Here is a 72089-nt window from a genome sequence, read left to right as displayed (position 1 = left end):
TAAATATTTAAACTATTTTTTGAGTGATAGTGATTAAGGCAAAAAAATATGTGCAAAATAAAAAGTTTAGCTATGACTATAATTTTCCAGACAAAAGATTCACTAAGCTGGTGGTAGTGGGGATAAATATTCAGTTATATACTTAGGCGATTTTACAGAGGTAGAAGTAAGAGGATGACATAAAATTTGGATATGAGATTAGAGAAAGAAAAAGAGCTTAAAGTACTGATTTTGTTTGTTTGCTAACTGTGACAAGATTGGTTAAAAATTTATTTTAAGGGAGAAAATTAGAGTTCATTTGGGAGGTTAGAAGTCTAAAGTTTCTCCAAGAACTTCATCTGCATAGGGGACCATACCTGGCTGGAAATGTCTATGAAGAAATCTTCACCATCCTGCAGATGTTAATTTTTTATACATGGGTCCTACTTCCAGAACAGTATCCAAGTGGGAAATGTAAATGTGAAGACGTAGGGGCCACATACAAATTTGTGTAAGTTGAAGAAGAGTAGTCAACTAAGGAGAAACTGTCAAAAATAGAAGAGTTTGGAAAGTGTTATATACTAAAAAACAAGATTGGAGAGTTTTAAGATAGAAGAATCTTGCTGAAAATGGTGCAATGTTTAGATAGATTGAGGAGGAGAAAGATGTTAAACCATTTGATTTAAGTAAAAAGATGTTTTTCATATTAACAGGAAGAGTTTCTATATGGGTAAAGGGAATGGTGCTTACCCGAGTAATTTAAAGCACTGAGAAGAAACTCTAGAATTTCTAGGTATAAGTGGCTCTATTGCTGCAACCCATCTGGAACAATTGGCAGTTTGGGAATAAGTTTGGAAAAAACATCAATGCCCTTATCTAATGAATGTGTGGATGGTGTGTATAAGAGATACTATTGACAGGGTGGTAAAGCAAACCTTCTTAATTACAAGTTGTAGAAATGGAAGCAATATGTAATGCCAGAAGTTATGGTTAAGATAAAGAAAGGGTTAATGAGGACATAAGTTAGAAAGTAACAAAGTAAAACTTACTTGCAGGCCAAAGGAAAGGAGGCAAAATATCAAGCCTTAAAGGTCTAAGATTTGCAATGGCCAGATTCCATTAACTCCACAAAATGCACAACTAGCCATTTTAGAGAATTAATTCGACTTAAGAAAGATCACCAAAAATTAAACTAACAGGTATATCTAAAATAAATATTTCTCTTAATATACACTGCACATGTATATGCAGAGACACATATTCTTCTTTGGGGTAGAGGTAGAAAGCCACGTTACTGAAACTTCTCGGTAAATGTCAGTGACAGCCCATTGGTCACCTGGAATAGTCGCCTTGATATCTTTGGAACCTGACTCACCTGTCAGTGTGCACTGAATTAGACACAAGTTCTCCTCAAAGTGAGGCACAAATCCTCTCGACCCAAACCTAAACTCACAGTGTTAAGAGAGCAGAGGCACAGCATGCTTCTAATGCTAAGAGCTACTCATTGACCTGGAAAAACTCCAGGGTTTTTATATTTTATAAAGTCTAATATATTGGTGCTAGATCTGAGGAGTGTGTATACCACCTCAGCTATTCCCACCAATGACTGTAGGTCTTACACATATGTAAATTAGGTTTAAAAATGTGTTGATCACCTTAAGATGAGGTATCCTTCACTGGATGCAAACTGCTTACTGAGGCATAATTCATACACACATACCAACCATATAATCCATACACACAATCACACACACACCAAACAGAGAAAAATTAATATTGAAATTAAAGGTAAGAGAATGGATAACTGAGGGAAGAAATTTCTAGAAGAATGGGATAGAGAATGGGATCTAATGGGTAGATTGAGAACTAAGTTTTAGAGAAATCTTTTTTCTAAGACTTGAAAAGTGTGCAGTGTTTGAAGAGTCAAGTCCAGATGAGATTGTGTGAACTCAATAGGTGTTCACGTGTAAGAGTTTCTACTTTCCTGAAGGTTGAAGTGGAGGCAAGGGGATGGTGAGAAGAGTAGAAAGACTGTGGAACAAAGAATGTGAGAAAAATCTCACAAAAGCAGCAAGTAAAATAATGTCCCTATGAGGTAAGAAGCTCTGAATTTGTACTGGTGCCAGTAGACATGGTAATAAGATTTTCTCTATCAAAACTTAGTAATATGAGGTTAAGAATTAAACTGAAAAGTTATCAGAAGATAAAGTTCAAGATCTTTATGTTCAACTGGGATTCCTTTAAGTGGACCAAACACCAGTTTCACCTGATAAACTGTGCCCAGGTTAATGCAATTTTCACTTGTTTCATAAAATATTATTTTTCTAATGTGCAAGGCCTTTTTTTTGTAAAGTGCTCTGAACTTGCCTTCTCTACACATAGAAAGAATAATCAGAGACTGGTTTTATGTCTAATTATATTAATTTAAAAATTTTAAGCATATCAATCCATGAAGTTAATAGACACTTTTTTAAAGCTTCATTTAATTCTAAATCAGCATTCTGAAATTTGTACATGATTCAGAACTACTTAAGATTAATTCTGAAGCTTTGTATGACTGAATAATATAATATGAAAAGGAATGATAAACTGCTTTGAGAGTAGAAGGGCATCTGATGGTAAAATTTTGTCACTATAATTTTTACATATTTCTGGGTGGAAATATGAAAGGCCTACCCACATTTAAAGTGTTTGTATACTTATATCTAGCAGTGTTATGTTTAGATTTTCTAAAAAGATGTATTATTTATTAATTTAAGAGAGAGAATGTGTGTGTGTGCACTTCAGCACAGAGGGAGAGGCAGAGAGAAAGGGGGAAGCAGAGAAATAGACTCCCCACTGAGGAGCTGGCCCAAGGGGGCAGAGAGGGAGGTGCTGATCCCATGTGTAACCATATGTGTTCTCACATGATCTCAAGATGTCACCTGTGATCATGACCTGAGCTGAAATCAAAAGTCAGATGCTTAACTGGCTGGGCCAGCCAGGTGCCCCTGGATTTCTTTTTTACCACAAAAATGCAAAATTTACACAATTTGTTTATCTGTTCTTCTGTTGATTGACATCTAGGTTGTATCTAAATTTTAGCTATCCTGAATAAAGTTGAAAAAACATTTCCTATACTAGTTTTTTACTAGTAGATAGTAGATAGACATAGCTTTTATTTCTGGGTAATTACCAAAAAAAACATTTTGGGATTAAAAGTGTATATTTTAACTTTGTAAGAAACTGTTGTATGGGTTTACAAACTGGTTTTACTATTTTGCCTTACCATGGAGAGTGTATGAGAGCTGTACTTGTTCATTCTTTTCAGCACTTGGATTGATAATCTCTTTAATTTTAGTCATTGTAGTGAATGTGCTGTGGAATCTCAATTTTGGTTTTAATTTGCATTTTTCTATTGACTAGTGATTTTGAACATATTTTTAGGCTCTTATGTGCCATTCATATATCTTTTTCATAAAGTTTCTGTCGAAGACTCTTGCCCATTTCTGTTGGATTATTTGCTATTTCTTATGTTTTGTAAGGTAATTTATATATTCCATACACAAGTTGTCATTTGGATATATGTATTGTGAATATTTCTCAGTTTGGGAATTTTTTTTCATTTTTCATAATATTTTCTGGGTGAGAATTTCTAATTTTCATGAAACATGTTTTTATTTTGGAGTGAATATTTGAAAAACTTTAACCGTTCTTCAATATAGCAATGTACACATAAGCTATATTATATCCATTATATAGAAAATATGCAGCAATTTAAAATGATTGGATAGTTTTGAAATATGAGCATGGAAATGTTTTTAAGACATAGGGTAAGTAAAAAATAATCAAGTTCATGGACAATAGGACATTTTTTATGTGAAACTCTATACATCTGTTTGTACACACACACACATTTACATAAATATAAAATGCATGAGAAATGGCTCTCCAGGACACACATTAAGTTGTTAACAATCATTATTTTTGGCAAAAGGAATAAGATGTGGGTGGTAATCTAGAGCCTTATTTACTTGTTTCTGTAATTAACTGAAAACTTTTAGAGAATATTTTATATATTTTTAATAGTTATTTATGGGAATTACTGAAATTATTATAAAAAAGCTTGAATAGAATTCAATTGCAGATATATAAGTATATGATGGCAGTTTAAATATTTGTCATTTAAAAATATTTAGTGACTACTTTTAAATAAATTTCAAGAAGAAAATTTAAGCATATGCAAGTAGAAGTGTACAGCACATTTTGAGAAACCACAAATTCTTCCATTGAATAAACAGGCAGCAAACGTTGGAAGGTCACTGGGAGTCACATGTTTCTAACATCAGAGATGATTTAACATTTAATATGGTTTAAGTATTAGGTAACCCCATGTCAGAGGAAATCACGCATCAATCTGAGCTGTGTACCATAAAGATGAATGTGACATTAGAATGCCTAATGAGATATCAGCAGTTGTAGTCTAAAGAGGATTATTTCTAGAAATTAGTATTTAAATATGCAGATTATCTTAGATTGCAGTCACACATCTCCAGGCACATAGACATCTTTGCTGTTCCATGAACACACTGAGTGTATACTTCTGGTTGACATTTCTATCAGAATGATTTCCCCAGATAGCCTCATGACCTCTTAACTCACTTACCCCAAGTTCTGCTTAAATTTCAACTTTTCAATGAGGCCTGTTATGACTCCTATTCAAACTTTCAACTACCACCCTCTCCCATCCCAACACTGCGCTCTGCCTAAAGTCACTCATCATCTTTGTTTTGTTTTTTTCCACCGTATGGATCACCATCTAATAAAATCTAATTTATTTGTGCTATTTTTGTGGCTATTAAGTCTTGTTTCTTACTAGAAAGTAAACCCCAATTTTTTTTACTTTATTTACAGACTGATCTAAATTCCTAGAATAGTGTTTGATATACAATACATGCTCAATAAATATTTATTGATTGGATCTGTGGAGGAACCACCACCACTCTAACCTCATTGGACTTCATTTTGCCCAAATTATTCTTTTTTTATTTCCTTTACCTTGTAGATACTCTGCACAGGGAGCTAATGAGGAAAGTGACATGTGTCACATTCAAGATAGAACCTCACTGAGTTGGCTAATATAGAAAGAACAACTTTGATCTTAATGTTTCTTTACTCTCTTCATTTACCTCTTTCTTTCCAACTTATCTGAATAGAAAATTTGCTTGAATTCTTTCCTTTTTACATTGCATTCTATTTAAGAATCTGCAACTACAGCTTTGAAAGTAAAGGTTAATTACTACCATTCCCCCAAAAGGTTTATTCGAGTGTGATTAACACATTGGATTCTTAGGTAGCCAAATACAAAACACATATTTAGGAACTGGGGCTTTATTCTCCTATGTATTAGGAATTTTGTGAGATTCTGAATAATGTTATGAACTGTACTGAAAATAACCATTTTAGATTTTGTAAGTTAAGCCAGAATATGTGAAAGCCCATGGAGATTTTAGGAAATGTTAACCACCTTGTTTACCATTTGAATCTTTCAAAAAAGCTAGCTTAAAATCAATTCAAAGAGGAAGCAGGCATTAACTCAGAGAAAATATTTCACTGATAGCACAGCAGTCATTTTTAGTGCAAACACTCTCATATTTGTGATTGTGGAAATCACATGTAATGACTCTCATTAAAATTTAGCATAAAACCCTAGTTTCAAACCACTACTTTCTATTCATCCCTGTCACTTTACTTTTCATTTTGAAAGCCAGGTAGACATAAATTGAATTTGGCAGCTGGTAAGGAAATGTTTATAAATCATAAGAAGAAGCCTAATCAAAATTTAATTCAATATACCTATATCTCAAAAGTAATAAAACTAGTGCATGATATATATTTCATATCACAAAGAAGTCACATTAAAACAACTGTAGTTAAATGTGAGCCACTTTTCATATTCCTCCTTTTTCCTGTGATGGAAGAAAAAAGATTTGTTTCCTCTGAAAAAAATGAGAATTTTGGGGAATGTTTCATAATTGTTTTATGACATATTTGCATATGTCAACAATGAATTCAAATTTGCATTAAAAGTTGCACAGACTTTCCTTCAAACTGAAAATAAAATCAATGTTTAAAAAGTTCAGTCAGTTTGGAGAAAGAACACAATGCAAAGCAATACTTGGTCTTGATGGTAGGAGTTGAAGGCTATTACCTTCTTAAAGACAAATATCCTATTTATCCTACATTATATAGGCAATGGATTGAGCTAATGCAATTAATTACTCTCACACAATGAAAACCAGAGGTTGCAAGGTAAACACCACAGATCTATAGCCTCAAAGATAGCTTTCAAATATGAACAATCACGTGTAAGATCTTGGTTATTGCAATAATACTTCAAAAGTTTACTTGGAATCCTACTCCAGAAAGTACAATGAAGCAGTTTATGAAAAAAAAAAAAAAAAAAAAAAGTCAACTGTTTTCAATTCTCTCCTTCTAGTTTTCTCTAACAGTTAAAAACCCAAAAGTGAATGTTTCTGAAAACTAGTTGTCACCTGAAGTCAGACTACTATGGATTCACATTCCTGTTCCTGAAATTTACTATCTCTTTAGTCTTGAGTAAGCCCCTTGGGTCTAAACTTATTCATCTGAGATATAGAAAAAGCAGCAATACCTAACTTTCAGGGGTGCTCTGCAATTTAATGAGGTAATGTTTACAAAGCATGTGGTACAGTCCAGCTTTCAGTAAGCAAATCAATATGTATTAGCCATTACTTTGATGCTGATGATCATCAGGGGGCAGGCCTCCCCTGCCTCTCCACACCCCGCTATCAAAGAGATAGCTCCAGGACCTAGAATGACATTTTTAATAAAAATGCACTAAGGCAAACTCAAACCTTTTCAAAAGGTTTATTAAAGAAAAAAAAAATCAGCCAATGTGAGGTTGACTCAAGTTTCATTCTAGAGAAATTCTTTAGCAGAGGCTGTTTAAATCTCCCTTGTTATGTTCTTCATGCTATTTGGCCAAGCTACTGTGATGGCCCTTTCATAATATATTTATTGATTTCAACACATAGTTGAAACAAACAAACAGTTATAATTACTGTTTTAAAGATAGTGCTGTCACACCGTCTGCCTCGGAAGAGTTTATACTAGTACATATTCTTTAGATATTCTATGGTTGTTGAGATTTTTTTTTCCAATGCAGATACCACCATATTTTTTTTCTTCTGGAAAAATTTTCTACTATGCAGAACATAATTCAATTCTTCTTTCATGTGCCATGCACCTCCCTAACATGATACCATATTTCATCTTTTTTGACATTCTAATATAGCATATAAACATCTGTCTTTGAACTCCTAATGTGAATGTTGAGGCTCAGCAGCTAGCTAGCTCTCTTTCCACCATGTGCGGACACAGTGAGAAGACAGCCCCCCGTAAACCAAGAGGAAGGTGCTCACCAACAGCCTCCCTGTGCAGGTGCCCCGATCTCTGACTTCCCATGGCCTGGGCTATAAAACTGGCCAAAGGCTTTGTAAAATATTTCCAGCCCAATGGGGAAGAAACAGAGTTTACAATTATAAATCTTCTAAAGTAATGACCTTGAGGAAGAGGGGACCAGGAACTAGGAGTCAGCAAGTCACCGTTGAAAGTTTAGTCCCAGTGAGAGGAACATTAAGGCTATCGTGGTCCATATTAACTAATAATTCAGAGGTTTTATAATTAAAACAATTTGTGATTGCTATATGCATTGGCAGATAATTCTCAGCCCAGATTCCCAAACAAATAGAGCCTGAGCCAAGAGCTTAGGCTAAGGATTTGAGAAGGAAAACTGAAGGAAGCAAAAGAGAAATGGGGGAAAAGGTGTGGCGGAAGAGTTAAGAGACCCTAAGTGAGAGTGTTCACCAGATTACCACAGCTTCAAACTGATCGCTCAGGCTAATAGTATTTGCTTAGAGAAACCAAATGAAATACTGCACTTGGGAAAAGTTCATCTGAGAGAAGAGAAAGGAAATGATTAGTCATCAGATGCTTTCATCCCCAATTATTCAGTCATTTCCCTCCCAGCTTTGTTGTAGCACCTGGACTTCTCTGGCAGAGGGAGGAGCATCACAGAATGCCAGAGTCCCCAAAAGTCCACTAAGGCAAGAGCATATGGGTAACAATCTGTCCCTGCCAGTTAGCGGCATGCATTTCCTGTTTGTCATGGTGCCAGCAGAGCCAAAGCGAATTCTGCCTACGAGAAAACTATCTCCTTAATTGCAAATACAGCATACATCACTGCCTGGACAGCCCCAGGTGGCATCTGAAATAGATGGAGAAAAGAAGGAGTTGTAATAATTGGTGTAAGAACAACTGGATAATTATATGGAAAAGTACAAAAATGGATTTGATGTGGGAAACAAAGGCAAAATTTTAAAAAAAGTAAATTTCCTTACTGCCTACAGCCCATTGATAAGTGCTTGAAACAGGCAGAGTGACCTTCCTCTAAGAACTCATCTGCCTTGGTACTAATACTTTGCTAAGGGCAAAAGGCAACCTTAATTTGACATTAGCCTGACCAGGATCTTGTAAATCTACTGTAACATATAAAAATTCCCTTGGAAACTTCCTTTATCGCTTACCTCCGCAAGCCCAAGATATATGTTGGCAGTCATTCGCAGGGCCCATGGATATACTTCTGAAGGGTCTCATGTCTAAGGGTGTATTAGACAGTAGTAAATGACCTTTTCCTAGCAATAGCTAGCCCCCTCAACATACTGGAAACCTTGCTTCTAAAATTCTTTAGAGACTTACCCTATCCCTAGCCCCCTCCTAACTTGAAAGCATATAATCAGCCACTCCTCATAGCCCCATTGCAGCTCTTTCTGCCCACAGGTCCTGTCCCTGTGCTTGAATAAAACCGTCTATTGTACCTAAGACATCTCAAGAATTCTTTCTTGGCCATTAGCTCTGAACCCCAACATTTTCTACATCAGACTCATTTTTACACCATAAAACAATAAATTCTAAATAAAGTAAGAAATCTAAATGAAAAAAAAATGATACCATGTAATTTTTTTTTTAAGATTTTATTTATTTATTCATGAAAGACACAGAGAGAGAGGCAGAGACATAGGCAGAGGGAGAAGCAGGCTCCCTGCAAGGAGCCTGATGCACTACTTGATCCCAGGACCCCAGGATCACAACTGGAGCCAAAGTCAGATGCTCAACCACTGAGCTGCCCAAGTGACCCTGATACCATGAAATTAATGGAATAAGACATGATTAGATTCTTTATAGTAACTAAAGGGAGAAAATTATTTACTATGATTTTAATCTAAAAAAATGAGAAAAGGTTAATAAATATGACTACATGAAAAAAAAAATTACATGGCAAACAATAAACAAAACAGAAAGATAAGTTAACAAACTGATCTCTGTCCCAAAGATACATTGACAAAACCAAATGATTTTGACACAAAGCCATTAATTCATTGCTGCATATTAATAAGGGGCAAAGGCAGAAGGCACCTCAAATGTTCTATAATAAAGTGCTGGTAGGAAGACTGTGGAGCATCCAAATAACGAGGCAGCCTGCTGCATTAAAAAGACATCATCTCTACATACTATTTTGTGTATATTCTCAAGTAATATCCTGAAGAGAAAATACACAATTTGATAATTTGTAGTGATAAAGTTAATTTCTATATGGGAGCTACAAAACGGAAGCCACTCCAGTGACACAGCCCATCACACAGACTTAAACCTGTATCACCCCACACTGACAGAGAACACTTGTCGAAGGATCCTAACATACACCTATCACAATTCTCCTACTCCGCTTTAGCTGACTAATCTTACCCTAGAAAGCAGGACCTGCTAGCCTTATAAGGAAATTAGTGATCTCCTGGTAATCATGTGCTGCTTCCTCATTGCTTCATCTAATGTTCTAGAAAACTCACTGTTGCCTCAGATCCCTCAAGAATAGTGCTCCCTTGGATAGCCTGGGTGGCTCAGCAGTTGAGCACCTATCTCGGCTCAGGGCCAGAGTCCCTGATCAAGTCCCACATCCGGCTCCCTGCATGGAGCCTGCTTCTCCTCCCACTGCCCATGTCTCTCTGCTTCTCTCTGTCTCTCATGAATAAATAAATAAAAGCTAAAAAAAAAAAAAAAAAAAGAACGAACAGTGCTCCCTTGCTTGTGAGACCTTGTACTTCTCCAATCCAAGGGTGGTTTTACCTCAAATGAAGGACATCAAACTCCCTATTAAATTTTGTCTGACAGTAGGAAATGTGTAGGAAAATGGATTGTATATGTATTTTTGTATTTATATTTTTAAAAAGATGAGATAAAAATAACAAAATTTGAATAACAATGGCTACCCTGTGTCAAAGGGAGAGAACAGGATATACGAGATAGATATAAAGGCTAGATCATGCTAAGGATAATGTAAATATTTTATATAACTAAAGGGCAAATTTAAGAATTTAAAAAACCCAATCAGTAAAATATTTTTTAAAATTAAATTTTGAGTTTAACTGCATATCATATCAATTTGGTGGTAAAATCATAGAGAGAAAAACTGTCAAGTAACTAGAATAGCATTTTGCTCATATATATCATTATATATAATGATATATAAATATATATGTATAAATATTTTTGCAAACAATGAAAATAAATTATACTAACGAATTATAATAACAATGTCATTTAGCAATAATGATAATGGCACTTATTGCATTCATGAATCATATTGTTAGTGATATTGGTATGCAATATACACACACTTGTATATGTGTGTTTTTGTGTGTCTATGTAGATTTTCAGCATAAGGTAAAGAGGTAATGATATAGAACCAAAAATTGTATTTAAAAACTATGTAATTTTAAATAGTGAACTGAAAATATCAGCATGAACATGTGATTATTTCTTTTTCTTTCTAGAAACTGCATAGTTCCTAAGTAAACAGAAAAGACACCAATAAAACTGAGTGAGTAATGCTAGCATCTGATCATAGTCTCTAAATATCAGTTCTCACTAAAAGGAGCTAATTCTCCTTAGAGAATGAGTTGATTTTTGTTTGTTTGTTTGTTTGTTTGTTTGTTTGTTTGTTTTGAGCAGGATGTGCACAAAATGAGGCAGGAATATTTTGTCTGGCTTCAAAGCCAGCAGCACTAATGATGTCATGTCTATTGGGATAAGGATACAATTTGAAAAGTCTTCCACTGGGAAGAGATGAGACCACTAGAGTACCAAAGTGATAATGATCTCTAGAACTTACCCACCCATCATAACTGAAACTGTATTGATGCAGCATTGTGCACTTCAAAATTTATTAAAAAGGTAAATACCATGTTAACTGTTTCTATCACAAAACAAAACAAAACAAACAAACAAACAAAAAAACCAACAAACCCTGAGGGATACAAGAAAACTCTGGGAGGTGTTGAGTATATCCATTATCTTGATTATTGTGATGATATCACTGGTGTTTGCTTATTGCATATTTCCAAACTCATTGAATTGCACACATTAAGTATGTGTAAGTTCTTTATATACAATTGCCCCTAAATATAGCTGTTATAACGACTACAGTGGATATAGCATGTCAAATAAATAAAAATCTGTGAATTTATAGTAATTGTCCAAAACATTTTTTTTTAATAGTGACTTGTAGGGCCCTGGGTGGCTCAGTTGGTTAACCTCTTTTTTTGGCTCAGGTCAGGATTCCAGGGTTCTGGGATCAAGCCCTGTTATCAGGATCCCTGCTAAGTGGGGAGCCTGCTTCTCCCTCTTCCTCTGCCTGCCACTCTCCCTGCTTGTGCTTGTGCTTTCTCTCTCTGTCCAATAAATAAATAAAATCTTTATTAAAAAAAATTTGATGCTTTTGGAATGAATTAGATTACCAACTCAGTAGTCTGAATATATAAAAGTAAAGTGAAAGAACAAAGCATTTATCTATCTGTCACATACAGATTATATTGCCAAGAAACCAATAGTTAATAAAGGGGAGTTTTTTTTTTCTAAAATAATCATATCTAGTAAATGTAAGACATGTCAGAATTAGAAAAGCAAGCACTTTGCAGTCAATCAAGTGTTGCTAAAACCCATAGGTAAATGCTGACAGCAAACTTCATAATGGATGGATAAGGTTGACAACACTTCAACCAATCCTAACATCATTTAAATTGGAATGGCCAGAGTTTATGTGCCTCATGATGGTGTGTGATAAAAACTAAATAGCAACACTAAGCAGTATGCTTACCAAAAACAAAACAAAACAAAGAAAAATAGTAATAAAGAGGGAGGGAGAAAATATTAATCTAATAAACTCTTTAGATCTAAATACCTAGAAATATATGGGATAAAGCAATATGTTAAAAGTCTATACAATGATATGATCCACTAAATGGAGAGTAAAAAAGATATCTGGAGTGGAAAAACTGGTGTATATCAAAAGATTATTCCAAACAATTGCTGGAGTTAATAAACAGTTTTAACAGGGTTGTAAGATACAAATTTAATATACAAAAGTCAACCCTTTTTCTATATACCAAAAGGAACAAGTAGAGTTTGAAATGAAAAACACAATAGCATTTACATTAGTATCCCCCAAAGTGAAATACTTAGATATAAGTCTAACTGACTATGTGTAAGATTTATAGGAGGAAGTCTCCCAAATCTGTTGAACAAAATGAAACAACTAAATAAGCAGAGAAATATTTCATGTTCATGGATAGGTAGACTCAATATTTTTAAGATATCTGTTCTTCTTAATATGATTCAATGCATAACCTGTCAAAATCTCAGCAAGTTATTTTATAGATATTGGCAAATTGATTCTAAAGTGAATATGGAGAAGTAAAAGACCAAGGATAGCTAACACAATACTGGAAGAGAACAAAGTTGGAGGGGTTACACTACTTGATTTGAAGACTTACTATAAACTACAGTAAGAAGGTGTGGCATTGATGAAAAATAGACAAATAGATAAATGGAAAAGAATAGAGATCCCAGAAATAGACCCTCATAAAAATGGTCAACTGATCTTTGACAAAGGAGCAAAAGTAATTCAATGGAACTGAAACAGTCTTTTCAACAAATGGTGCTGGAAAAGCTGGACATTTACATGCAAAACAATGCATTGAGACACAGAACTTACTTTACAAAAATTAACTCAAAATGGATCACAGATCTAAATGTAAAATATAAAACTATATAACTTCTAGATGATAGCATGGGAGAAAACCTAGATGACCTTGAGTATGCTGGTGAATATTTAGATACCACACCAAAGACATGAACTGTGAAAAAGTAATCAATGTGTTGATCTTTCAAATTAAAAACTTCTACTCTGTGCAAGGTAATATTGGAAATAAGAAGACAACCTGTAGACTGTGATGAAATATATGAAATATTTGCAAAAGAAATATCCAATATAGGAGTTTTATATAAAATTTACAGTAAACATTTAAACCCAACCATAAGAAGATAAACAACTTGATTAAAAAATGGACCAAAGACCTTAGCAAACAGCTCGCCAAAGAGATACAGTTAACAAACACGTGAAAAGATGTCTCACATCATATGGATCAGGAAAATGCATATTAATACAACAGGATACCTCTTCGCCCCTGTTAGAGCAGCTCACATCCAGACCAGTGGCAATACCAAATACTGGAAAGGATGTGGAACAACAAAACTCATTCATTGCTGGTGGAAATGAGAAATAGTACAGCCAACTTTGGAAGACTGGTAATTTCTTACAAAACTAAATAACTTTCCCCATACAATCCAACAGTCCTGCTCACTAGTATTTACCCACAGGAACTGAGAACTTATATGCACACAAAATCATGCACACAAATATGTTTACAGCAGCTCTATCCATAATTGTCAAAACTTGGAAGCAGTCAAGAATCCTGCAGCAGCGAGATGGATAAAGAGTGGTAGATCAGAACAACGGAATATTTTTCAGCACTAAAAAGAAATGAGCTATCAAGCCATGAAAAGACTTACAGGGGTGTTTAATGCATAGTACCAAGTGAAAGAAAGCAATATGAAAAGGCTACATACTATGTGATTTCAACTACACGAAATTCTGGAAAAAAAAACTGTGGAGACAGTAAAAAGGTCAGTGGTTGCCACAGGTTGGGAGAAAAGAGGTGGTGAAAGATGACTAGGCAAAATACAGGATGGTTAGGGCAGTGAAAATATTTCATAAGGTGCTGTAATGATGGATATACATGTCATTATATATTTGTCTAAACACATAAAATGCACGATCCCAAGAGAATGAAATGAAAACCTATGGACTTTAGGCAGGTAATTATGATTTGTGAATGTAGTTTCATCAGTCATAACCAAGATACCACTCTGATGAATGGTGTTGATAAGGGGACAGGCTACCTATGTGTGGGGACAGGGTAGATGGGCAGTATTTATATTTTCCTCTCAATTTTTCTGTGAACCTAAAATTGTTCTAAAAATAAAGCCAATAAAAAAGATCATTAAAGGATCTAGTAACCAAGTGAGTATGTTTTGGATAGTGATTTTAGCTCATCAACATAAAAGTTTTATGGTAACCATGGAAAATTGAATACACATTGAACATTAGGTAATATTAAGGGATTGTGATTTATTTTGTCTTGTATTATGTTTCAAAGTCTTGGTTTATTATACATACAACATATTTACAGAAAAAAACAATAAATGTTAGTTTTTTTTAAAGCTTCAAAGGAAATATTATGTGATAAATATAACAAGAAGGGCAGATATTGGAATTTGATGATGTATAACATTTAATTGAGGTGAATTTTCTATATATTTATATTCTAAATTTTTATCATACATTGTTAAACTAAAAATAAGTAAATATAATTTAAATACTTGTAAAGTAGACAACTGAATATCCTTTGTAATTATTGATCTACTTAAGTTATTAGAGGAGTTTCTGTGCATTCAAGATGTAGAAGGAGATTGTATTGGCAGAGAGAAAGTGATGCTGGTTATAGTTGCCTAATAATTTTAATATCCCATTGTCATTCACGTTTGTAAGAAATTCTTTCCATTTCATATTTAACTCTTATTCTAAGGAGGCAAGAGATTTTTATTTTTATTTAGCTCGGTTCCTATAAACTTAAAGCCACTGTAATATAACAAAGTAATAGAGTATGTTTCTTTTATAAGGTTTATATTTAAGAGAGAGAGAAAACATTAATTTAATATGGCTTATTGATAAAATATTTTAATCCCTAAAGATATTGTAGTCATAAGTGATAATTTTCTTCTTCATAATGAGTAATAGAAGTTGAAAAAACACAAGGAACAATGACTTTTGGCCCATAATTCCAGGAAATCTACCTGTAACTTGGACTATTATTGATTCCAAATAAAAGCAAAACCTTGTCTAATACAGTATGAAAAATTTTGTTTAAATCAATAATAAACAATTCTTCAGTTACCACTGCTAAATAAAAGAAACATTCTTTCAAAATCAAACAAGATTATTGGGTTTATTTATCTTCCATAAAATAGTTTCTATTTTCTGGTTGAATCTTTCTGGAAACATCTAACATTATACACTTCATAAATCTGTTGTCCTAAAGAGTAACCATGGATCTATTTAAACCCTTTATACTTATCTTTCACGCTTGTTATATTACCTAACACTATTTGGTTTTACCCTGGTTTCATAAGTATGAGGAAAAATTCGTACTTCAAATGTAAACAGACAAGTCATTAAATAAACACATTAACTACATTCCATATTAAATTTGTATCTAATTAGAAAATTGCTACCATCTAAATGAGATCATCTTGGGGCACCTAGGTGTCTCAGTTGGTTAAGTGTCTGCCTTCTGCTGAAGTCATAATCCTAGAATTCTGGGATTGCCCCAGCATGGGGTGCCCCACTCAGCAGGTAGTCTGCTTCTTGCTCTCCCTCTGCCTCTCCCCACTGCTCATGCTACCTCTCCTTCTCTAACTCAAATAAAGAAATAAAATCTCTAAAAAGTAAGTAAGTAAGTAAATAAATAAATAAATAAATAAATAATAAGATCATCCTTTATACAGCTTCCTTTTTCCAAGAAAAGCCAGTAAGAATAGTTATTGAATATAAATATTCCTGCATTAACATTGTCATTTCCCTGAGCCCTACACCTCAGTATTCATTTGCTTAATTTCTCCTCTTGGATGTACTCACATTCAATCCAGAGTTGTGCTCCCCTATTAACCTGCTTTTCTTCCTATAGCTCTTATTTCTCTGAATGTACCATAATGCTTCCAAATGCCTAAACAAAAAAGTAAGTAGCCAATCTGAATCATTCTTCTCTCTTATTCCCCATTCAAAATCAATGCCTCAGTCAGGTTAATTCAGCTCCTTGATCTTTTTTGTATTCTATTTCACTTTACTGGTTTAATTATGGCATTTGTCATTTCATGCTTATATCCCTGGCAAAATGTGGTGTCTCACTGCCAAGTCATCATGCAGTCATCAAGCTTTCATTGAAAAAATATTTATTAAATAAAAATTATATGCCAGTCATTAGGTCTAGGTGTTGGAATACACTAGTTAAAAAAAATAGATGAAAATTCTTGCTATAATGAACTTTACATTCTGTGGCAATGTCCTGTGTGTCCACAATTGTGCTGCCAAAATATTTACAATTGCAGATTTAACAGTCATTCTTCTTCATTGTAAATCATAGGCTCCTCATTTTCTAAGGAAAAAAAAGCAAATTCTTTACCTGACAAACCCTTTATACCATTTCTTATGTTTTCTCTTTGCCTCATGCTGTATATTTCAACCTTCTGGGATCATGTGTATTATTTAGTAGTGCATGTTTTGTTTATTCCAGTCACCATGTTTTTTTTTTTTTTTCCTGTGGAAAGCCTAACAGTTGTTTATGGAAGACATAATAATATTTGCCAAATATTATCCATGCCTTGATTCCTGGAATAACAAAAGGGACCTAGCAGATATAGTGAAGGTAGGAATAGGGAGATTATCTTGAATTGTCCAGATGAGTCCATCTAATCACAGAGCCTCAAAATACACAAGTATAGAAGAGAAAAATCATAATAAAATGCATTTGACCCACTGTTGTTGGCAGTGATAGGCTAAATACTGATCCTCTGAATATGACTTCCTGATCCCCAGAACCTACAAATATGTTACTTAAATGGTAAAAAGGATTTTGCAGTTGTGATTACATTAATCATCTGGAGATGGAGAGAATGTCCTGGCTTATCCAGGTGGGCCCAAACTAATCTCAAGGGTTCTTGTAAGAGGGAGGCAGAAGGATTGAAGTGACAAAAAGTTGTGACCAGACATTGGAGTGATGTGTTTTAAAGATGAAGGAAGGAGATATAAGCCAAGGAATACAAGAAGCCTCTAGAAGCTGACAAAGGCAAGGAAGTAGATTCTCCCATGAAGCCCCTAGGGAAAAAAAAATACAGCTCTGCCAAAACTTTCATTTTAAAAACTAAATCCGTACTGTTTTAAGCCATGAGTTTATGGTAATGGATTATTGTATCAATAAGAAATGAATAACTGACTTTGAAGATGGAAGAAAATATCTATGAAACAAATAGGCTCTAGAAGCTGGGAACAACCCTTATTAACAGTCAGTAAGAAGAGGGGGATTTTGGTCCTTCATCTATAAGAGACGGAATTCTGCTAAAGTCCCGGATAAGAAGGAAATTCATTTTCCCCAGAGACAAAGAAATACAGCGCTGCAGCCTCCTTTATTTAACCCAATAAGGCCCATACCATACTTCTGACCTTTTGACCTTCAAAACTGAAAGACAGTAATTTTGTGTAGTTTTAGGCGAATAATATGCTATTAATCTGCCTCCTACCCCACCCCACACACATACACACACAACTCTTTTCTAGGTAAATTTCTATTCACTCCTTAGGACTCAGCCATATATCTCAAACTTTAAGATTTTCCCTGTGATCTCTCACCCTCCAATCTAGATTATAGCCTGCTTATATTCTTCAATAACAATCTGTGAAAATAGATCTAATACAGCACTCCATTTACAGAATTTCAAATTATTTTTTGTCCTTTTCATTATATTTTAAATCTTCTGGGAACAGAGGCAATGTGTTTTACTGCTGTTTGAAACATTTCTAGCACAGCAATCATCCATTTGCATCAAATAAAAAATAAATGCATGTATAGAATAATCAACTTGTTTCTTCTGACACAGTTTTCCAAATCATCTTCTAGTAAGTTTGATCTAAATATAGGTGTTTAAAAAATGCTTAGTCCTACTGTAAGCTATGGTAATTTTATTAGCTTACATTATTGGTCAACTTCAACAATTGCTCCCTATTTACATTATATCAACTTAAATATACTTGCTAGGCTTTCAAGTTTATCCATAATTGTTGTCTAGCCTCATTATGCAAATGTAGTCTTCACAATTTTTGACATTTTCTCTAATCTTATCTTTATGTATATACTCATATTTTCCCTTGGAAAAAATAGTTTGTTGATACCTCTCTTGTCAACATTTTTAATCCCTTTTGTTGTAATTTATAACAAAGTATTAAGTAATAAGTAACATACCTGTACTTTATTTTTAATTTCAAATGCTTTAATTTTGTCATCTCCATCAAAGTGTAAGCATTGATTAACTTCTATAATACCATTGATAGTTTGATTTGAATGAGTTTTATTTTCAGTCTTATTAAATAAGCAAATGAAAAGTCCACAATCATTTCCTATGTCTAATACAATAATGAACTCAAAATTCTTGATTAGTACTACACAGAGCTTTGTTTGGAAAAATATTTTTGTTGCAATTTCAAGGTTAAAGAAATTTTTGCATGAATTACATCAGTGTGTACCATGTGTAACAAGTACATTTTTCAGTTTTAGAAATAATTTTGAAAATTTATAATCAAATTAATTCAACACTGAAAGAACTAGACATTAGGCATGGATAGAAGCTTCTTTTACAAAATAGTAAGATTATGATTACTTAAATACATTTTGGAAGCATATATTTCCAATTGCCACAGGAACAATTATTTTAAGTGATTTTGTAACTTTAAGGATATCCCATGTACTAGATACATTTCAAATGCCCTCCTTCCAAACCCCTGACATTTGGTATATATGCTTTTAACCCCCTACTACATTATATCAATGTTAGTTTGCAAGAACAATAGAATACAGTGAAAGTGATGGTATATCCCCTCCACAATTCGATTATAAAAGAAATTATGAATATTCCATCCTGATCTTTCTTGTTTTTCTCTCTAGCAGAAGCCATGAGTATTAATTTCCTAATGCAGCTGTAAAAAATTACCACAAACTTAGTGGCTTAAAGTTTTTTTCTTCTTCTTCTCTCAAATAAATGAATAAATCTTTCTTAAGAAAAGAAAAGATGATGAGCAGCCTGGGTGGCTCAGCGGTTTAGCGCCTGCCTTTGGCCCAGGGCCTGATCCTGGACACCCGGAATTGAGTCCCTTGTCAGGCTCCCTGCGTGGAGCCTGCTTCTCCCTCTGCCTATGTCTCTGGCTCTCTCTCTCTCTCTCTCTCTCTCTCTGTCTCTCATGAATAAATAAATAAAATCTTAAAAAAAAGGCAAAGATGCAAAGTTAATTTGAAACAAATTATTATTTATTATAAATGAAAAATCTAAATAATGAAACAGGGAAAGTCAGTGCTTTTTCATTAAGCATAAAGTTGCATTTTTTAGTTCATTGCAGGGAAAAATGCAATGAATAAAGCTATAAAAAATAATTACACAACAACAATGTAAATAAAATAATAGTTGAACTTGGTTATTTCATATTTTTTATGAGATAATTTTCCACATTTCCCACTGATACTGCCAGGTAGCAGCTAGCAGCTCCCTATGTCGTACAGTTTCCAACAATGGCAATGGCACAATTGGTTGTTAAACCAAATGGCCAGCAAGGGCAACAGTATCAAATAGCTATCCCTGATTGGGCATACCTCACTGACTACTCTCTATTGAAAGAAAAGTGTTAAATTACCTTGGAATTGTGTTTACATGGATTAGAAATTTATTTATTTTAATTTTATTTTATTTTTATTTTTTTATTTTTATTTATTTATGATAGTCACAGAGAGAGAGAGAGAGAGAGGCAGAGACACAGGCAGAGGGAGAAGCAAGCTCCATGCACCGGGAACCCAACGTGGGATTCGATCCCGGGTCTCCAGGATCGTGCCCTGGGCCAAAGGCAGGCGCTAAACCGCCGTGCCACCCAGGGATCCCTGGATTAGAAATTTAAATAGAAAGTCCACCAAACTATCTTGGTTTATTTAAATAATCTTAATAATAATAATTAAAATAATAATAATTAAAAATAATATCTGATTAAACAATTTTGATAAAATCTTTTTTCCTCAACACATTTATTACTTGAACTGTTAAATAGCTAAATTTCTTTCTTTTGATCCAATTGAGAACATTTTGACATATACATTTTTGTCCTTTGTAACAAATAATTTGTTCTCAACAGATCTGCCTTTCAGAGCTTACATAATCTTTGATGAAATATTAGAAGTTTTGTAATTGGACAAATCTAGATTTAAAGTTCAGTTTCTATTACTTTCTGGCTTTGGTTCCTGGCAACATTTACTATTAAAAACTTACCTTTCTTATCAGTAAAAATATGTAATGCAATCTTATTTATGTCATGAATTATTATGATAAAGTAAAATATCGTTTACAATACACTTGGCAAAGTGCTAATAACAACACCTTTTTATACTGTCATGTGAAATGTTGCACTGGTTAGGTAAATGGAGCAATAGACATTAACTAGGACTCTGCAAACAGTTTACTGGTCATCTTATACATAAAGGAATACAGCTTGAGCAACTGCCAGTTGTATTGTAAAATTGGAAATTGTGGTAACAAGAAACAAGAACGACACCTTTAAAACACACCTGTAGATAGACATCAGGAACTGGAGTGGGGAGCTAGAAGGATTCCGAGGCACCTAAAGTTGTGGCATCCTTCTTGCTTTATATTTTACATCTGCATCATTTTTTTTCTTTGAAGATATGCTTTTTCTTTTTTCAAACTACATCATAGAAATTAGACATTCCAATGTTCCAGAGATTGTAATATTGAAGTTTTAGTTGTGCACATAGATTTACTGGTTGCTTTTCAGTATTCCATATTCCTGGCAGAGTATTTCTGATAATCACGACTTGGTTTGTGTGCCCACCATTTCTCAGATGCCCATGTCAGGAGGCTGGGATCACACTTTGCATGTGTGATCATTGCGGGAGGATCCAGATGCAGTTTTAGGAAAGGTGATGCAGGCACGTAGATCTGAGGACCCAGAGGGGGTCCCACAAGTCCAGCCAAGAGGGTCCTTGGTTTCACACAAGATAGAAATCAAGCTTGAAACTGAGAAAGTGAAAACAGCTATTGAATAGTCTAAGTGACAGTTAGGAAATAGTGTTGCAGTATTGCAGGGTTCTTGTCTCAGGGAGTCCAAGAATGAATCTTGGGGACACAAAAAAGTAAAGTGATAGTTTATTTCAAGTGAAGTTTAGAACAGAATGAAAGCTCTTTAGAGTGAGAGACATTCTCTAATAGGTTGCCAAATGATGTAATTTTGGAACGTTGGTGAGGTCCCAAGCCTATGACCAAGAAAGAATTCTTGAGACATCTTTGGTGCAAAAAGGTGAGTTTATTGAAGCGCAGGGTCCTGGACCTGAAGGCAGAAAGAGCTGCACCGGGGTCATGAGGAGTGGCCCATTATATACCTTCAATTAGGAGGTTAGGGAAAGGGTAAGTCTCTAAGGAATTTGGAAGCAAAATTTCCAGGATCTTGAGGGGGCTAGTTATTGTTAGGAAAAGGTCATTTACTACTGTCTAATAAAACCTTAGTTGGAAAAAAACAAAAACAAAAAAACAAACAAAAAAATAAAATAAATAAATAAATAAATAAATAAATAATAAATAAATAAATAAATAAATAAAACCTTAGTCGTGAGCCCCTTCAGATGTATATCAGTGGGTCATATGCTTGGGGGATAAGTGCCAACATGTATCTTGGGGGTAGAGATAAAGGAAGTTTCCATAGGAATTTTTATATTTTAAGATAGACTCACAGGATCCTCAGGGTATGGGAGTGAGGGAGGGATGGGCTAAGATTGCCTTTTGCCCTAAACAGAGTGTCAATATCCAGGCCTTTAAATCCCTAAAGGAATGTCACTCTGCCTGTTTCAATGACTTGTCAGTAGGCTGTAAGTAGTAAGGAAATTTAGTGATTTTTCTTCTTCCGTGTTTCCCACATCAATAGCAGACAATGTCTGGAAGACTTAGAAAGGAAAAGAGAATGAGTCTTGTCACTTGGAAAGGGGTTTAGGGTACATGTTCCCTCAGGAATCCAGGGTAGGTTCCAATCAAAAGCAAGTGTCAGGTGAACAATAGGTGTTATTCCATACATCACTGAAGGTCGGGGTATTGATGGTATTGTCAGCTGAGGTTTGTTCTAAGCTAATGTCCTGATATGGGTTTGGGATCTGTCTCTTCTTAAATGTTATTAGGTGTTCGGGACCTAAGATAAAACTCAGAGAATGACTAACTTTTGCTTTCCCCTTGAAGTGAGAACATAGCTTCTTTGGTTTATTCAGAGACAGAATATACAACACAAGTAAATAAGGCCTAACAGAAAAATGGCAGAGACCGAGCCTTTCTAATGGAGTCCCTTCAGCTTCCCTACATCAGAGGGATATTTAGTGGACCGGACCCACGCTGAAAATAGTGCTTCTTATAAATACATGCACATTTGGGGAATTTCAAAGCACAATGCATTAATCAAATAGATCTCTCAAAGTTTTATTCATTGTTTTTCAGAATTGAGTATATCATTAAAATGTTTATGAATTAAAAAGCTATTATCCTAAATTGAACCTTTAAACTCATGAAATGTGAGCCCTTACTAAAATAAAGATGATTACCACAGTCAGCATGGATTCAGAAAGAAAAGTTTTGCTACACTAATTTTGCTGTTTTCCTTGATAGAGTTTGTGAAGTTTTGGAACATAGGTGAGGTCTGGAGCCGACGATCAAGAAAGAATTATTGAGACATCTTTGGTGCAAAATGGTGGTTTTATTAAAGCACAGGGACTGGACCCGTGGGCAGGAAGAGCTGTTGCCCTGGGTCTGTGAGGCATGGCTGATTACACACCTGGGAGTTAGGAGGGGTTTGAAGATAGTGTATTCTCTAAGGAATTTTGGAAGCAAGGTTTCCAGGACCTTGAGGGGGCTAGCTATTGTTGGGAAAAGATCACTTATTACCATCTAATAAAACCTGAGTCATGAGACCCCTTCTGATGTATATCGGTGGGCCATGTGCTTGGAGGATGATTGTGAACATGTATCTTGGGGGTTTAGAGATAAAGAGAAATTTATAAAGTAATTTTTATATGTCAGGGTAGACTTAGAGGTTCCTGGGGGTCAGGCTAAGATTGCTTTTTGCCCTTAGCAAAGTATGAACATCGAGGCAGTTATGTCTGTGGTGGAATGTCACTCTCCCTGTTTCAAGGACTTGTCAATGTGTTCTGTCCTCAGCTAGTCCTCTGTTACCCCATCAGAGTGAGTAAAATGACATTAGGCGTGATATTATAGACTGGATGTACATGTATATCTGATGACGTTTTGGAATATAGGTGAGGTCCAGAGCCGATAACCAAGTAAAAATTCTTGAAACATCTTTGGGCAAAATGGTGGTTTTATTAAAGCATGGGGACAGGACCCATGGGCAGGAAGAGCTGCTGCCCCGGGACTCTGAAGGGGTGGCTGATTATATAGCCTGTAGTTGGGGGAGGTAAGTAAAAGGGAGATTTCAAAAGGATTTTCATGTGCTAAGGAGGACCTACAAGATACTGGAGGCCTTGCCATTATCAAGTTAAAGATGGTTTTTCCCTCTAGGAAGGCATTAAACATTAAGACAATTGGAAGCCTCCTGAGGAATGTCACTTATATCCCACCCTGGGTGAGGGGTCCTTTGTGGGATATCAGTTTGTGCTTTGTCCTCTGCAAGCACTCTGCTCCCCATCATATCCATAGCTCTTGTTTTGTTTTCTTGTTATTTCTTTAACTGTCTGATGGAAATCTCTACTTGTAAAAATGATGAGTCTTTCTTTTTTCATCATTCACTCGTGAGTTATATTTAAAATTTAAATTTTACAGTTAAAAGTATGAAGAAAAATCAGTCTTTTTCTATTTTGGAATTTTTATGCCCAAGATTGCAAATCCGAGATACCACCAAGGAGCCGATACCAATGCAAACACACGAGAGTTTATTTACAAGCTAGAGCCTGGGTCCAAGTGTACCCGATGCAGTGGAGCAGGGACTTGGACCCCGAGACTAAGAGGCATAGCAGCTTTATAGGGGCCAGTGGCCCATGGGATACACAGAAAGTTGCACAGTCATGTCGGTCCACACGCAGGTGGCCGAGTGAATTACACCTTACCCTATAGTATCCATTTGAGCTGGCCCATTACTTTGGTCAGAATCCGTGCGCAGTTTTGGGGGGCACAAAGCAGGGTTACATTGTTATGAGCCGGTTTCCGATTAGGGTGTGCCCAGCAGCTTGACTAGGGTGGGGCAGCGCCTTAAGCAATAAGCAGGTTATGTGGGGGTCACACAGGAGGTGGCAGGTGCAGCACAAAATGGAGTTAGTCCTGCTCTGCTTGTCCAGGGGTAGGGGATTTTTGTTAAATTTCCTGAGTCCCACAGAATTAGCCTTGAAAGGACTTTGCAGGATTGAGAAAAAAAAAATAGTGGTATCTACTAAATGACCAATAATGAATGTAAATATTGTTGTTATGCCACAATCACAAGCAAAATATGCAACTTTTTGTTCATTAAAAATCCATTCATGCTAATATTCTTTCATTTTTTTTTTCAAAAGCCAAGACAGAGACTGAAAAAGAAAGAGAAGGACTGGTTTTTCCTCCTTAATTTATCAATACTTTTATCACCTTCTTTCAGTTTCTTTATTTCTCTTCTATAAAATTTTTATGGAAATTAGCTTTTTTTTAGAGAGGACATTTGTCCACCAATAGTTCATATCAAGAATTTCACTTAACTCTGGGTTGAATAATGATAGACAGCAAAGCTCTCTTCCCTAAAAGTGTTCCTCTACCAGGTGTGGTAAATGTGTGACTAATGATTACTGCTTCCTGCTGTGTCTTGCTTAGTTTGGTAATTAGCTCCCTCAGCTGCTCTCATTGTAAATGAAGGGGTCCTAGTGAGTCATTTAAAGAGGCTGAATGAATGGATAATCCATCATGTAGTCTTTTTGAAAAAGCCCATTTATAGGGGAAGGCACACTAGGTGGTAAGTAAGGTTCAGCAGGAGAACTTGTCAAAACATAATCTAGTTTTGTTTGCATTGGATATTTTCAAAGTCAAACCTCAGAGTCTGTTATTTGGAGTTTTAATGTCCTTCCTTGTTCCACCTTAAGACTAATAACATTAGAGGAGGAAAGCATGGAGATTAAAATATACATGTGCCAAACTTCTGAATATGTCCTTAGTTATAACAGATATTTGGCAAAGAAGAAATTGTGAGTATGTCTTGCAATCTGAGCAATATGTTAGAAATAATAACTGAATTTGCAAACCTGCTTTAAAAGACAGAGGGTTATACCTGTGTCTATGAGAAAACTATCAATTCATTTAGTGTATTGTTTGAAGCCTTGGCTTGTTTTATTTGTTTTTAACTATTTATGGTATGCTTTGTTGTTTCTGAATTTTGTGCAAATGCTGCAAATTTTCTCAGTGGAATTGGGGATGGAAGATAATGCACATCACAGCAAAAAATGTGCTGACCATCTTAAACAGATGAAGAAGACTCTGTGAAAGACTATTTTAATAGGAATGAAAGGCCAGGACTAAGTCTGAACTTAAAGCAGGGTGGTGGTAGTGATGTAGTTTTAGAGGTGAGGTTGGGTAAAGTGAGGTCTGGAGCTAAAGACCTAGACCCAATTCTTGATATGCCTTTGGTGCAAAATGGTGGCTTTATTAAAGCAAGGGGACAGAACTCTTGGGCAGAGAAAACTGGTGCATCGGGGTTGTGAGAGTGGTTGATTATATACATAGGAATTGGAGGTAGGAAAAAAAAGAGGTTTCAAAAGAACTTTCATATGCTAAAGAGGACCTACAAGATACCTGAGGCCTGGCCATCATCAAGTTAGGGTTATTTTCCCTATAGTAAAGCATTAACATTAAGACAATTGGCAGCTTTCTGGAGGAATGTCACACATATCCCACCCAGGATTGTGTGTGGGGCCCGGTGGGTGGGGTGGGGGTGGGGTTGCAAGGTGTCAACTTGTGCTTTGTCCTCAGCTTGCCTTCTGCTCCCTCATCAGTAGGCTTTAAAGCTTGGCATAAGCTGGTAGGAAAGTACTGTAGGATAGAAATCCATCTGAATTTGCTAATTGGCTTTAAGATAGGTGGTAATTTTACAACTTGGAGCAAAGCATTCATCAAACCAAGGCTTTCTACTCTCTCTCAGAAACCAGGAGATGGAGTGCTATCTCCTCTCAGGATGACATTACTAGGTTGTGAAACTGGCTAGAAGCTTTAAAAAAAATTGTGTGGACATCTCAAAGAAGCAGAGAAAAGAATTGTAAATTTTCTAAAGTAAATGTTCTAAGAAAAGGGAGATTAGAGCCTAGTGTCAGGAGGAAGACTGTCTAAGTTGTAGTAAAGTTCTGGGGAAATTAAGTTTCATAGTCATGGCCTAGGGAAGGGTATACTAGGGACTTCATCTTTATTTTCAACTTTTAGTTAAAAATGTAAATATAGAAAATATGAGAATATTTTAAGATTTATGAAGGCTTTGAGATATTGAATATATTATTTACCTACGGTGATTATGATATTAACTATTCCATATGTCTGCAATATTACAAAATTTAACATCATTTCTTCATAAACTTAAAGTGACTAACCCGATTTTGATAAATATTTTACACTTATAAATGAGCTATGTATAAATTTATATTATATAATTGATTTGGTCATGTAATATCTGGGGAAATTCATTTGGCTATTTGACCTTTGGAAATGTTGATTATTAAAGGCAGTTATTATGTGTTAAGTACTTTCTGTGGTCAGCTTCTACAGTAAGAGTTTATTAGCACGGTCTCACCAAATCATTATAACAATAAGTATTATTCCAGATTTACAGATAAGAAAGAAATGAAAGCTTGTCCAAGGATACAGAGGTAACACAAAGAATTATCTCACTCACCTTTGGCTCTTTTGACTGCACACTACTCTGGCTCCAGACTCCATCTTCACTCTTGTAACAACTGATTTCTCCAGTGAGATCTTAAACCTATATCTCAACCCAGTCTATGACAAAACACATGTAAATTCTATGCAATTAAATCATTGCCATGCTTCTTAAGATTCTGAATGCATTATCTATCACAAAGAATAATCTGATGGTTATCTTTTAAAAATAATTAAATTCTACCTTTTCTTAACCAACAAAAAAAGCCTCAGTGCATACTATAAGAAAAATTAAGTACAAATTGAAAATGACACTTGAATCTTACTGCTTTATTAAGGTAGGGCAGTAGGACCCAATGTTATCTAATGTACATGGAAACTCTAAATCTTAAATTCAAAACACGCTAACATTTGGAAGATTTCAGAAAGACATGCAAAATGGTAGGACAATTAGCATATGATCCAGACAACCTAACCTTCTTACATTAATGCTGTGGACATTGTCCAGGTAAGACTCACAGCTGCTGTCGATACTATTTTCTCTTACGGATATAGCATCAACAATTATGTTTAAAACTATTTTCAGAGCCAAGTATTCTTTCTGTGAACCCTCCACATGCCCCCCCAAAAAAAGAAAGAAAGAAAAAAGGAAAGAAGGAAAGAAAGAAAAAGAAAGAAAGAAAGAAGGAAAGAAAGAAAGAAAGAAAGAAAGAAAGAAAGAAAGAAAGAAAGAAAGAAAGAAAGAAGAAAGAAAGAAAGAAAGAAAGAAAGAAAGAAAGAAAGAAAGAAAGAAAGAAAGAAAGAAAGAAAGAAAGAAAGAAAGAAAGAAAGAAAAAGAAAGAGAAAGAAAGAAAGAAGGAAAGAAGGAAAGGGCTTTGTTCTCAATTGGATGAATGGCAAATATTTGTTCTCTTGTTTGCTAATAAAGATAAGTGAAAAGGTGTGTGAGTAAAAGCACTTAGTAACTTCTTAGTGATCAGTAGGTATTGTGAAGTGAGTTGTTTGATGTAACTATCAATATTCAGCAATGTAACTCTTTTAAAGGTACTAATGACTGAATGAAGATGAAAAGCAGTTTTATGCTGGCATGTGTACCTATGAACAGATCTATTGCATAATTCTGAAATGAAAAGGCGGATAGTAGTAGGTTGTGTGCATGCTGGAGAAGGCATTACATAAAGATATGGTTTGTGAAATAGAAGTAAAATTTGTCTAATAAGCAATTAGAAATTTGGATTCTATATCCGGCTTAGCTACCTAATTCTAGCTTTCAGGTTTTCAGTGTCTTCATTCAGAAGGCCGTCACACGTAGGGATTAAGAACATTTCAGTGGTCCTGAATCTTAGTACCTGGTCTGCCATTTACCTTTAAGTCTAATTAGCTGTGTCTTTTGAATAGTAAAACAGTAGTCATTTTCTTGTAGGATGGCTTTGAGAATTAAATGAGATATGTGTTTAGAGTACCAGGTACAGTATCTCATACACTGCTGTCAATAAATATTAGCTGTTGCTCTTTGGAATAGAGATAACAGTCTTTGTTCCATTACCCATTATTATTTTGTAAAGATTTAAGGGTGAAATGGATTTAAGTTTAGTTTGTAATGTTAGGGGAATGTTACAACGCACATTTTAAAAATCATCATTCTTATTAAATCCTCTATTTATTCAAAAGTCCAATATAGCAAAAATTATTCAGCTTTGTATGGGGCAGATAGAGTACTTCCCTTATGCAGTTTCTCATGATTTATGTCAGAATGGAATGTATACCAAGTTGGAATTTAAAAATGCACTTGCGTATAATGACTATCATAATTAGCCCAGTTTCAGAAATAAAAATCTGTTTCTGTTGGCAATACTCTGGTCAATTTAGTTCTTCTAATTAAATGATATTTTCTCTCTCACTGTTTATTGAAGTGATCGTTTGTAGATCAGCAGTAACAACTTTAAGTAGGACACTTAACTGGGATATTTAGCTATCTTTTTGATACCCCCTTGAGTTTAAATAGCTAATATACCTCATCTGGAGACACAGATTCTTTTCAGTGGGACTAAGTTGTGCTTTCACTACTAGTTTCATATGAAATATTGATAAGGAGACTAGATGAAGGAAGAAAAGAAAATGAAAACAGTAAAAACCTATTGTTTTCTTGTAGATATGATGATATTCAGAATGACTTGGCTTGATGACTAATGGAGTACCTATGAAAATGAATTTAGACTTGATTCCAAAAGTAATGCTAAGCCACTAAAAGATTTTCTCAGAAGAGCAACACGATCTGTGAACTTTACCTTTAATAGTCAAGTGCCTACCTACACAGTTGCCATGAATGAAGAAAGGCACAAATATGATACTTGATCTTCCATTTTTGTAAGAAACAATATACTACCATTGAAATAAACCTTTATCTTTGTTTTGGTGTCACTTAAAGTGAGTGAATCAACTTCATTTCTAGTTTCCTTATCTCCAGAATATCTTAATTAGGATTAAGTAATTTAATTAAGTATTAAGAAAGAAAGCCATTTGCAAAGACTTAGTAGAATTATTTAAAAATAATCTGTCATGAAAAAGATATTTCACTTCATTTCACTGATAAAAATGAGTAGATTTGTTGAGAACATTCAATGTATTTGTATGTTCATTGATAAAACTAATGAAATTAAGACAATATGTCAAGGCATTATAATTTTCAGTGCTATAAACATTTCTTACTTTATATACTAGGGCAGTTTTGCCATATCCTTAGATATGCCCATTCTCCTTTTCCACTTGTACAATTATTATGTGTAAAATATGATCCTATGAACACAAACTTGTCCCTAGGCCAAGCATCTGATGGAGAGAAATACTAAAAAGGAGAAAAGGAATTTACAATACATTTAGGCTCATCTTTCAGGGATGACTACAATTTGTACACCCAGTATTCTAGAAAACAGTATTTCCCATCACTAAAAGTTATCTTTTTTTGCAGAGTATCATATAAACAGCATCCTACAAGATATAGCTTTTGCAATCTGTCTCCTTTTTACTTGCAAAATACAGTTAGGATTTATCTATGTTGCTACATGACTCAATAGTTTATACCCTTTTTAATGCTGCATAATATTCCATTTATTGAATATAGCAAAAGATGTATGTGTTGTTCCCACCTTTGGACATTTATAGTAAAATTTCCACAAATGTGCACATACAGGTTCTTGTGTGAACATAAGTCTTCACTTTTCTTTGGTAAACAGGTAGGCATGGGATTGCTGGGTCATTGGGTAACATATATTTAACTTTATAAAAATGTCAAAAAGTAACTACCATTTCTCTTTTTCACCAGATTGTATGAAAGTCTGGAAACTCAACACCTACACAATCAGTTAGTATTGTCAGAATAGGTATGTAGTAGCATCTTGTTTTAATTTGCAATTTTCTAATGACTACTGCTGTTGAGCATATTCTTGCATGCTTATTTGCCATTATTTGGTGAGGTATCTGTTAAGACATTTTGCTGAACTTTGTATTTTTTTCTGATTTCTTACTGAGTATTGAGTTTGAAAGTTCCTCATTCTATATTTGTTATCATAAGTGCAATTTGCAAATATAATTTCTCTGAGTTCACGGTCTGTCTTTTCATTTTCTTAATAGTGTCGCATATCAGAAGTACTTGATTTTTCATTTTTAATGAATATCTCAAGTCTTTAGTGAACATGGTAGCATAGACATTTTTCCTGTTTATTTCTAGAAATTGTATAGTTACATTTTACATTTAGGTTTATATTCCATTCTGAGTTAACGTCTGAATAATTTGCAAGATATAGGTGAGTTTTCTTATATTTTTGTGTTTACACTCAACAGTTCTAGCACAATTTGTTAAAATAGTTACCTGTTCCTTAGTTAATTGGCTTTGATCTTAATTACAATTCAGTTGACTGTGTTTGTGTGCCTGTTTCCAAGCTCTGTGTTCCATTCCATTCTGCTGTGTGTCTATACTATAACCAATACCAAGTTATTTTTATTACTATAACATTAAAATTATTTGTTTGCTTCTATTATATTGATTTCTGTCCTTCATCATTGCATTCTTTATGTTTGCTTTTGATTTAATCTGTCCATCTTTTTTATAGTTTCTTAATATAGAAAGTATAGTCACAGTAAAAATAAATGCTATAAATTTTGTAATTTAAAAAAGAGAAATATATTGGTTTAAAAAATAACAAGGTCCAGATTTTCATGGAGAAATAAAAATGGTTTTATTGTTGCATATGTACAAAATAGAATTTCATAGATGGACAAAACATATTGAATTGTGGCTACATATATTAACAGGAAATTCTTTTAAAAATATGTGAAATAAAGCAAATTAAAATACTGGTATAAATGGGAGAGCTAGCAATCAGGAAACTGATGTGCGGTTGTTTGGAAGATCATCAATCCCTATAGAGAGCTGTTGATAAAAGGCAGAAGCTGCCACAGCAGTGTTTGAGTTAAGATCCACAAATTTGCAGCCTCTTTCTACCTTTGATTATTAGCCATGAAGTCAACCATCTAGACAAAGAACAGCATTAGAGAAAGATGATAATAGGTGGGTACTGTAAAGTTGGGAGGGGATTTTATTTTTTAATGAATGAAAGCATGAGAGAGAAATAGAACTGGCTTCTTGTATAATAATGTAATAATGACTATTATAAGACAACTTCATTCTTTTCAAAATGTTGGCATGTTACATTATGTCATTTTAGTTTCAAAGAATGTGCCGGGGTGGAACATTTCAGGCTGGTAGTGTTACATAAGTTTTTTTAACAATGTCATTTGATCTGTTTCCTCATTTAGGTATTTACAAAACTGTGACTAAAACTCCGGTCCAATTAACTTGTGGTGTTGTGAATTTATTTCACTTTATTGTGAAATTCAAAATTTCTCAACCTAAATCTGTCAAAATCTGACAAAGTTGCATGTCAACATTTGCCTTTTAAATATGCAGCACAGAGTATTTGGATTTTTAATTAGCAAAGTGTTGCTTGAAAAACAAACAAAAGTTTATCCAAGAAATTTTGAAAAGCTCTTACTCAATCTACTATTTGGCATTACTCCTAAAAGATTAAAATTTAACTGTTAGTGATCACATTTTCTCTGGATTATTTATCCCTTTAATTCCCACCATATGTTGTTTGTTGCTATTACCTATTTCTTCTAGTTCTTTCTGAGAAGCCGAATGGCAAACTCTAAACACAGATGTCCAGAAAATGACATGTGTGGGCATTCAGCATTCTCATTTTAGATGATACTTAAGTTTTGTTTTTTGTCACTAAAAGTGTTCACATGAAATAACCTCATTATTCCAGGGGACACTGATTCATCAGATTTTTAATAACCATCATGCTTCTTTGTATCTCACACTCTTCGTCAATAACTGAGGTTACTATTTTTATAAAAATGGCATATGCATATATTTGTCATCAAGTAGGACCAAAAAAGTAAATAAAAAACAAAAGAAAAAAGTCACTAAAAATCTCATAACATCACAGAATATTTTTTCAAGACATACAGAGATATACAGAGATAGATGGACAGATGAATGGATGAACAGATGGAAGATGGATGAATGGATGAAATTAAGAGCTCCCTCCACTTTCACCTCCAGAAGATCTCATTTAGTTCTGTGGCTTTAAATAGCATTAACTTCCTACCAACTCCAAAATGTATATATTTCAGTAAAAGAAACCATGTTTCCTGATTTCGACCACTTTACCATCAATGCCAGCAATAATGCTAAGTTTCTCTTAATGCTTCTCCTTGACTACTTCAGTAGGCTTCTGGTCTCCCTGCTTTACCTCTTTCTTTCATGGGATTTCACCAGAGTAGTGAGAATTGCCCATTAAAATAAAAATCAGACCTTCTTATTCCCTCACTCAAAACCATAATAGGGCTTCCTGTCACCTTTACAATAAAACGCAACTCAGTGTGGCATATGTGGTCCTGCCTGTGTCCCTGAGCTGAGAGTATCTTCAAACAATTCCCCTTTGGCCCACTCAGATTCATTCATACTGAGACGTTAGGTCATTTCTTCTCAGGGCCTTGGCACTTGCTCTTTTCTCCACCAAGAATGTTCTTCCCTGGTGTTTTTTTATGCATTGCTCCTGTATTTTATTAGATTTTTGCTAAAATATGACTACAGAGAGGAATTACCTGAGCATCCTAAAATAGCCAGCTCCATGTCTTATCTCTTACCCCACTGTCTTTCTCTTCCTAGCATTTATATTTACTGAGAATTATATCGTATGATTATTTGGGTAATGTCATTGAATGTGTTCCCTGTAGAATGCAAACTCTATAGGGACAGGGAATAAGGTAATTTTACCGGCAACAACAGAGTGGCACCTAGTGAGCATAAAATAAATATTCATCAAATGTTAGGAATTTAAAGATTGATTAAATCAAAATCTGCTCTGTGTTATTTTTCAAATAAAAATATTGAACTGAATCCTTATTTAACCAAGTATAAATAAATTAATATTGAAAAAATGGTTAAAATAAAGCTTTAATTCTTTGTCAAAGGAGATGCTAATTTTGAGATTCCTCTGCAGTTTAGAAAATGTAAAGGTTTTAATCATTTTTGAAAAAAATTCTATCACTGTCTCAAGTAATATCTACTGATATCAAAATGAAATATGATGGGATCACTACTCTCATTTTTATTTCCAATTCTTGTTCTTCCTATCAATGACATTTGGGTTAAATATTACTTTTACAAAATTATTTTTTGTAAAAAATTACATTTTCCCCTGATGCATGATGGTTACAGACGTTTAGGCTTTGTTTATATATGAATAGATTTATCTTTTAAATCATGGTTTCTCTTTTTTGAACAGCTCATTGTCATTTTTATTAGATTGTTGGGTTCTATTTGTCTAGCTTTTTGCAGCTTTTTTTTTATGAATGTCATAATTATGTTCTAAGTTAGAGTATACTTAAACATGTTTGCATACTTGAAAGTCAACTGTGTAGAAAAATATTAAATTTTATTTTAATTGTGCCAGAATTTTCTACACTCACTCAACCATCCTGGTTTGTATTTCTATATAGAACTATGAAGACTATTTAATGTTTCACCTTTTATTATACTTTATTGTCTCTGTATTGACATTACAAATACTTGCCAATATTTGGTTCTCCTGATCTTCTGGGAACACAGATGACTATACTTCCCAACTTGATTGCTGAAAAGGAAGACCATATGAGTAGTTCTAACCAATGGGATATGGGAGAAGGTGATAAACAAAACTTGGCAAAATTATGAAAAAGAGTTAATTGACATATGCTACTATGACAAGGAGCCACCATGTTCTAATTGGTAAAGCTAATGGATTGTGATTCAGAGCCCACTGTCAATCTACAGTTTGAACCACATGAAACTGTTTTTACTTGACCATTTTTATCCAGAAAATGGCAATCAATCTCATATATTTCAATGAACATGTAGCCTGGATTACAAACAAAGCTTTGTTAGACTATGGCATTAAAATTTAGGGTTAATTTGTTATCAAAGTTATCTCACTGGTATAAATCCTGTATGTGCTTACTTGCTTGCTCTCTCTCTCTCTCTCTCTCCATAAATATCAATAGTTGATAGATGATAGATAGATAGATAGATAGATAGATAGATAGATAGATAGATTTTTTTTTTAATAAGACATGCCCTTTGAATTTTCAGGATCAAGTTTCTTTTTCAGGAAACTTATCTTTTATCTTTTATTTAATTCTTCAACATGCTTTCTTTTCCATTTGAACTGTATTCTTTTGGAATTTCATATTTTTAGGGGCATTTCTTTTCTCTATATTATATAACAATCATTTTGTCTCAGGCTCTCTGAGTGTCTCAGTGGATTGAGTGTCTGCCTTTGGCTCAGGTCATGATCCCAGAGTCCTAGAACAGAGACTCTTGTCTAGCTCCCTGCACAGTGGGGAGTCTGATCTCCCTGTCTCCCTTTGTCCCTCCCCCTGCTTGTACTTTCTCTCTTGCTCACTCTCTCAGATAAATAAAATCTTTTTTAAAAGAATCCATCATTTTCTCTCAATTTTATGTTATTTTAAAATTTTATTTACTATGATTTATTCAGATTTATCCATTATAGCAACATTTTTACAATTATTGTTTTTGTCTGTTTAATTTTCAATTGATTTTTATTTCTTTTATTTTCTATTTTTGCTTCTTATTTCTGAAAATATCTGCTCTTTACATTGTTCTACTATATATTTTTCTGTTGAGTTTTTTCATGTTTTTTTCTCTCTTTCTTTTAAAAGAAATATCACGTCTGTAATCCCATTGTAAGAATGGTGGATGTTCTATCTAATACCATTGTGTTTCCATGAGTAATGCCTTTTATGGTATATGGTGTTTTATAGCAGTGTGTTAACATTTCTTAAAATTCTGATTCTTATCTTTAAGGTGGACCCAAGAGTGCCTGAAGAGAAGTGGAGTGGAGAGGTAAGCAAGGGTAGTAGTAGAGAGATTAGGAATTGGTGCAGGCAATAGTGTCAATTCAGTGTCATTGTTTTGAGCAACCTCTAACAAAATGTTTATTTTTCTTTATCTTGAGTTGTGTCTACACTGGCTTTGAGGTAAATCAAATCACCCTGTAAGTCACAGTGTTTCTGTGTTTGTATCTTCAGCTCATTGTTTTCTCTGCCTCCTTTTTTGCGGTCACATTTGACAAATTCTAAAACTAGGTACTAGTTTGTATATAATAAACACTGGTTGTTCACATACTTTCTCTAAAATCTCTACTTTGTGGGTCCTTAATGTCAAACTACATCTCTACAGGATATTTCCTATCATCAGCCCCACATCCATTCTTAGCTAACACTAATGTGAACTCAGTAAAAAAAAAAAAATATTTGGTTCCAATCTATTACTGGTAAAAGTGTTGTTTAATTCAGGATTCAACATTATTTTCAAATTGGGATGGGCTTTTTATCACAGCATGACAATAATTAGAATTAGGAAGAAAGAGTTAACTTACAGATATGGAACAAAGTGATAGATTTTGATAAAATTTTCAAATGCCAAATGGTATTTTGAGAAGTAGATAAGATGTAGTGACCACTGCTCAAATTAGGGAATTGCTGGAAGTAAGTGGAACAGACTTAAATTTTAAAAAAATTGTTTATGATGCAATATTGGAAAGTAAAGCAGACTCTAAGTAAGACTACTATGATAAAGTAAAACGATTGTATAGATTGTTAGAAGAATTCCAATGTGCAAAATGAAAGAAAAATAGGCCTTAGACATAATATAGCAGGCACTGACAATGATTAGGACAGAAAGGTCTGAACAAAATCATAAAAATAAACAATAAAAAAGTGTAAGGAATTGGGAAAATTAAGGTATTTTCCTATTATGTTATTATTTCCTATTATGTTGTTTATTTTCACACTATGGTTACATGTGAATAAAATAAACCTTGATAAAATTAAAGGGCATCTCAATCTTCCCCTTTTAAAAATACCTGACTGCATAGTATCAAGAATCCAGATTTGTAAAAACACAAACTCTTTTCCTTCTGCACCATTCATGTTAGAGGTAGAAACTGCCAAGATATACCAACTAGGCTGACATTCCTGAATTCTGGAAATGGTGTACTATGAGATTTAGTACTGTCCTCCAAGTGGCACAACCAAAAAGTAATAGATTACAAAGCAAGATGAAATCTTAGGTTTTGAGTCGACTGATGAATAACGGTGTGATTTAGAAGTAATTAAAGAGGTCTTGTGGTGAAAGCCTAAACATTTGCCCTAAAAGCTTATAGATCATATAGACCACACACTTTCCTAAGATACTTTAAGATAAAGAACAGGCAAGGAGGAGAAGAAAGGGAAGGTGAGGTAAGAAGAGAAAGAAGAACAAATGAGAGGGAGCAAGTTCTTGTTTTGTTTTTTTTTGTTTTTTGTTTGTTTTTGTTTTTGTTTTTGTTTTTGTTTTTGTTTAGCTCTTGGGATAATGTACGAGCTGAAAGGGATTCTCACATAATCATTCTGGCGGACTTGTGGCAGAATGCAACTTTTTCTTCAATTCACCAATTTACAATGTACTATTCCAGTATTTTCAGTCTTGACATCACCTAGATTAGAGTTATTGAGGTTGTTTTTACATAGTGTAGATTAACCCACATTCCACAAAATTCCCAGGTGATAATTATGCACAGGTAGATCAGATAAAGAAAGATTAAGTGAGAAACTGCAAAAATAGTATAGAATATACATGGCATGATTAATCAAGTGTGTATTTTAATGATATATACACTTTTAAGAATTGGTTGACCATGAGGATGAAATAATTGTTGAAGTTGGATATTCCCCACCAAGTAAAGTAAATTAAGTTCATAGAAAACATACAACAAACAAAAAATATTATCATGTTGATATGTATGGCAAAAGTGAGTTTGCTATTTTTAAATCTATGCTGTAGAACTCAGCCAAATTAATGTATTTACAATTATGTAATTCTAGCAAGTTTAGCTACCAAATTCTAAACAAGTCTCTGTGAGAAAACAACATTGGCATTTTCCTTGATATTTTTAGTATAGTTTGCCTATTGATCCTGAACTACTAAAAATGTACTATTTTAGAGAAAGTGTATGGATATGTGAAAGGCACATATTTCACTTCAGGTTTAATTTTATTTAAAGAGGTTGATTTAGGGGCACCTGAGTGGCTGAGTCTGTCAACTGTCTGACTCCTGATGTCAGCTCAAGTCAGGATATCTCAGGGTGGTGACATCAAGCCCTGCTTTGGGCTTTGCCCTCCGCAGGGAGTCTGTTTCTTTTCTGCTCCCTCACTCTCTGCTCACATGCACATGCACATGCTCTCTATCTCAAATAAATATTTTTTTATAAAAAGGTCAGTTTAAGTCTATATACATAGTTGTCTGAATGCTAACAGACAATCCATGTTTTTTTTTGTTTTGTTTTGTTTTGTTTTGTTTTGTTTTGTTTTACAAGTGTTCTATTTTATCCTGTGCTTGGCTTGGTGGGGTGATTCAAAATGTGGTGGATCTTCTTTTTCTTTTTTTTTTTTTTTAAGTTTCAGTTTATTTTATTTTATTTATGATAGTCACACACAGAGAGAGAGAGAGAGAGAGGCAGAGACATAGGCAGAGGGAGAAGCAGGCTCCATGCACCGGGAGCCCAACGTGGGATTCGATCCCGGGTCTCCAGGATCGTGCCCTGGGCCAAAGGCAGGAGCCAAACCGCTGCGCTACCCAGCGATCCCTATTTTTCTTAATCTTAATATAGGCATTAAGGATTTTGCTTGTGTGAGGAAGAAGCAAACAATTTGGGTCTGATTGCACACAGAACCAACTTATTTGCCATTTCTTTAATGCACAATAAAGTCATTAAAGATTAATAAATATCAGAATGATTTTTTCAGAAGTTAGAAAGTCTCTTAACATGCATCATTCTCCTACACACTTAGTTTTTAAGAATTCAGAAGCTGAGAATTGTGATTGCAAGTTTATATTTTTATTCTGACACAACTTCAACTCCAGAAAATATTATTTTTTGGGTGTATATATCCGTGTGTTTTTCTGTCTCTTTATAGCCCAGTTGCAAAGATCATTTTTGTCCATTGTTAAATATTTTGAAATGTACATATGTAAAAAAAATTGCTATCTCTACACATGTCACAAGGCATCTATGTGTTCATAGTTCAAAATACTTGCCTAAACTCAATTTTTTTCCTAAACTCAATTTAATAATATTATTTCCATGACATATTACCTCTGTATACAAGTCATCAAGATTTTGGATTCCTTGGAAAATAACTGACTATATTTTACTTGAAATATAACACATCTATGCCAGGTCAGAAAATCTTTCTCTTGTCATATCAAGATAAATTTGGCAAGTACCTACTTATTAAAGACATATAGTTGAATACTAAGTTTTTAATAACTCATAAATTCTAGCTAAAATTTTTATTCACTGAAATCTCATATGGAAAAGTTATAGAATTTTAAGACAGCATTTTCTTAAAATAATTTCTGTGATATTCTAATTCATGTAGAAGATAGGATCTTACTTTAGAATCATACTTTGTTTATATTCCTTTTCCACGTAAATATCATGTTTCTTGTGAAACTATGATAGAATGGAGAGAATAGGTGGAGTATTTGAATCCGTGCCTCCAGATGCTTAGATTGAACTTGCCTTAAGTAAAATCAATTAGGATAAAGAGGTAAGAGCATTTCAATTTTATATTACTTTATATTACATTATGTTACATTACTTTGGCTCCAGAACAATTTTTTTTTTAATAAAGAGAATTGGACAGATCCAATGTGAAATTTAAGAAGCTATGTTGTCTTCATGATCAAGTTACTTCAGACTAATAATCTGATCTTATTCTTCTCTGTCTTGGCACTTTGAGGCTGAGTGCAAATAATTTAAAGGTAAACTAAAGAAAGATCTTAATGCTAGAACAGAGATATTATCTTCTCCAATCACTTACATTGACTTTGGAGCCCACCCTGATCTGCAAAATCTTCCCAAAAAAGTTGCCTGGACCCAAGCCATCCTTAGTCACAAAGGAGAAACAAGCACCTATGGATACCTTATTGTATAACAAAACCCTTCATGTTATAATATAAGGCTTTACATTTATGCTTCTCCAACAATTCTGACTTTGGTTGATATCAATGATCCTTCTTCTTAGAAGGAGGTTGAGCACAAGTGTATTTATGGTGCACATCTCACAGGTTGTATATTTACATTTAAGTCTGGGCTTTCCTTCTACACGACTTTTCAAAGTTATCAATCACACTGTGTATAAGAGATAGATACACTGATTAAAAAAGCAGATATGCCTTTTCAAAGAAAGTTGAGATACTGGAAGAACTAAAGTTTCACTTAAGAAAACCAAACTGCTTAAAATTAAACCATTTTTATGGATTCTATTTGGATGATTCAATCAAAGGTATGATTAATCCATTTGAGAGTAACCAAAAAACCCATTGATTTTCTATAAATAAAACAATGGCAAAATGTTTGTTCAGTGCCTAGAGGTATAAATGTGGCATATTGTTAGAATATGTTTCAATCCTAAAATGTTCTGTTTGGCCAATGTATGTTCAATTAAATCATCATTACCATGTGTTTTAAGAAAAAACCTGTAAGAATAAATGTAAGCTTTCTGAAAACACAGTCTAAATTCATTAAAGTTTCATTTTTATCCTTATTTTAAAGTGATGTGTAAATTGAGCATTTATACAGTTACTTTAGAGGTTGATTTATTTCAAGCTTTTAGGAGAGACAAAAATGTTTAAAATTCTGACATAGCTTTTTCATTGGGACCACGCTATGAAGAACTTACCTAAGTACTGGCACACTACTTTTTAATATTATATTTTTTTAAAATTCTTAATTTATATGATAAACATTTAAGTTGTTTCCAATTCTTGGCTTCTTCAGTATTATTATTTTTCTTCCTTATTCTTTAAATTTTTGGTATAATACATATAGCATAAAATTTACCATTATAACTGTTTTTATATGTATAGTTCCTGGCATGAGATATGTTCATACTGTTGTGCAACATTTACTACCATCCACCCCAGAACTCTTGTCATCTTGTAAAACTGAAACTCTACCTTTTAAATTTCATTCCTCTTTCTTTCCAGCCCCTGGCAACTACTACTTGACTTTCTGTCTTAATAAATTCAGCTGTCCTAATTATCCCATATAAGCAGAATCATACATTATTTGTCCTTTTGTGTCTCGCTTATTTTACTAAGTATAACGTCCTAAGGTTCATCCATACTGTAGTGTATGTTAGAATTCCCTTCCTCTCTAGGCTAAATAGTATCTTATTGTATGCAAATACCACATTTTGTTTATCTATTCATCTCTTGATGGGTACTGGAGTTACTTCCACCTTTTGGTTACTGTGAATGATGCTGCTACATTAGTGTACAAATATATCTTTGACACCCTGTTTCCAATATTTTGGGGAATATACCCAGAGGTGGAATGGCTGGATTATATGGTAATTCCTTGTTTTGTTGTTTTAAGAAACAACTATTCTGTTTTCTATAGTCACTACATTTTGTATCTCTAACAGTGAGCAATGGTTTCAATTTATCCACATTCCAGCCAACACTTGTTATTTTCTGTTTTGTTTTTTTTTTCTTTTTCTTTTTATATACAATAGCTATTCTAATGGATGGGAGATGGTGCTTCAGATTAATTTTTTACTAGGTTTTCTACCCACAATTATTGAGCGAGAGTGAAAATAAAGAGAAGTGGGTAGATAATGTATTAAACTTTCATTATATATTGGAAAACATTACATATAGGTAGGTCTTTCCTTATTTAAGAATGAATATAAGAGATTAAAGTGCGGGGATCCCTGGGTGGCTCAGCGGTTTAGCGCCTGCCTTTGGCCCAGGGGCAATCCTGGAGACCCGGGATCGAATCCCACGTCGGGTTCTCGCTGCATGGAGCCTGCTTCTCCCTCCTCCTGTGTCTCTGCCTCTTTCTCTCTCTCTATGTCTATCATGAATAAATAAATAAATCTTAAAAAAAAAAAGAGATTAAAGTGCTAAATATAAAACAAAACAAAACCAGGATTTCCTTGAGGCTCTTTCAGTTTGGTATTTAAATTGTTTTTGCTGAAATAAAGTACAAAACAAAAGCTATTTTTAAAAATGCTTATTTCACTCGGTTCATTTAACTAGTACTATGTTTTTAAAATTTTAATTATTGAACACTTTTTAAAATGACTGTTCTCCAGGAATTTTTAGCATTTTATTTAGCACTGAAGTCATTGATTTTTTTAAAAGATTTTATTTATTTATCCATGAGAGATACACAGAGTGAAAGGCAGAGACACAGGAAGAGGAGAGAGAAGCAGGCTCCATGCAGGGAGCCTGATGAGGGACTTGATCCCCAGACTCTGGGATCAAGCCCCGAGCCAAAGGGGGATGCTCAGCTGCTAAGCCACCCAGGTGTGCCAATATACTTATTCCTAATATCATTTGTCTCACTTGTAATTATATATTTTTTATTTATTTATTTACTGGCATATATTTCCCTTCCCAGATGGATTCCCAAGACCGATAGATACTTGAGAGCTATTTAGAAAGTAAAACAGATCCAAATTATGAAAAGATTTGTGATGAGAGATTGAGAAGTTTGGGCTTCCTGATTTGCAGGACACATTCTTGAAATAGGGTGCAAAATATCTCAAATTAATTGCAAAATTGTAAACAATATACACTAGAGAAATCAAGGTTAAATATAAGCTCCTAAATAAATACTGGGTCAAAGAACAGGATGATAATATTATAAAATTCTTCCACAAATAACCTATGGATTAAAAGCAATTTAAAGGTGATTTGGAAAAATGATTCTAAAATGCTTATGGAAATCTAATGCTGAAGAAATAAGTATGAAAAATCTTTAAAAGAATAAAAAGATAGTTGTATTTTGCCATGCCAGATTTCCATCAACATTCTATATTGTGTTGTCAGATTCTATTAAAAAAAATTTATCAGTGGATTTGAATAATGCCCCGAATGTGATCAAAACATTTTATAGAAACATATCATATTTTAAAGTAGCACACTAAGGGAATAGTCTGTTAAAATATAAATGATTTAGGGACAAATTGTTATGAATGTGGCATGAAAAAGATTAAAACTGAATTTCAGGTGGTTTATACAGTTAATTAATTTGTGTTTCTCTTCACACTTCTTGTATTCCTCAGTAAACTCATATTTATCCTATAATTGTTTTTTTATTCATGACCTTTATAAATTGGTAGTGTGATGTTCTACATTTACATTCCTAAATGCCTATGGGATGCTTAATCTGCAATATCCCACAGCAAAATACTGTTTCTTAAATTGTACTGGGCATATGGGAGTTCATCTTATTTTTTCTTAATAATTCCACATGTTATAAATGCATTTAATACAGAAGTATGTATTTAAAACAGAAAAGAGGAAGACAAGAGAAAATATTTCAAAAAATCACAGGAATAGTGGGAAGAAATTACCCAAGGCCATACATAAAACAACATGTGAAATATATATTTCAAAAAGTATATCCCAGGGTTTTTGTTAATTGATGTAAATAAAAAATGAATTGCTATGATTCTTTAGGTACTGTTTTCTTCTTTATCCTTTCATTTATTTTCATTATAAACAAACATTACTTTGGGACCTCTGACTGGCTCATTTAATAAAGCATGAGATAATCTCAGGTCATGAGTTCAAGCCCATGTTGGTTATAGAAATTACTAAGTAAATAAATAAACAAACATTACTTTTGTAATCAGAAGACACACAGACATAAAGCTAATATAAATTCTCTGAGAATATCTGAAAATGTTCAAGCTGAAAGATTTCAGAAGACTCCCTTTTGCCTCCATTTTACATTTTAATGTTGAAGTTAAATATTTTTTGAAACAAAACTTTTTATTTACCAGTATTTTTAACTAATTATCTTTTTATTGCCCTAAAATCTAAGAAAAGTAGTATTTTAGATTAAATGGCCCACTAAGTATTGTACACGCACTCTCCCAGCTAAATGATTCTCCTAGGGAGAGGCTCAAAGAGAAGGATTTAAGGGGATGAAAGGTATATCCCCCCCTGCATTCTGCATTCCAGAAACACACCTAAAAGGTGTAGATGTAATTGGAATTCAAATGCTTTGCACCTTTCACTTCAGTTCACATTTACACAAGTTATTGACCCTCTGTCAATTCCTGCCTTCTCAGCCCTGACGGATTTTCTGAATTGGTCACAGATATTTGTGTCATCTATTTTTATGTTCTGCTTATCAAATGGAAGGACAAGGACAAGGAAGTCGAAATTGCTTAGAAATGGTTAGAGACACAGGGAAAAGTCTATTAAAGTGAAAGGTAAAATAACATACATTTTTTATCATTCAAAGTATTAAGGATTTTCAACTGTTTCTGTGTATGATGCCTCATAGATATTGTATAGGAAAATGTCATGCTCTTTTATGTGCAAGACTAAAAACAGACAAAATTTTTCCAAGAAGTAATAATACATGGGAAGTTACTGGAAATATTTGCCATTTTTAAATAATATTTCTATACCAGGTTCTAGAAAAATACAAAAGCTACTTAGCAAGTCTCTTATCCTTTATTTCTCATTACAGAAATGAGTGTTTTAATATATTGTTTTCATATTGCTCGATTTTTAATACCACAAAGTATTCTTTATTTATTTCACAAATATAGTTTGATTATTAGATATAATCAAAACATAGCATTAAAAGACATAGTGGCTATAAAAGAAGCACATAACACTTCTTTTACCTTCAGTGTAAACATAATTTTAATGAAAAATTGAAACTATCTCATGAAATTGTTTTAATTTAAATTTAATCAGATGGTTTGTGATAATTCTCTTGCAATCACTGCTCTATAATGATATTTGATTAGTAATAGTCCAATGACATATAGACTTTTGAGAATGAAAATTCACACTGAAATTCCTAAGATCCATTTATTTTAAAATCTAATTTGTATTTGTAATTGTTTTTCTCATTTATAAGATGATATCTTCTTTTCACTGGATTTACCAAGTTTGAAATCATTGCACGGTAAAATTTTTCTCATGATCATTTAAGTCATGTACTGAATGAAAAAAGGAAACTGATAAATACATCTGTGTATTTACTCAATATGAAACATTTTTTCAGTGTTGGAGTGAATGCAATTTGAATCTATAACACCCCTACCATTCAGAAAATAAAAATCTTTATATTGGGGAGACACTTGTGAAAAACTTATAGAATAAGCATCCCTGTCTCTTGCAATAGACTTTCTCTTCATACCAGTGGGAGCATGCTGGATGATCTGTTTGTTCTGTAGAAGCTTCTCTCTGGAGCATTGTTAGGATCTAAAGCAAATAGCCAAGAACGTGGAGAAAGAAAAATTCTCTTACACTGTTGGTGGGAGTGCAAACTGGTGCAGCCACTCTGGAAAACTGTATGCAGATTCCTCAAAAAGTTAAAAATAGAACTACGTCGTGACCCAGCAAACACACTACTAGGTATTTAGTCAAATGATACAAAAATACTAATTAAAAAGGATACATACATCCCAATGTTTATAGCAGCGTTATATACAATAGCTAAATTGTGGGAAGAGCCCAGTGTCCATCGGCTGATGAATGGATGCAGAACATGTGGAAGATATACAGTGGAATATTGCTCAGCCACAGAAGGAATGAAAGCTTGCCATTTGCAATCATGTGGTTGGAGGAAGTGTATTATGCTAAGTGAAATAAGTCAGTCAGAGAAAAACAAATAACAAACACTTTCACTCACATGTGGAACTTAAGGAACAAAACAAATGAACATAGGGGAAAAGAGAGACAGGTAAACCATAAAACAGACTCTAACTATGAAGAACAAACTGAGGGTGGCTGGAAAGGAGATGGGTGAGAGGATGGGTTAAATGCATGATGGGTATTAAGGAGAGCACTTGCAGTGAGCACTGGGTGTTATAAAAATAAAGGGAAAAAAAGAAAGGAAGGATTCAAAACAAAAATACGTACATACACATGTGCATACATACATACAGCGAATAGGACTTGCCAGTGTGTAGACAAGTCACAGCAATGTGACATGAGTCCTACTGGATCCAAGACAAAGAAAATGGATCTAGAACTGAGGGAGAAATAAAAGGCCTGCTGGAAAATGAAAATTCTAGATTGACTAAGAAGAGGGCATATCTGGTCATTCATGTTTTGCAGTAATTCATGACTGCAAAGAATTCTAAAAATGTAAAAAGAAAATATTGGAAATCTGTTTGTCCAAGTAACAGTAAGATTGTATTAGTTTTGATAGACTACAATCAGATGTAATAGATGGGTTCCATACACAGAAAAAAAGTGGGACCATTTTTAAATATCAAAATAAATGGTACATATAATAATTAGCAAAAACATGTAGACTTATATGTGATTTATATTACATATTATAGTGGACATCAAAACATTTTACATTGGATTTTAAAGAATACCCTGTGTATTTCTTTTTTTTTTTTTAATTTTTATTTATTATAGGCACACAGTGAGAGAGAGAGAGGCAGAGACACAGGCAGAGGGAGAAGCAGGCTCCATGCACCGGGAGCTCGACGTGGGATTCAATCCCGGGTCTCCAGGATCGCGCCCTGGGCCAAAGGCAGGCGCTAAACCGCTGCGCCACCCAGGGATCCCTACCCTGTGTATTTCTTATGATATACTTTGCAAAAGTGAATTTCAAAGAAGCAGGACAAAATATTTCCAGTCACTCAGAAGCGAACTATCAAGTGAGAAGAAATGCTTTAAGTATGGGAATAAATGGAAGTAGATACCAAGCACACATTCTTGGTGATATCACTATCCTCTAACTCCTAGTGGTAATTTCATTGGCTCTTCTTTTACTACATTATTTTAAACCTGATGAGGATTTTGTTTAGATTTTTGGATAGCAGTTTTAAAAGTCGATTGATATTTAATGACAGAATAAAATAATTTAAAAGCTTAGTCACAGACAAGCTTCCCTTGTTGAAATTCAATATAAATTGTACACTATCCAAATAATATACTATTAAGTTATTTTATGGAAGAGATCATTTTTTAGGAAAACAGAAACAATCCCTACTTTCTAATTTTAGTCTTATAGGATATAGAATTATGCAAGTGAAGCAAATTTATAGAAGCCACCTGTGAGTTTCTTATCTATACACTAACTCATTTTTAAATAATCATTGGACACCTATCTGGTACCAGATATTATGCTAGACATTAGAAACAAATAAGATAAATAAGAATTTGTCCTTGGTTAGCTTATGTTTATCAAGGGACAAAAGATTTATAAAGAATCATGGGCAATAGAATGACTATGACAAAAATAGAAAACTATTGAGGCTGCAGTGAGAATACAAACCCCACAAAGGTTGATTCTACTTGCTTGAAAGGGAAGGGTGTCAGGCAAGGTTGCAGAGAGCTGGTCATACTTGAATGGAGTCCTGAAAACTCTAAGAAAAGTCTGCCAAATAAATTTTAAGCTGAGCAACAGAACGTAACTGAACTATTTTTGACTATATACATGCAGAATATTGTGACTCAATATTAAGAAAATTTTCTCTTGGTACATAAAGAAGGTCCACAGCATAAATCCAAAAGAATGCTTTTACTTTATAAACTTACAGCTAGAAAAATTGCATTTTTATAGGATATTTGTTTGAATGGGGAGGGGAGAAACAATCAGAGTATCTTAGATATCAGACAGGACCTTAGTAATCATTTGTTTCCAATCTCCACCTAGTGAAAAAATATATAAAATAAGATGGATTTTTAAAAAAAGATTTAATTTATTTATTTGAGAGGGAGAGAGAGAGATAGAACAGGGGAAGCAGCACAGAGAAAGGGAGAAGCAGGCTCTCTGCCAAGCAGGGAGCCCATTGCTGGGCTGGATCCCAAGACCCTGAGATCATGACTTGAACCAAAAGCAGGCGTTCAACTGACTGAGCCATCCAGGTGGCCCAAGATGGATTTTTCTAAGAATAGCTTGAAAATTATCTGTATTATCTGTGCAAAATATCTGTATCTAAGACAGATATTTTGCACAGAAATAATCCATTTAATTTTGTGGACATGTAATAATTATGACTGATGTCTATTACAAATTTCTGGTATATAACTTGCTTAATTATTTGGGTCTATGTCTATACTATGAAGTCACACTGAATATATCTGAAGTGTCTTCCCTATTATGAAAGTTGGAAGTTTTCCACTACTGAAAAACATATATCTGAAAACAGATAATCTTTCTAGACATTAATTGGCATTGTTAAAATTTTAATGTATTGTTTATGTGCTATTTTCAAATTTATATAGAATGTATTAGAGGTTCAAATTTGTAATAACATATTTACAATTAATTTCTATAAGCTATAACTATATTTTTCTAAAGATGTTTTTATTCACCAAATGTTGACATAAAAATAAAGGATTTAGTCTTTCAATTTCCCATAATATAACTGCCTTTAATATTGGATAGAAAAAATATAGAGATCCCTAAAATATTTTATTTACATATTTACCCATCTATGAACAAAAAGCATTAATTTTCTAGGAATAGTTTAGAATATTTATTGAAAATATGGTCCTTGGACATTATAGGAAACTTATATTTAAAAGTTAAAATGTTGTTTCAATTTTGTTGTTGTTGTTACAGAAGGATTTAAATAAAAATATGTCAAGAGTATATTTGCAAAGAGGAAATAAGCAATTCAATTTAAAAAATATTTTTTTCTCTCTGTAATTAAAATCCTTTAACAGCACTACCAACATTTTAGGAACTAAAATTCTGAACATATTAACACAAATCTCATAATAAATATGAATATAAATGCAGCCTCTTGATTTTTTAAAGATTTTATTTATTCATGAGAGACACAGAGAGAGAGGCAGAGATATAGGCAGAGGGAGAAGCAGGCTCCACAGGGATCCTGATGCGGGACTCGATTCCAGGACTCCTGGATCATGACCTGAGCTGAAGATAGATGCTCAACCACTAAGCCACCCAGGCATCCCACAGTCACTTGATTAACTGACCAAAACAGCAGGGATTGTGATATTGTGGGGGTGGGAGTGGCAAGTGCTGGTATTTCAGATAGTAGTCTAGAAATTCAGTGGCAGCAACCTGCTTATAGATCAGTATGTTTAGGTTTTCAAAATCCTTTGGATACTCAAACCAAACTGCTTGAGGTAGGGACTTAGAACTGGGACAACGGATGTTCATGATGAGCTGATCTATTCCAGAGACTGTTATTGTGCTAACACTACATGCTTCCATATATTCAAAATACACCCCAGCCTATCTAAAAGTCTGAAAATTATCATCACTCATTAAATGAAGCTTGGATGCTGCTTCTTGTGGAGCAACATGTTCAACAGAGAAGCATTCCCAAAGCCAAACAATGCTTGCAATTCACTGTCAATCTTTTTGGCTTTGACTTTGGAGTTCAGTATGAAACCATTCTTCTCAGTGTTCTTGGTGTCGGAAGTCACAGGGAATTTTTCCTGGTCAGCATTACCAGGGCTTCTCATTACACTGTGCCTTCTGTCGCCCCAGAGGGTAACAACCTGCCTCTTGAAGTGTTGCTTCTAAAGGCCCCAGAGGAATATTATGTGCATCGTTTTGACTATATTTTAAATCAGGCTATCCCACATAAATATCAGAAATTGGCAAAAACTTACTCCGCCATCATTACATGACTCTCAGACAAAACACAAAAAGACAAGCTGAGTTATAAAATAAAGCATACGTTTGGATCTGGTTTCTTCATTGACTGAAAAATTTCTGCTTCTTCTGTCTTAAAGCATATAAAATATAAATTCGGCTACATTACTCAAAGGAATGGAGAAAATAATGACATAATTTGTTACTCAGCTTTTTTTTTTTTTAAATCAGAAAGGCATCTTTATTTTATTTCTTTTATTTTTAACCCTTTGATCCCCTTTGCCCATTTTCTCCATCCCTGATCCCTGCCTCTGTCAACCACCCATCTGTTCTCTGTACCAATGAACTTTTTTTCCCTTTTGGATTCCATGTTTAGGACATGATATGGCATCTGTCCTTTTTTATATGACTTGTTTCACTTAGAATAATGCCCCCAAAGTCCATCCCCACTGTCACAAATGCAAGAATTCATTCTCTTTTATGATAGAATAATATTCCGTTGTAAATATACACCACAATTTCTTTATACACCCATGCCTAGATGGAAACTTAGGTTGTTTCCATATCTTGGCTACCATAAATAATGCTGCACTATGGAGTGCAGGTATCTTCTGGCGCTGGTGCTTTTGTTTCATTCAGGTAAATACCTACAAGTGGAATAGTTGGGTCTTATGGTATTTCTATTTCAATTTTTTGAGAAACCTCCATACTCTGTTTCATAGGGGCTGCACCAATTGACATTTTCACCAATAGTTCACTTTTTAATAAAAGAAATTAGAAAAAATATGAAAGTTTGTTTTATAGATATATCTGTGGCAAATAGTAGACCAAAATAGCATTTTAATGGTTTCTCTCATAGAAAGGTACCTTACTTTTTTCTTTTCTTTTCCTCAAGCTTCATCTCTTCTTAAAATATCCATGTAACTAATTTTAAAAATGACATCAATTTGAGCTATCCTTTTCCAGCTCTTTCTATGTATAACTAAGTCAAATCAAGGAATTATTTTGTCTCCTAAAGTAAAGAATTCAGGATACCATACTGAAATTTTCCAAGATTTCAGTACAATGTCAAAAATGTTAAAAAAAAAAAAAAAACCTCATCAAGTAACTATTAAGGAAATATGTGATAATAAAATCTAAGCTTCTAAACTTTCACTTCTTCTCCCATCTCTCTACCTCTTCCATCCCTGTCTTTTTCCACACATACATGCACCCCAACAGGAAATTATCTTCATTTCCTCTCTTAATGATAGATATTAATTCAGAAACAAGTCATAAAAATACTTATTATGGAGTTCATTTATTGCACAGAAACATTTAAAATTCTCTGTAATAATGTACTAAGAAGTTTTACTTTCTCAACAGATTTTATTCTGAGAGATATTTTAGAGGTAGGTATAATATTGCCTTATAACCATAGAGAAAGTCTCAAATTTTCTCTATTTGAGGACTATTTTTCACATAGTGGACCATTATTAGAATTAACCAGTGGCAGATAGTCAAAATGTTTTCAATATTCTAAATAATGAAAATAAAGTCCCCTTCCATCATATTTGGTGCTTTGATCCCATTGAATTATAATGGATACCTAAAACATGTACAGTTTGGTTTTTTGCAGTTTCTATCATGAAACATGCACTATCTTAGTGTAGCCTGACCTGATATACATTACGTATTTGATATCTGCTTGTTGAATAAATCTAAATTACATACAGTAAAATGCCAAAGAGATTCAAAAAGCAGAGAAATTGATGCCAGGCACACCTGGACATCAGAACGTGGAGAACAGTTGGGCTCTTAATTGCCTGTGCCACCCAGGCACCTCCCCCACTAAGTTTCTCCTCCTGTGTTTTCTTTTTTGAGTCTGTTCAAGTCACTAAATCAGAAACATCTCCAAAGGATGATAGCGTAAATAATTGTTAGACATGTTATACCACCTTTTAAAATGTAATGCAATAGAGTGATACAAATATACAAAGACACTGTTGATCTTTGGCAAAGAAGCAATTACAATACAATGAAGCAAAGATAGTTTTTTGATAAAATGATGATGGAATAATTGGACATTTACATGGAAAACATGATTCTAGGCACAGACTTTATACTCTTCACAAAAATTAACTCCAATGGATTATAGACCTAAATATAGAATGTAAACTGTAAAACTCCTAGAAGATAACATACAAGTTTGACTGACTTTTTAAATAAAATACCAAGGACACAATTCGTGAAAAAAATTAATAAATTAGACTTCATTAAAATGCAAAACTTCTGCTCCATGAAGGACAATGTCAAGAGAATGAAAAGACAAACCTTAGATGAAATACTGTTATCCAAGATATACAAGAACTCTTTAAACAACCTGATTAAAATATGGGCAAAAGATGTGTAATTACACCGAGAATACATATAGGTGGCAAATAAACATATGAAATGATGCTCAAGGTCATATATCCTCAGGGGAATGCAAATTAAAACAATGAATACCTCTATTCACTATTAAAATGGCAAAAATCCAAAGCACTGACCATACCAAATGGTGTGGAGGATATGGGCTAACAGGAACGCTCATTCATTGCTGATGGAGATGTAAAATGGTATAGTCACTTTGGAAGACAGTTTCTCAGAAAACTAAACATAGGATTGCCATATATTACAGCAATTGCACTCCTTGATATTTACCAAATGAGGTGAAAAGTTATGTCCATACCAAAACCTGCATACAGATGTTTATAGCAGCTTCATTCATAATTGCCAAAACTTAGGCACGACCAAGAAGTCCTTGTTAATGGATAAACAAAGAAGTACATAAAGACAGTGGAATATTTTGGTGGTAATGATCAAACAGTGCATTATTTATTTGTATGATTCTCTTAGATACTACTAAATATAAAATGTGCTTAAATCTGTTTTATACCCCACCTACTTGATACGTTTTCTCCAAATGTTCCACTATTTCAGATAAAAATTTTAGAACAACTATGTTTTCCTACAAACCCCTCCCACCATTTTATTCTTGCAACATTTTTTGCCTGACTTTACTTGGTACTGTTTGCATTCTGTTCTGTAATAACATTTAAGTCATTGGCTTCCTCTACAGCTAGTTTCCAAATTCTAAAAAGTATAATATATATGTATATATAATATACATATTTTAATAATTTATTATGATATAAATTCAATATTAAAGAGAGAAATTATTGTGTGGATTTTTTAGCATCAGAGCTAATTATTATGTTAGAATTACTTTTCTTTGTCTTTATACCCAACATGACAACTCTTGCACCACATAAAATGTGTCTAGCATCAAAGCAAAATCAATTTTTGTCCTACTCTCCACTGTTTGCTTAAATTCAAATTGCATTTAATGTGTATTTTATATGTAAATGATGGTCTACATATTTTGTTTCCTGGGGCTTTTAATTGCCTTTCTTTTCTATTAACAAAAGTGTAATGAGTGTTTCTTATAGCCACAATATATCTACCCTATCCAGAGTTTCATGTACTCCTCTAGTGTGTTTGCTAGCCACATTCCCTCCTAGACTTTTCAAACTCCTTCTCTAGGTGAAATTCACAGCTGTGGTGAAGATGCTTCGAGGCTCCTGGTCCAGGCAATGGGCAGGGCAGGGGGTACTAAAAAATGAAGATTGATTCTCTATTTAACTATGGAACAGCTGGGCAACTCAACATCCTATATACCTTCCTTTTATGAGAGCAGAACAGCCAGTTTTTTACTCCTTGGTCAAAAAAGAGAGAGATCTTTTCTCAGATTAGGCCGGCAACCTAGTTGTCACCCTGAGATTTCACTGCACTGCACTCTTGTCTTTCCATTCACTGTGTCCTGAATCCCAGATTATTTACTTTATTTTGTTCGTTTGTTTGCTCTGAAGAAGTACCTTCCCCCAAAACATTGACTTCTAGTTCTCTATTAATTTTCAATTCTAATTAGATCTTGCATTTTTTTTCCTTTTAGGATTTATTTCCCTTTATTTGTATCATTTCATGCCTAAATATTTTCCTCCTTCCATTATGGAATTAAGATTTTTTTCCTTTAGTTTTTTGTTGTTGTTGTTGTTGTTTGTTTGTTTCTTTGTTTTCCTCTTTCATCTGCTGGTTTTAGCTGATTTAATGTTTACAGCAAAAAATGAAAAATCCAGCAATGTACTTCCTCTTAAGTTATTGTGGTATTTAGGCAATGCCGGAGTGAAGAGCACTTAACTCAGAAGCACTAACCCCAATACTAGAAAGCAAATAGTTCACTAAATTTCATTATTTTTTGACCAGGGAGTAAAAAACTGGCTGTTCTGCTCTCATAAAAGGAAGGTAAATAGGATGTTGAGCTGCCTAGCTGTTCCATAGTTAAATAGAGAATCAACCTTCATTTTTTAGTACCCCCTGCCCTGCCTATTGCCTGGACCAGGGGCCTCAAAGCATCTTCACCACAGCTGTGAATTTCACCTAAATACTAATCCTAGGTAGTGGCTTACTTTCATCATTTCATCCATCAATTTACTTTCCATATTCCATTTTCCAGAAATTTATTAAGAGTTCTCATCTGCTGATAACCATATCATATGCTGCTTGATAGGGTTTAGGAGATTATTCCTTTGTGTAGTTTTCACTGAATAACAATGAGATTTCAGAAGGAAAAGGAGACAAATGCCTGCTCTCCAGCCATGATTTAAATAGAAACTTAAAGCTAACTTTCATATTCTTATTTTGAATAGAAAATGTCAACATACATAAATCCAATATATGTGTAAAATTTCTGTTGTAAAAAAAACAATTTTCCCCATTAACTTTACTTGCCCCCTAAAAGTTATTCACCTCAAAATACATTATCTTAAGGTGATATTTTGAAATTAAGGTGTATTACTTCTCAACAGATGGAGATGAGTAGAGATTCTGTTGGTAATCAGTTTACTTGGGGAAAAATAGCACTTCTGAAATGAGCTATTTGACTTGCATATTACTGTGCAAAATAATAAAATATACCCTGCTAAAAAAAGTTATTTCAAAGTATTTTCCTGATAAGATTCTTGGCTGCTTCAAGGCATGGAACACAATTTGGTAGTTTCTATTTGCTTTCTTTACAATAGAGTTCATAGATCAAGTTGATGGACCATCAACCATTAATTAGTTATTATATAAACACATTTAGCAGCTGCATTTATTCCATAAACAAAGGCAGGTCAAATATGTCATCACAAAAATGGATCTAAATTGGTTGTACATAGCCTGTAATTTATTATTCAGATATGAAAAATGATTTTTGGTAATGAATTTCTCATATAACTCATCGAGTTTATTTTCTAAACTCTAAAGAAACCATTAATTTGCCTTGTTATAATAATCTGTTTTAATGGGCCTTTCAGAACTCCCTATATGGCTACTAATGACTGAATATAAAAGGCATCTCATGTTTCATCTATTCCTAGTTTTATTTTCATTAATCATCACGGAATCATTGAAGCACTGACATTTTTCTACACAAATCAACAGCTGAGCACATCTAAAAAAAGCACATCTAAAAAAATAACAGTTTGTGTAAAACTGAAGAGCCCTTCCAGAATGGAATGAAACAGGCAATTCCCTTGTATCACGAGTCTTTGACAAGGAGATCTTGAAGATGGACCTTGCAAAAGTCATTTACATATTAGGTGTTCTGAGTTCTGTGAAAATTCGGAAGAACTCCAAGGACCCATGCCTCCTCCCTGGGAAATCCATGTATCAAAGCCAGTTAGTTGTTGATATGGTATTTCCAATAGTAATAATGGCCTGTGATATTACTGCACTAGCAAATATGACCTCACCAATTCTTGGCCAGCAGTTTCCTGATCTACATGGGCTACTTTGGTTTGACAATTTTTTTGGAATATAAATATAAATATAAATATAAATATAAATATAAATATACTGAATATATATTATATACACTGAAGTTGTATTTTTAAAAATTACCATTGCCATGCCACCTAAGTTTGATTATGGTTTTGGGTCATTTATCTAGGACTCATTTTTTTTTTTCCTTTTTAGATTTTTTATTTATTTTTTCATGAGAGACACAAAGAGAGAGGCAGAGACAAAGGCAGAGGGAGAAGCAGGCTCCCTGCAGGGAACCCGATGCAGAATCCATCCCAGGACCCCAGGATCACAAAATAAGCCAAAGGCAGACATTCAACCACTGAGCCACCCAGGTACCACTATCTAGAACCCACTTCTATAAAAGTTTAGTTGCTCTACCCAACATATGTTCTTACCAAGAATTTATGATTTATCTTAACTGTCATTAAAAGTTTGATGATAGATTACTTACATAGCAAATTTGCCTCTGTTTGAGATATTGTCTTCATAACTTTATCAGCTTTACAAAGGACATTTTCCCAGATAATAAAAAGTAGGGTGTGTGTGTAAGAAAGAACCTTAAAAACTGCAGTAAATTGCCAAATGACATTCACTGTAAAAAACATTAAAAAGGTATAGCATAAGAACTTTGAGATCATAAAGGCAAGGTTTGCATATAGTTGGTATTTCCATTTTGTTGTTGTTGATATTTAGGGATGATGAGAAAGGGTTTTGTAGAAACATTATTTTCAAATTATTCTTAATGAAGACAGAACATAATATTAAAATAGTTTAGCATACTATACTTACAGTGAGCATTTTAACGTGCACATAAACTACTGATAATGTTGTTTATGACTTACAATATAAAATGTAATGGCATATGGTTCTAGTTCCTGCTGCCATTGAACAATTATTCAGCATCTAGTTTAGGCTTTGAAGATCTAGCAATGTACAAATCAGACAGAGTCTCCGTTCTCCTGAAGTTGTATATTCTCATATGTTGATGTTTTTTCCTGTGATGTGGTTTCTATACAATACTCTTATTTGCCTTGTATCTGCCAGTCAAATTCATGCGTTAAGGTCCATCTTGTCTTTTATTTCTTTTATGAAGCATCCTTGAGATCACTTCTCCTTAACTCTAGATGTTTCTCAACATAAATTTTATAAAATAGTATGCAATTTCAATTGAAATACATTATAATATAATAGTTTCAAGAGAAGGCCCTGGAACTAGAGTGTTTAGATGAATGGTACCTCTGGCACTTATTTTAGCAATATTTTATTTAACCACTTGGTGACTCAAGTATCAGATGTACAAAATGAAAATAAGAATATCAATTTCTTTTTAAAACTATTTTATTTATTTATTTATTTATTTATTTATTTATTTATTTATGAAGGAGAGAGAGAGAGAGAGAGAGAGAGAGAGAGAGAGAGAGAGAGAGAAGCAGAGACACAGGCAAAGGGAGAAGCAGGTTCCATGTAGGGAGCCCGATGTGGGACTTGATCTTGGGTCTCCTGGATCACGCCCTGGGCAGAAGGTGGCGCTAAACCACTGAGCCACCCCGGCTGCCCAGAATATCAATATCTTAAGACATTGTGAGGAAAAACGGAGTTATCCAGTTTATAAGCAAAGTATGTAACAAAGTGCTGTCATAAAACACTAAAGAATGTTAGTTGTAATTCTATTACTATTAATAGCATTACTGTTGCATCACATTGTGCAATGGTTCTGTTCTCTAGGGAAAAGTGTAGTTGTTAGAAGACAGGTAATGTCTTACTCATTATTACAGTACCAAGGTTTATTATTTCTTAAATATTTAATCTACCCATTCATGAGAGACATAGAGACAGAGAGAGGCAGAGACACAGGCAGAGGGAGAAGCAGGCTCCATGCAGGGAGCCCCACATGAGACTCCATCCCGGGTCTTCAGGATCAGGCCCTGGGCGGAAGGCGGCGCTAAACCGCTGAGCCACACCGGCTGCCCAATAAAAAGATCATTGATTTGAGTTTAATCCTTAATTGTATTAAAGTCAATATGACACCTAAGAGGGAGGCAGTGACACAAAGCAGAGAAATAAAAACAAAATAGAACAACAATAAAAATCTATAAGTCCCTTACTTTGCAGGGTATAATGTTGGATTTCCAAAATAGAGAAGATATAGGTGGGTGAGAATTAAGAGGATGCAAAACTGTCACAGTCCTCTGTACATTAAGCATAGTTGTTAAACTTTTTGTGCCCAAATTCTTTCATCTACCTAATGAAGATTGTAATAGAGATACTTCAGTGTGAACATGCTTTACACACACATAGAATATTGCAACAGGAAGCTGTGTGACATGTAATGCAATTTCATTTATTCATTCAGCACTTTTTTTTTTTTTTTTTTTAGAATTTCCAACGGTCTTTTTTTATTTTCAAGTATTTTGATTTCAGTATAGTTCACATACAATGTTATGTTAGTTTCAGGTATACAATATAGTGATTCAACAATTCTATACATTACTTGGTGCTCATCACCATAAGTGTACTCTTACCGCCCATTATCTATTTCATCCATCTCCTACTCACCTCCCCTCTGGTAATCATCAGTTTATTCTCTATAGTTGAGTGTCAATTTCTTGGTTTCTTCCTTTCTATTTTTTCCTTTGCTCATTGTTTTGTTTCTTAAACTCCATGTATGAGTGAAATCATATGGTATCTGTCTTTCTCGGATGGACGTATTTCACTTAGCATAATACTCTCTATCTCCATCCATCTCATTGCAAATGGCAAGATTTCATTCCATTATATATACATATATATATATATATATATATACACATTATATATGTCTATATTACCCAAGGCGATCTACACACATAATGAAATCTCTATCATATAATCCTAAAATGTGTATACATATATATGTATATATGTATATGTATATGTATATATAGTATATATAAAATATATATAAACTATATAAAAATACTGTATATGTATGTATATGTATATACCATGCCTTCTTTATCCATTCATCTATCAGTGGACACTTGAGCTGAACCCATAATTTGGGTAGCAAATTATGCTGCTACAAAATAGGGGTGTATGTATCCCTTTGAATTAGTGTTTGATATTTGGGGGTAAATACAGAGTAGTGCAATTACTAGATCATAGGATAGTTCTATTTTTAACTTTTTGAGTAGCCTCCATACTGTAGTTTTCCAAGTGACTGCACCAATTTGCATTCTCACCAACAGTGCACAAGGGTGTCTTTTCCCCCCACATCCTCACAAACACTTGTTGTTTATTGTATTGTTGGTTTTAGCCATTCTGACAGGTGTGAGGTGATATCTCCTTGTAATTTTGATTTGTATTTCCCTGATGATAAGTGATATTGAGCATCTTTTCAAGCGTCTGTTAGCTATTGGGATGTCTTCTTTGGAGAAATGTCTGTTCATGGTGTTTGCTCACTTTTAAGGATTATTTTTGGGGGTGTTGAGTTATATCAGTTCTTTTATATATTTTGGATACTAAATTTTTATCAGATATGTTATTTGCACATATCTTCTCCCACTCTATAAGTTGCCTTTAATTTTGTTGGTCATTTCCTTCACTGCACAGAAACGTTTTATTTTGATGTAGTCCCAATAGTTTATTTTTGCTTTTATTTTCCTTGCCTCAGAAGACATCTCTAGGAAAATGTTGCTATGATAGATGTCAGATAAATTACTACGTGTGCTCTCTTCAAAGATTTTTATTGTATCAGATCTCAAATTTAGATCTTTAATACATTTTGTATTTATTTTTGTGAATTGTGTAAGAAAGTGGTCCAGTTTCATTCTTTTGCATATAGCTGTCCTATTTTCCCAACACCATTTGTTGTAGAGACTGTCTTCTTCCCATTGGATATTCTTTTCCACTTAATTGAAGATTAATGGACCATATAATTGTGGGTTTATTTCTGAGGTTTCTATTCTGTTCCATTGATCTATGTGTCTATTTTTGTACCAATACCATACTGCTTTTATTAGTACAGCCTTCTAACATAACTTGAAATGTGGAATTGTGATGCTTCCAGTTTTGCTTTTCTTTTTCAAGATTGCTTTGGCTGTTTGGGGTCTTTTGTGGTTTCATACACATTTTAGGATTATTTGTTTCAGTCTGTGAAAAATGCTCTTGGTATTCTGATAGAGATTGCATTATGTGTGTAGATTGTCTTGGGTAATATAGACATTTTAACAATATTTGCTCTACTAATCCATGAGCAATGAATGTCTTTCCATTTCTTTGTGTTGCCTTCAATTTCTTTCATCAACATTTTATAGTTTTCAGAGTACGTATCTCTTTAGTCAGGTTTATTTCTAGATGTCTTACTATTTTTGGTGCAATTGTAAATGGGGTTGTTTTCTTAATTTCTGTTTCTTCTGCTTCATTATTGATGTATAAGATGTAATAGATTTCTGCACATTGATTTTGTACCCATGACTTTACTGAATTCATTTATCAGTTTTAGTAATTATTTGGTGGAAACTTTAGAGTTTTGTATATTAGTATCCTGTCATCTGAGAATAAAGAAAGTTTTACTTCTTCCTTACCAATTTGGATGCCTTTTATTTCTTTTTGTTGTCTGATTACTATGGCTAGGACTTCCAGTGTTGAATTACAGTGGTGGGAGTGGACATCCTTTTCTTGTTCCTTACCTTTGGGGAAAACTCTCAATTTTCCCCTAGTGAGTATATGATGTTAACCGTGTACTTTTTATATAAGGTCTTTATTATGTTAAGGTATGTTTCCTCTAAACCCACTTTGCTGAGGCAACACATACATTTTTTAAAGGATTTATAGTACATAAAACGCAGGGAATTATACATCTGTAGACTTTGAAGGTGACTTTATGGCATAAAACTATGGATACAGCTTCTAATCGATACCTCCATCTACTCTTGATAACAAGAGACTGAATGTTATAATAAGAGAATATAGTTTTTTATGTTGTCATGGCATGAAACTTGCCTGGACCCTCTTAATGTTAACAAATGTCCCTTTACCACAAGAAAAATTACATTTCTGGGCAGCCCGGGTGGCTCAGCGGTTTAGCGCCTCCTTCAGTCCAGGGAGTGATCCTGGAGACCTGGGATGGAGTCCCATACCTGGCTCCCTGTGTGGAACCTGCTTCTCCCTCTGCCTGTGTTTCTGCTTCTCTCTCCCTCTCTCTCTCTCTCTCTCTCTCTCTGTCTCTCATGAATAAATAAATAAAATCTTAAAAAAAAAGAAAAATTACATTTCTGAAGTGTTGCTTTACCTCTTTGTACAGTTAGGCTGAGAACAAGTTTACAAGAATGTAAAATATAGAAAGGCTTTTATCAACAAATAGCAAGATCATAAACCACAACAATCTGAATCTAATGATTTCTATAAATCAGAAATTATCTAGGACAGTATATTCAACTCACTGAAAACACTGCAATAACTTTGTGGTACAGATCATTATCTCTTGGTTCCTTAGAATGAGCCTATCAAAAAAAAAATCAACATTTTGGCTCATAAAAATAATCTTCTATTCTCTTAATTTGGGATCCAACTATTTAGTTGCTCACTGGAAATTACATATTGTTTCTTCAGTGCCAGAGATCAAACTAAGGTATCCTCAGTATATCAGTGCATTACTATTCATTTTTTGTTGTATCCTTATGGTCATGATGACTATTCACCAGCTTTTCCTAAACATCATTATATGTAACCAAAATAAAATTAAGATAGGAACAGAGGTTAAAACATACCATCTATTTGATAGATCTTTGTTCCTTTTCTAAATAATCACTGTAAAAAAATACTGGTATAGAAAGACTGAACTCCACTATACAAATAGTTGAAATAAGAGAAAGTTGGTATCTTATAAGTAAAATCTATGTCTTTATTTAAAAGAAAAAACAACAACATGAATGCATCTATTATGGATGTTACCTCTAAATATTGATAAAATTTAACAAGAAGTCTAATAAAAATATGCAATCTGCCTGGGAATTATCTGATTTATTTTGAAAGCTAAAATGAGAAATTATGATGATAGTGATGTTAATGATAAAAGTAACCATGTTGACACAACAAAAGAAATTCTGGTTACATGTGGAAACTTAAGAAAAAGAAATCTGGAAATTATCTCTTTCTGTGACCCATATTGACTGAAACAGTAATAGTAATAATTAACAGGAGTGGTAATAATTATAGTTAAAGCAATGTTTAAACTACTGCTGAGTTGGAGTGCTGGGGTGGCTTAGTCTGTTAAGCCCCCAACTCTTGGTTTTGGCTTAGGTCATGATCTCAGGATCATGGAATAAAGCCCCATGTCAGGCTCTGTAGTCAGTGCAGTGTGCTTAGCCCTCTCTCTCTGCTCCTCTCCTGGCTCACTCTTTCTTTAAAATAAATAAATAAAATCTTAAAAAAAAATATTACTGCTGGGGGGCACCTGGGTGGCTCAGTGGTTGAACATCTGCCTTTGGCTCGGGTCATGATTCCAGGGTCCTGGGATAGAGTGCTGCATCCAGCTCCCCAGAGGGAGCCTGATTCTCTCTCTGCCCATGACATGATCTTGGAGTCCCGGGATGGAGTCCCACATCGGGCTCCCTGAATGGAACCTGATTCTCTCTCTGCCTATGTCTCTGCCTCTCTCTCTCTATGTCTCTCATGAGTAAATAAACAAAATCTTTTTTTTAAAAAAATACAGCTGAATGATTTGTAATTTGGTTTACCAATGGTTAAATAAAACTTGAAAAAAAATTTCCACTTGATATTATTTTTTCTAATTAAATCAAGTAAAATACTAAGAATGGCATTTGATGTCATTATTATCAAAGTTAGATGTTTAGATTGTAAACAGTTACTCTTTGTTTTTTATGCTTTTTATGATTTCATCTCTTAGTTTTTTTAAAAAAATATTCATAGCTTTTCTGGAAGCCAGAAAGTCATGATTTTTAAATGTTCAAATGGAAAATAGATTTTCTCTCAGTTATGTTTTCCATTATTATTATTTTTAGGAATTTTTTTCTCTTCCCTCAAATCTGTTAAATATCTATTTTCAGACTTTTCCATACAAGTAACTTACCACTGTTTCTAAAATCAAAATAGTTGGGTTGTAATAATTTATTTCATACCATGTCATATAAATTCCAAGACAGTGTGTTCTGAGTAAGTTCCCAATCCTGGAAGATTCCTATTAAATAATACCTCTATTTACTAAAAATTATGAACTGTATTCCTCCCTTAAAAATTTATATTATATATTTCTATTTTTTATGTATAACATAAGGTGTTTAAATTATGTGTATCTAGAGTTTTCCCAAATCACTTGGATTTAAACCTTTCCCTCTATCCAACTTTCCTCCAAAGTCGATTAAAAGAGAAAGTCTGCCTAAGAAAATCTCAAAGAATATATTCGGTCACATTGTACTAGGTTTCAGCTAAATATTTAATTCCATTGATCTCTCCATGGATTCTTTTGTTAGTACCACTTTGTTCACTCTGTTTTAATTGTTACAGTTGTATAAAATATGTATTATCTCAGACAGGATGTCTGTAATCATTAAGACGGTATTTTTAATTTATTCATAGTTTTTTCCAGTTTATTTTTAGTTTCATATTAATATAAGAAACATGTTTTTGAGTTCCAACAGAATGTCATCAGAATTTTAATTAAGATTGCTTTAAGCTTTTATTAAACTTTCAAGAATTGTTATCTTTATACAATATAATTGTTATATTTTGTTTTCCTGTACAAGAGTATGTTATGCTACTCAAATTGTTAAAATCCACTTTTATATCTCTCCATAAACTTTATGATTTTCTTTATATAGCTCCTGCACATTTCCTGTTGCATACTCTTGGACATTCACATTTTTCACTAATATTTTGAAATGAATACTATCTCTTTCCTATTATATCTTCACCTGAATATGGCAGGGATATAAAAAAGCTATTAATTTTTGCATATATTACTTGTGTCTAGATGCTTACCTGAACTCATTAATTGTAATTTTTTAGAATAATTCAAGATTCTCTTGGGATTGAGTACATAATCATGATATCTGAAAAAATAATAATTTTGTCTCCCTCCAATTATCATAGTTTTATAATTTGTTTAATTTCCTACTGCTAGGAACTTTCAAAAAAAATAGTGTTAGGTGACATATCTTATTCTCACTTTTTAATGATTCTTTCTCTAGTGTGTAATCCTTAAATAAAATTCCCTCCCAAATTTTCATGAATGGACTTCAAGACTCCTTGAACTCCTGGAATTATTTGTAATATTTTGCATATATATGCATTTCCTTGGGTGAGAGAATTCTTAGCTTTAATAAAATTTCAAAAGGATGTAGACACAAATAAGCTTTTATAAATCTTATACTTGTAATTATCAGTATATAGAACTCTATGATACTAAGTGTAAATTTCAATTGAATAAGCAATTTAAGAGAGAGGTGAATCGAAAAATCAGAATTAAAAGTTCTAATTGATAAAAACATGAAAAATCAAATTATATACCAATTGAATTCAAGCTTATCTACATTTTTCAAATTTAAATTCAATTAGTCAAAATATAGTACATCATTAGTTTCATATGTAGAGTTCAGTTATTCATTAGTTGCATTTAACACTCAGTGGTCATCACATCATATGCCCTCTTTAATGCTCATCACCCAGTTACCCCATCCTCCCACCCACCTCCCCTCTGCAACCCTCAGTTTGCTTCCTATAGTTAAGAGTTTCTCATGGTTTGTCTCTCTCTCTGATTTCTTCCCACTCAGTTTTCCCTCCCTTCCTATGATCCTCTGTGTTATTTCTCATATTCTACATATGAGTGAAACCATGTGAATATCGTACTTTCCTGATTGACTCATTTTCCTCAGCTTAATAACCAGCAGTTCCATCCACTTTGACGTAAATAAACATAACTACATTTTTAAATCTCCAGAATTAGGTATTTGTAATTCAAGCAACTAATCAATAATTTACAAATAATGTATCTATCAATGACCTAGACCCCAAACTTACATTATCCCACTTCTACTCTCCCTCTTTCAAAACATGATGGTAGTCTCTAAAACTGGTACTATCTCTCACTACAGTAAGTGAGAATAACTACTCCTTTGTCTTATTAGCACACTGGTGATATTTCTAGAGATTCAACCCAATTAACCATGAGTTTAAGGAAAAATAATAGAATACCAATAACCCAGGCTACAGAGCCTGGAGAGCAGCTTTGCCACTTTCAACATGTGAATAGTACTGAGATCATTCGTCATAACTTGGTGTCCTTCTTGAGTTGATTATTTCTAAACTCATCATTCCTCAGTTTTGGAGTCAGGTTGTTCTACTGACAGTGCTTCTGATATGAGTAAACAAGTTGCCATTGATTGCAGTTGTCATGAGAAAGCAATCGACAGGCAAAAATCATGGATTCAAGTACAATATGGTAGGCTTTCCAACATATGATTTTTTAAAAAGATTTTATTTATTTATTCCTGAGAGACACAGAAAGAGAAGCAGAGACATAGGCTGAGGGAGAAGCAGGCTCCATGCAGGGGGACCGATGTGGGACTCAATCTCAGATCCTGGGATCACACCTGGAGCCAAAGTCAGATGCTCAACTGCTGAACCACAGGCATCCCTCAACATATCATTTTAAAGGGGCTACAGAGTAAATATCAATTTATTTTTTAATTTGTTGTTTTTGTTTTACCATTAAGCAAAATCTACTTATTACATAATTCCTAGAGAACATGAAATATTAGGGTACTCCTTTACTTATTTACCCAGAGAGTTTTCACATACAATACCTTTTTTGAACCTCACAGCAAATCCTGTCTTTCAGTATCACTGAGGAAAAAGACTCTGTAGGGCAGATAAATAAAAGTAAAATCTAACCTGAGAGATATGCTTTTAAAGGTTTATTTTTTATTATATCCATAACCAGAATATTCTATTTGAATTCTTTTTTTTTAAATCCTGAGTGGAAAGTAAGCAAAGTGTTATTACTAATTCATATATAAAACATACTTTAAAAGTGACAAATTGTACCCTAGAGATAATTTCTACATAAAAATGTGTGCTAAACAATGCATTTTTATTTTATTTTTTATTAAATTGCTTTCCTAAACATATTTGTTTAGCAAGAAAACGATTGCCAATAATTTTTAAGTATTATTAATTTGTAATGATTAGAGTGAAATCAATCTGAAAAGGTGAAAAGTATAAATTAAATAACAATATAAATCAATCTTTTTTCTCTCCATTGCATTCAGAAACTTGAACTAAGCTAATAAAGTATTGGTGAAACCTATGGTTAATGAGGTTATAACCCCTCTCCTTGTCCTTTGAAAACCTCCTGACATCAGGAGCTGAATTTTGCCTCTATCTGATTTTTAAGTCTGCACCCCAAAGTGAACATGGGATGTATGTTAGGTCTACGTTTGTTCCATGCACATGCTCCATCCTTCCTCATCAATAGTTGTAAAGTATATTGCCCTTTTTAATCAATATCTATGTAATCTCAACCTTTGTGATTGTAAGGAACTTGTGCTTTCCCCCTTCAGGGAGGCAGATTTGAGACTTGTCCTGCCTTCTTCCTCATTTAGCTTCCTCTCAAATAAACCCTTTCCTTGCTGCAAATCTGACATCCCAGAGATTGGCTTTGCTGCACATAGGGCAGATGGACTTGGATTTGGTTACTGATTAGAGAATCCTGTGGAGAACCATCTTTATAGAAAGGAGTTTGCACAGTTTTTATTTTACCTTAGGTGGGTGAAACATTGCTACATAAAAACTTGTTGTTTCCTCAAGAGAAAAGTGAGATTTCTGTAGCAGAGCAATGGAAAATCTCAGCCTAGTTTTCCTGAATTGCTATAACTTCAATAGTAGTAGAATACAAATGAATCACATCTAGGATGCTATTTAGTATACGGAAACTGACAAATTTACTGTTTAGGGATTTAAGGTGAATTCTAACCTACATCACAGCCTAATTGACTCCAAGAAATAGAATAGATCTCTTCTCTGGGGTTTGGCCTGTTTCAGGCAGGTATTTCCAGAGTTTCATTACCCTAATTCTAAAAGAGCCGAATGACTGCAAAAAGGACAATTTAACCTTTTGTTTTTTGAGATTTATTTTGTGTATTTTTTACTCATTACATGACATAGTTAAAAAGGCACATTATATCATGGCATGGCTGACGTTAAATACTTTAAATAACTTGTTATCCACCCAAAGAGGTAGACAACAGAGACTCATCCCAATTATTGTTATCAGATTGATACAGGAGAGTTTGGTTCTTGTCTCACAAATTCGAAGAGTGAATCTCACATAGAAGTTTATTAAGCAAACATACAGAGAAAGCTCTTAGAAGGGTCCCAACAGGGTTGCCACTGAGGGCTTGTAGAATTGGTCTTTAATCAAAAGCCAATTAGGGAACCTAAATCCTTTTAACATATTTATTGATATTACCATTGAGTAAGGACTAGTGATAACTGTCTTTAATGGCTTACTTCCTTTTTAAGGTCCAGTATTTCTTTGTTGGTCACAAGGGGCTGATATAACAAGATCCCACCTCTGGTACCGGAGATGGGATGATCTGGTTTATTTATCAGCATTTTACTTTCATCTGCACATTTTTGGGATTTTTGTGAGCCTCATTCAGTGGCCCCCTACCTAGACCTGCCTAGCCCCATTTATCCCTAACTCAAGATGACCATGACATTACTGTGAATGTAAATTACAGTGGGTACCACTCTTTCCATTAGATCAGGCCACAGTGACACCAGGAGCCCAACTCTTAGATTATCACATTATCATGAGTTTAACTCTGTCAATAAGTACTTCTTAGATTAATAAAAATTGATTTTTTTAAATGCATGATCACTTGTGTGTTGTTCTTGTTTTCTTCTGGGATTCCAAAATAGACTTCTAATAGAGAATAATGTTCAATGAGCTTCCACTGTTTGAAGCTGTAGTAGATAGAATAATAGCCTTTTAAGATGTCCACATCCTAATCCCTGAAACTGTAATAGTTACCTAAATGGCGAAAGGGACTTTGTAATATGATTAAGTCAAGGATCTTGATATTGGGAAATTATCTCAGATTATCCAACTAGGCTTGATCACAAGAATCCTTAAAGCAAGAGAGTTAGAGTCAGAGAAGGGGATGAGAAGGCAGAAGAAGAGGTCAAAGAGAAAGAGATATTTGAAAGTGTTTTCTGATCAGCCTTGAAGAGGGAAGAAAGCAGGAATACCAGTGACTTTGAGAAGCCAGAAGCTGGAAACAGCAAGACAATGGAGTCTCCCCTAAAGCCTCCAGAATAAACACTGCCCTGTTGACCACTTGACTTTATAATTTTTGACATTAGAATTGTAACCTTGTAAATCTGTGCTCTTTTAGACAGTGTGTGGCGATTTGTTGCAACAGCAGTAGGAAAGGAATACAGAAACTAAACTGGCATGCAAATTTTTTAAAGTCATGCACATAGTCATGAGGAGAAATAGGTTATAAGAGCTAGCACTTGCTTTTAAAGAGAATCCTCTAAACGTCAAACACTATTTCGTCAGAGTCTTGTTTGCATGGACGCATTATAATTATAATATTCTTACATAAAGTAACACACACACATACATTTCACACATTTACATATCACCAGATGCCTATGTTTCTCACTCAAGAACCCAAAAGGGAGAAAGACCTGCAGAAACATCCTTTGCCAGGACTCAAACTGTACCAAGGCCTCAGGGACACTTCCATTCAGGCTTGTTTCCTGACTCAAAGGAAACAGAAAAATCAAAGCAGGAAAAGGAGTGAGAGGGAAGTGTCTTTTATCAGGTTAAAACCTCCTTAGATTCTTCTCTTCTTGAATTATGAGAACATTTTTTATGTATAGACAAGTATGTGCATATGTTATATAATAAAATAAAAATATAGAAATAGAAATTAAGAATCTCTATTTTGAGTTAATATTGATCTATCATTATAAATTAAGTAGGATACCCCGATTGTAAAAATCAAAAACTTATTGAAACTATAGAGATGAAGTTTACATGCATTAATAAAAAGGTAATCCATTCAAACATTTATCTATTCATTCATTCAATAAATATTTGCTGAGTGCTCCAGTCAGTGGAGACATGGAGAGCATTACATTTAATGGGGAAAGACATTAATTTTAAAAAATGTATGTCTTGTGTCAGTTCTGTGAAAAGAATAAGTGGAGGATGCTATGTTGAGGAGGAGGTGCATGCTATTTTATAAAAGGTAATCAGAAAAGACCTCTTTGTTAAGATGATGTTTTAAAGAGATGTGAAGGAAATGAGAGAAAGATCTATGTGGATACGAGGTGAAAGACATTACTAGCAAAGGAAGCAGGAAGCACAAGAGTTCTAAGATGGAAGCATCTTTAGTATTATACTAGGTATATAAGTTGCTAAGATTTCATTTTATTGGAAACTAGTAGTATATTAATTATGGTTGTAGATAGGTGGTAGACATAATATTTTGTATAACATTAAAATTACATATACAAATATATATGTAATATATGGCCGATATTACCTAGAAGGGTGATCAGATAACTGGAAGGCATACATAGCTATCAATATTCATTGTCTGATAATGCTAATGACTTACCATGATTCTGATTTGTATTAACTGATGTTTAAATTTTATTAGGATGATTCCTGTGTCATAATTAATTTTCAATGGAAATTCCATCACCTTCCATTATGACTCTCTTCTGAACTTTAGGTTAGTTGACTTCAGGGATATCACACACAGCTGCATTAGTGTTTTATAGGCAGTAATCAAGAGATCTAATTGCTATTAGTAATCTATATCCTTATTGCATTAACTTATTTCAGTTAAATAAACTACTAAAATGGGCTTACCTTTATTATGACAAATAATATGTGCTTAGGCACATTATTAGCAGCCTATTATATTTAATTATCAATGGCAGATGCCTCAAGATAGAACACATGCTCCAAAATGACAAGAATAGATTTCCAAAATTATAGTGATAATAATGTCTGTAATACTATTTCTCTTATCATTGTTATAGGAGATATAATAGGTACATTGCAAACTAAAAATGGAATGATCTTTCCTAATTCCATAACAAATATAGTTTTATTAAGTTTTAAATCAACATCTATTTATTATTAAAGATCATTCATTAAGTAGTTGAATAACTTTCTAAAAATATTTTATAATTTTGACTATCTGGTAATGAGGAATGGAAATAATTTCAGCAGAAGGATGATGGTACTGGGAATAATATAGAACCACTGCTATAGAAGTCTCAAGTTAGCCAAATACTAAGGTAGAAGATCTAACCCATAAGAGCAAATGAATTCAATCATGACTGAATATTGCTTTTACTAAGGTTATCATCAAACATCTGGTATCTGAGAGACTGAATTTCACATTAATATTTTATTCTCCTGTGATCTCCATCTTATTTTTCTGTTTTATGTTAGAGAGTGAAATTGGAAAGTGCTTAAACTATACTATAGCATCTTCTCATAGACATCTGTTCACCAGTAATGATTTTGTATTATACATTGTAACCCTAACAGTCAGTAAAGACAGTGCTATTTTGAAGAACTGTTCTGCATTTTTTTCAAACATTGTGACTGAATTGTCTATTGCATTATACAAATCTGACATGTGACTTTGTGAAAGTTTACTCTTATTAATAGATGCATACAAAATAGAAGGAGACAGGCAGGAAATGAAAGTGAAATCATGTCTTAAAAATCTCAGTTCTACTGTTAAATACATAAATTGTTTAGTGAGTTATCACTATAATTACTCATTTAAAAAGTTTTTATATAATTTCCAATCTTTCCTTACACTAATATAGGAATACTATTGTAAAAATATAGTGCAAAGTGCATAACCCAGAAATAATTTTAATGCAAAAATTATTTGGCTGTGAACAAATGTATCTATAATGCATACTGGCTGTGAGAACAAATGTTTCTCTTGGTCTAAGGTTATCAGAACTTAAAATAAATGTGTAACATACTGTTAAGTAATGATCCAACCAAAAACAACTGTGAGTTATGTAGTTATGAACAAATGGGGAAATATTTTAAGCTGCAAAGAGTAAAATATGAGAACTTTCCCAACTGAGAGTGTCCTTACTGACACTTCGTGACCTCACTGGAAAACTTTTGGATTAAATTATTCAGGAAGTAAAGAGAAACAAAGAGGAGGAATAATAGAATGAGGGTCACAATTTTTTCAAGCATTATATAAATCAATGTAAGAGAGAATTTTTTAAATTAGAAAAACAATTTGAACAATGTCTCCTCTTAAAAATCCAGGAAAACTGTATTCATATAAAATTCACCAAAAAACTTACAAAGGATTTTTGTAGTCAAACCCCATAAAAATTGCTGTAAGGAAAAAAAAAGCAGGGAGGAGAAAGAACAGCAGGTCTACCCACAAAAAAGTATGAAAAAAACAAGTTCAAAACTTAGAAAGTTTTTCTGGAAGAAAACTTAAAAGTGAGGTGGTGAAACTCATTAAAGAATTGGAAATAAACACAAAAGTGTTAAATATGAAGAATAAATTAAAAAGAACTCAGAATTGAATAATGGTAATAGTTAAGACCTCAAAATAAATACAAAGTGAGGCAAAGAAAATGTTTAAAAATAAAATATAAGAAGATATTTTTTAAAAAATTCAAGAGTGACAAATAAGATAAACAATGAACAGAGATAACAAGAATCCCTAATATAGAAAACCAAAACAAGGGATTAGAGTAAATAATAAAATATATAATTCAAAAAAACTTTCCCTAAATAATTATAATGATTAAAATTTAAGCTATGTTTTAAAGAGTACTACATGCATCTGGGAATATCATTCACCAATAACCAGGACTAAGACATATTTTAGTAAAATGATGGAACTTTAGAGAAAAAGATAAAGAGGTGCCTGAACGGCTCAATTGGTTAAACATCAACTCTTGATTTTGGTGCAGGTGATGATCTCAGGGTCATGAGATGGAGCCCTGCATCAGGCTCTGTGCTCACCTGGAAGTCTGCTCCAGACTCTCTTGCTCTCCCTTTGCCCCTCCCCAACAAGTAAAATAAATCTTAAAAAAAAAAAGAGAGAGAGAGAGAGAGAGAGAGAGAGAGAGAGAGAGAAAATATCCCTTGGATATTTCACAAAAAGAACACATGATTTGAAAGGTATACAGGAGGACAATAGAGTCTCAGTAGATTTTTCAACAGAAATTGTTTATGCCAGAAAAAAATGAAGAAAATATTTTAAGTACTCAAATAGAGAAAGTGTAAAATAATCATTTTATATTCAGAAAAGTTGACCTTTAAGTATAAAGGGTACAAGTAGTTAACAACATGGAAAATCCCAGGGAATTTTGATTCCATGAGCTTTTCTTAGGGAATCTACTAAGTAATGAGCTGCAGACAATAAAATAACTAGAAAGACCTCAACGTGAGCCCTGGTAATGAGAATATATGGTAACATCTAAAATTTACACTAAATAAGGGTTAGAAGGGACTGGTATGTATTATAATACTTGTATGGAGATTTATATTTGGAGAAAAATGAAGACAGTATATTCCAAAAATGAAAACTCTAAGGTTTTTAGTAATCATAACGTTTTAGTAATCATAATTACTGGTGGTAGTATCATTAGATGAGATTATTTATGTTTGATATGAGATGGTGTTACAGACCAGAGAAAACACAGATGTAATATAAAAGTGGTTAAGTAAAAAGTCTGTAG

The 72089-nt window shown here is 33.7% G+C and overlaps 1 long non-coding RNA gene across 3 annotated transcripts; it reads left to right on the top strand.

Moving 5' to 3' along the window:
• The first annotated feature begins 15826 nt into the window (after positions 1-15826).
• Positions 15827-55535, top strand: LOC102152895. 3 transcript variants are annotated; one of them, XR_005357902.1, is made up of 7 exons: positions 15827-15960; positions 30530-30587; positions 35639-35677; positions 39339-39426; positions 44775-44822; positions 46292-46536; positions 55494-55535. It is a non-coding gene; the product is annotated as an uncharacterized LOC102152895 (long non-coding RNA). The 3 variants fall into 3 exon arrangements; XR_005357901.1 differs by lacking the exon at positions 55494-55535 and having other exon boundaries at positions 46292-46725; XR_005357903.1 differs by lacking the exons at positions 44775-44822; positions 55494-55535 and having other exon boundaries at positions 46292-46725.
• Positions 55536-72089: the final 16554 nt, after the last annotated feature.

This window comes from Canis lupus, chromosome 4 (genome assembly GCF_011100685.1).
Source record: "Canis lupus familiaris isolate Mischka breed German Shepherd chromosome 4, alternate assembly UU_Cfam_GSD_1.0, whole genome shotgun sequence".
NCBI classification, from domain to species: domain Eukaryota; kingdom Metazoa; phylum Chordata; class Mammalia; order Carnivora; family Canidae; genus Canis; species Canis lupus.
The sequence above is the reverse complement of the archived record's forward strand: the minus strand, read 5'-3'. Positions and strand labels throughout refer to the sequence as shown.